This window comes from Camellia sinensis, chromosome 7 (genome assembly GCF_055761805.1).
Source record: "Camellia sinensis isolate YWXY chromosome 7, ASM5576180v1, whole genome shotgun sequence".
NCBI classification, from domain to species: Eukaryota; Viridiplantae; Streptophyta; class Magnoliopsida; order Ericales; family Theaceae; genus Camellia; species Camellia sinensis.
The window spans coordinates 131,655,123-131,727,211 of record NC_138967.1 but is presented as its reverse complement, the minus strand read 5'-3'; the positions used below and the strand labels follow the sequence as shown (position 1 = coordinate 131,727,211).

Genomic DNA, 72,089 nt, shown 5'->3' with positions numbered 1-72,089 from the left:
CCAGTTACAGTGCTAAACCCATAGGGCCGGGTTTGGGTCGTGACAATAAGGAAGCTATAGGCAACACATTCCAGACTTTTCTCTCAAAACTATTACCTGAAAACCCGGCCCAAAACTGTAAAACTCCATCCATTGTTGCCGGCATAACCCACTGAGATCCCCACCAAAGAAGTATATCAGCCCACACCCTCCAAACAAAAGGACACCACAACAGAACATGATTGACAGCCTCTACTTCAACTTTACAAAACACACATTGGATATTAGCAGTAACTGGAATGACACCAATCCGCTGAAGGAAAGATGACGTTTTTAACCTTTGTCTCCAAGCTAGCCACACAAAAGCTTTTGCTCTAGGAGTCGAGACATTCTGCCATATCATCTTGGATATAGTACCATAGTCATTAGATTCTAGACTATTCTCACACCACCTATATGCAGATGAGATGCTAAAGCAGCCCGAGTTTTTAGTCCCCCCAACAAAAACCATCAACCTTATCAGCTCTCAAATCACGGTTGTGCAGTATACACATATTTTGAAAGGTTTCATTATTTTTTAATTATAAATAAATTTTTGATGCTCTCATGCATAGTACTGATTTTATGCTAATATGATATGATATAAAATGATATTATTATGATGATGATGATATGATGATTAATCAATTGAATGATTAATTTAATTTTAAAATAACCAACACGTTTTGATTTTAAACTTGTATTTGAAAAAATAAATAAAATCTCGGGAATTTAGTATTGCCATAAGGATGCTAGCTATTGAAATCGGGGTTGTTGAATGCGCGACATACATAAATGCTATGAAAATAATTTATAATCTATTTTTAATGAGTATAGAATATGAAAAATTATTTCATAATTCAAGAAACCAAGTGATCATGTTCTTGGCCAATCACAAATTATCATATTCTTTTATAATCCTCAATCACTCAAAAACAAAGTTATAAATCACACATTTTCCACCAATAACACGAGTGTAAATCTGGCCCGGCCCTGTCCATGTCCGGCCTCGCGGGCTCCCACCAAAATTCAGGCCGGGCCACGGGCCAAAAAATTAGGCCCAGAGGCATTCGGGTCTTGGGCAGACCAATGGGCCAAGCCTCAGGTTGGCTCGGTGGGCCTGGACCTAGACTCGGGCTTGGGCGGGCCTAACTATTTTTTTTTTTAATTTTTTTTTTACCAAAATTTTATTATTTTCTACTAAAAAAGACACTAAGACTCAGACAGGCCGGGCCTTGAGCGGGCCGGGCCCACGAACTGGGTCGGACTTCAAAATGTTGGTTCAAGCCTGGGAGTCCAAATGGGCCCGGGGCTGAACGGGCCGGGCCTACCCCAAACTGTCCACAGGCCGTGAACTATTTTTACACTCCTAACTACACCGAAGGGCACCACATAATTGTGCTTGAGAACAACCAAATAATTTCTCATAGAATATACCATAAATGGCCAGATTTTTATTTATTTATTTAATTTTTTTTTGGTTGGGTCGATAAGATCGAATTCAGGTCTTATCACGTAACCAAGTAATCCAACTCCTCCTAGGATCCTATACCACTCTCAAATTCCCGATTTCTCGATTCAAAGTTCACAAAGGCTCTCTCTCCTCTCTCTCTTGCCTTTAGTTGAGTGTATGTGGCCAATCTGAAGAGTTTCAAAGCTGTCTTTTGTGGAATTTTTTTTCAGAGATTCAAGGTATGCCAATGCCTTTATAATCAGTTTGTGGTTTGATCATGGTTGGAAAAAAATAAATTAGGTTATATATATATATATATTTATTTATTTTTAAATTTCTACTCAAATTCATAATTTAAATACAACTTTAATCTATTAATTTTCCAGTCTTTTATCTACTTCTATTATCGTTCCATTATTTTCTTAATTTTCTTATTTGCCTAAATCTTACTAAAATGGAACTTTATTTATTTATTTATTTATTATTAATATTGTACTAACGTGGAAGTTTAAAAACTAGGAACAGATTTTTCTCCAGTGAAACTGTATGGATGATTTAATTCATCCATATTATGGGTTGTATTATATGTAGATCACCATGAAAGAGAAATAATAATAATAATAATAATAATAATAATAATAATTTAATGATCATATTTATATAATTTTACGGGATTAATTTAATTTATTTTTATCAATGATCTATAAACAAAAGTCAATAAGATGAATGAATTGAGTCATACAAGTGAACACCATGGTGCACTCATGGACCTCAACTGCACTAGTCAGTAACCATGAGAGAAGCTGTGTCCAATGTTTTATTTTTTAAAATAAGGTACTTATTTAGTAATTAATTAAGGTAATTATTTAGGAATTATGACAACCCACATGATATGGTACATATGAATTATAGATTTAATAGAATTATAATTTTATATCTTAAATCACAAGCTATTATTTGATTGGTCAAGAGATGATTAGTTTCTTATTTTGATAGGCAAGTGGAGTTACAATTATAGATGTATTAGGAAACTGGTCATCTCTATATCTATAAAAGTAAATTTAGATCACCCCTTAATTAATCTGATATTATTTGATTGGTCAAGAGATGATTAGTTTCCTATTTTGATAGGCAAGTGGAGTTACAATTATAAATGTATTAGGAAACTGGTCATCTCTATATCTATAAAAGTAAATTTAGATCACCCCTTAATTAATCTGAATTAGATTACATTAAACCTATTGTAAAGAGGGGGAAGAGAGAAACCTTTTTTCACCAATATTAAGTTTGTGTTCAATCAACTTTTGATCATTCTAAGGTATCCAGGTTGCATTATTTTATTGTTTGTAAAATTCATAATAGTTTGCATAACTGGTCTAAATATATATATATATATATATATTTTTGCATTATATTATTATTTGTGAAAGTCATAATAGTTCACAATTTTAGGTTATTAAGATTGTTATATAACACCGTAATTCACATGATTGTGACTCTGTGATAAATTGAGTGATTGTAGTTGTTCAACCATTTTCTTGGAACTATGGGAAGCAAAGCACCAACCTGGGCTGATCAATGGGGTGGTGGCAAAGATGATTATGATAAGCGCAGCACTAGCAGTAAGCGAAAGCTGGGAGGCGGTGGCAGTGGTGGTGGCAGCAAGAAGTATATGGAGGAGGTGAAGGTGGCAGCATCGGTGGGGCTTCACAAAGCAAAGGTGGTGGTTGTGGTTGGAGCACAAAAAGTGAAGAATGGAACCTCTGTGGGAATCAAATGGGTCAAAAACCAGTACCAGAAAAAATTCACTTCTAAATGAATAAATAGATTATTTTTTCTTATGCCAACTATAAGACTAGAAATTTAGCATTCCTACTTGTGTATCCTATCCTATATTTAGTATGACTATCAATTTTGCAGTAGGTGTTTTTTGTCGGTGTTTGGTCTTGGATTAACATATGATTGGCTTTAATGTATATGTCAACTTAGTTGGAATATACTTTATATGCAATGATGCTGCTTTTTACTTTGACTATTTTGTTTTGTCGTAATTCTATGGTCGGAAAAAAGGGATCCTGAAAAATAAAAATAAAAATAAAGATATCAAATCTTTGATTGAGATTTGAAGATGGTGTTTTAAGTCCATACCTTTTTTTTTTATCGGCAAAAAAAATCTTTCTTGATGAAAGCAACCAAAAAAGATAGACTATATCAATAAAGAGGAGCTTGGAGCTAGCACAAAACTCCAAGCTTCAGTTGGTGAGAAACCAACAAAAGAGAACAAAAGAAGCAGAAGAAAAAAACACAAAAACCAGAAAGAAAACAACTAAAAAACAGCACACCCAGCCAAACAACTTCACCACAAGGCCACCTACAACCAGCAAAACAGCACTTTACAGCCCAATCAACTAGCAGACCACCTTGCCTTCAGCCCGGACAACCAGGATACTTGCAATACAGCCCATACAACCAGAACCCAGCATTAAAGCCCATACAACTAGCAGACCATCTTGCCTTCAGAACCCATCTTGCCCATACAACTAGCAGACAACTAGCAGCCCATACCTTAAGTAAATCAATACTATTGATGTTGAATTTTGGGTATTTTCTGAGTTTTTGTCTGGGATTATAATATTGCTCTTTGTTTTGATGTAACTTATTCTACTCCATGTATGTTTTACATCAATAAAAGAGCTTTTGCTGATACTATGAAGAGAGAAAAAAAATTGCAATTAACTAATCATCCGAACATGGCTTTAGTCTTTCATTTTGTCACAACCCCTCTTTGGGATTCAAGTCTTCCATATGAAGGATACTATTAGTCCACATCACAATTTTCTTAACCAAACATGGGATTATATATTTTGTTGGATTATTAATTCAATGGTAGATGAACACATGATCACTTTTTTTACTATTTTTTCTTATTTTTCAACTAAAGTGATTATGTGTCTTCTTATAATGAGATAGGCGCACAATCAGAGAGTTGACACTACCTTTAAGAAGGATATGTAATTGAATTCCTAAAATATTTTTCTGTTTTAATAACAAAATAATTGAGTTAAATTATCTTTGTTATCCAATTTTGAACATCTTATTCTATTCCATCGAACATCCACTCCACTCTATTCCATGGAACATCCTTTCCACTCGATTGAAAGTCCAATTAATAATCCACTAACTCTTTAAAGAGAACAAAAAATGGGTTAAATTTGTTTTAATTCACAGATTCTTTGTTTCTTTTAGCCTCTCTACTCTTTGCAAAATAGCAAGTACTTGCTCCCTTAATTCAACTTCTCCTGAGAAAGACAGGATGACTAACTAAGTTAGGCCTAGTTGATTCAAATTCTTTGTTTCTTTGTCACTCCATCAAGTTTTGAAATCAGGTAAGTACCTTTCTGTAACTTTGTAATTTTACATAGTGTTACATATTAGTCGTAGTAGTAGGAATTTCTGATATGGAATAGAATTGTATGTGAAGGTCACGGGTGTTATTTGTAATTTTACAAAAAGCTGCATTACTTAGCGTACGACTGCAGATCTGTTATTGTACATACTGAAATGCACATATTTTATTTTATTTTTGGTCCTGCCATTGTGGACAAATATTAGAAAAGAAATTCAATTATAGCATGATATTCATCTCTTACACTAGAACCTATTGGCGATAATCCCACACAAGAAAAGTCTTTTAAGAGAAATCATGTTAATATATTGATATTTAAGCCATTAGAGTCAATATATATTTACGTAAGTGGAAATTACACCTCAGTTGTACCTTCTTAAAATAATTACAATATAGTGAAAAAATTTATCATTTTAATTATTAAAATTTATAAACTTTATCACTCATTTATAAAAAATAAAAATAAAAAAGAATAATAATAATTCCAAACTACCTCTTAATGGTTATTTCTCCTTTATGTAATAGTTCTAGTTTGTACTCTCTTTTTTTAACCAATGGTATCAATATATTAAAATTCTATTTTATTTGTGACTTGAAGAAAAGTCTATTTTACTAGATTTGTAATTTTTATATATATTCTAAATAAAATTCATGGAGCTATACATTGCACAAGATACATCCAACCCAAATCACTTTTATATCATGTCAAGAAACACTCAATCCATGTTGTCTTGTTTATTCCTCTTGTTTGTTTCTTGTTGGGTTTGGTTCCTCACCAAATTTCTGGGGTTAAGCTTGTAAATGATTGAGCTCTTTTCTTGGTGCCAATCTAGTTGGGATTGGTTTAGTTTGCTATGATGCTTGCTCTTTCTCTCCTTTATTTGATGTAATCTCATCTCTTGATGATTTTTCATCAATAAAGGTTCCTTTTTTGCTGATAAAAAAAAAAAGAAAAGAAGAAACACTCAATCCATCCAATGCCTAAATAGTCTTGATACACATGAAGATCAACTTATGGGAAGTCCAATAGTAATAACCAATTTGGGGTGGCTGTTGTGTGAGAGTACACATTAAATGGGCCTATTTCAGCATTTATTTTGATAATCTGAATCGTTCACATTTTAGAATACATCAAATAAAATATACCTGTAAAAAATCAAGTTAATCGGATATCATTTACCTTTTCATCCACTCACATTTGTATTCATTTTAATACTTTAAATCACAATTGTTGTTTATTTCTGTAGATACAAATGTGAGTGGATGAATGGGTAAACGATATTCGATTAACTTGATTTTTTACAAGTATGTTCTACCTGATATATTCTAAAATATGAAAGATTCAAATTATTGAAATGGACTCCAAAATAGACCCATTTGACTGCACAACAATAACTATTGTGCACCTCACACAGCGGCCACCCAAATCCCTATATAACTAATTTATGCCAATTATCCTCCCTAGGAAGTGGATTGTACTTCCATTAGTAATGAAATCCAGTACACATCTTTCAACTTGAAGTGATTCATTATGAGAGATACAAATACATGTGTGAAATTGATGGAGATTGAGATTTAAAAATATTATATATTTTTATTTTATATTTTAGAATTAATATTTAATTAGGCATCTTTAATTTAGTATAGAATAGTAAAGATTTATTTAGGTTCTTAATTTAATTTGATGCATTTTTCCTATTCTAAGTATTTTCTATTTTATTAGTTTCTTGTTCTACAAGAAGTAGGTTAATTATAAATAAAGTTGTAAGCCTCAGGTAAGAGGAGTTGAAGTTTACATTTGATTAATAAAAATCTTGAGTTTTCTTAATACTATTCGTTTGTAAAGAGAGTATCTCTTATTCGAATTTGTTCGTGGTTCGATCTTGTTGTTTGCTTGTCTTTCCGATGCGCTTCCCTGTATCAATTGTTATCAGAGCATAGGTTTGATTCTGACCATGCCACGACAAAGAGTACGTGGTCGTCAATATGATGTTATTGAAGAGAGGTATGAGAGAGATGAGGCGACGCGAGATGCCTCAATAGAGGAGCAATTTTAGAGTTTAGAGCGCCTTGAAAGGATGCTTACCTTATTGGATCGTTTCGAAGCCATGGACGTTAGAAACTGACTTCGCAACCATCAACCAAATTCACAATTTGTGAAGGAGGAGGATGAGAGTGATGTCGAGGATGAAGACACGAATCCGATTGGTTTATACAAACCACAACGGAGATGTCAAGTGGCAAACAATGCATCCAATCGATGGGAGTTGGGCTACAGGCTTAACATACTAGAGTTCAAGGTTTGTTTAAAACCTAAAGAATTTCTAGATTGTGTTGCTATAGTAAAAGAAGAATTTGATGAAATATTTTCGGATACAAAATCTTCACCGTTACAGTCACACATTTTTTTTTTTATCAGCAAAATGAAACTTTATTAATGAAGAAAGCAAAATATGCTAAAACTTACATCGATAAAGATGGAAAGTGTAAATGCGAGCACTAACCCAAAGATTAGTGAGAAGCCAATCAGGAGGAACCAAAGTTTTGAAAAGCGGTTGCGGTCGCCGTAACGGTGGCAGTGACGCGGTTGCAGTTGCGGGGTGTAAAGGCTATGGCGTAACGGTTGCGGTAAGCGGAACCGTGAATTTTTTAATTTTTCGCACAATTTGAAAAAAACTTACCGATACGCACATTTTTTTTCCATGATCATATTTATTGCATTTTAAAATAAATATTGATCAATTTTTATAAATTTTTAAGTTTGATCCAATATATTTTATATTTTTAAATCACTATAAACTGAGTTTTTTACATTTTATTTTAATAATTAATGACTTTATATTATACAAAAAATCAATCACTAACTATTATATATAAGATAAACAATGACAAAAGTAAGTGAATAAATAAAAACATAAATATATATATATATTAATCAAACTAAATAGATAATGACCACGCTTATTATTATTATTATTATTATTATCAAATAATATATAGATAGACACACACAAACAAAATGGTTGAGTAATAGCAGCTGAATAGAATAGTATAGGTCTTACAACTTCAACAAATCAATAACATGTTTTTCATCTTTCCTATTCTCTCTCGCTATCTCTTGTTCCTCCATCTTCTCTCTTCTCTCTCTATCTCTCTTCCCCAATTTTCAATTTTTTTTTTTTTTTTTTTTTTTGTGTTTTTTTCAAAAGAAGCAATTCGGAATCGTTACGTAACGGTGCGTAACAGGCCGTTACAGCACCGTTACGACCACCATAGCAGCCGCTACGGCCGATACACCTGTGAATCTTAATCACACTGCAAAAGCAGCCATAACGGGTGGCGATAACTACCACAACCGTTACGTAACGGTTGTGGCCGCTTTTTAAAACCTTGGGAGGAACCAAAAAAACAGGAAAAAAAAAAAACAACAACAAAAAACAGCCTACAACAGTACTGCTGCAATTCAACATCATACACCATAAAACAGCATACACCTACAGCATACACTCTAAGACAGCAAACACCAGAAGCATTCAGTAGACAAACTGCCCTCTGCTTCCCAGCAGCATACCCTCACCATACCCTCCCAGCCAATACATGCCCAAATCTGAGTTTGTGCTTGAATTTGCTCCGCAACAGAGAAACAAGTCTTTTGGCCTCCTGAAAGACAACCAACAGCCATACAAATACAGCTCCCCTGCTTCCCAAAACTACCAACAACAAGTCAACGAGCAGCCACACAATATCATACATTAGTAGCATACAGCATCAGACCTGAGCACCATTCAGCAGACCTCAAAGCAGCAACATACATCAATCAAGTCAACTAGCAGCCAAGCATAGAAGGTAGATCACAACCATTGAGAGCAGCCCCTCTACAGCAGCTTCAGAACCAGCATGCAGACAGCACTGCAATACCAGTAGCAACAGCAGCCCAGCAGTGTAAAGATGGTTGAGTGCAAACCATACACCATTGAAGTGGAGCTGATGCTGACACACTGATGATGACCTAGATGCAGACCCACTGATGATGACAAACGAATCAGATCAAACCATATGGCACCATTGAAAGCAAAAAACCCAGCAAAACATCCCCGGACAAAACAAATCAAAACATAACAGCAAACATTCAGACCAGATGCAGGGCACACTTGAGATCAGACCAAAATGCAGAATCCATTTCCTTTGATTAGACCACGATGATCAAAGCTCTTTGATTAACTCATTGAGACATTATAGTAGCCTTTCAACAACATTGCCACACCATTCCAGCAGTAGCAACAGGAAGACAACACAGCAATACCAGTAGCAACAGCAGCCTAGCAGTGCAAAGTTGGTTAGCAAGAATAAAAAACCCCCCTAGAAAAATCAAGACCAATCTAACAGGCCTAAACCACACAAAAAACTCCCCTAGCAGAAGCCTAAAACCAGACCAAATCAACTCCTCAAACATAATCTAACCTGCTTTAGATTATACACAATATCATTAATTAAGTACAAAAAAGAGGGGTTCGAAGTTCTAACCCGTAAAGCAACCCTGACCTTGATTGAATCACATAGCCCTTGAAAATTCACCTGCAAGCCCTTAAAAATGCTTTCATTCCTCTGCTTCCAAATAGACCAAAACACCGCCAATGGTATAGCTTTCCAAATGGGTAACTCCTTTTTTTTTAGTTTTAATCCAGTCCACCACTGCAGCAAACCAGACATTGATCCAGGCATTGCCCAATATACACCCCACCAACTGATAATATTTGACCAAATCCTCCAAATAAATGGGCAAAACAGCAACACATGATTTATATCTTCTACTTCATCCTTGCAGAAAATACAATTAATGTCTGAAGTAGCAGTAAGGACACCTAGTCTTTGAAGATAGCTGGTTGTCTTAATTCTCTCTTTCCATGCTAACCACCCAAAAAACTGCACCTTAGGTGGGGCCAAATTCTTCCATATACACCCTACTAAGTTAGTACTAGCTTCAACAGATGCTGCACTCCACTTATAGGCAGAAGCCACAGTAAAAACCCTAGAATTTTTTGCATTCCATTTCAACCTGTCCACCATCCCATCCCGAATAGATGGAGCATTAAGAAGCATTATTCTCAGTCTCCTCAATTCTTCTAATTCCCACTGAAACAAGGCTATCTTGAAAACCAGCTTCCACTTTTTATTTCCATTTCTCCTACTGCTTACCATTTCCACAGATTCATCTTTGTCGAGGGACACAAAATATAGTCTTGGAAATTCATCTTTGAGACATACATTATCAACCCAATTATGAAGCCAGAACTTGATGTTCCTTCCATTACCAATAATAAGGAAGATATTATTTTTGAAGAATTCCACCAACTGAGGCCAATGAGCAGCAATCCCCTGGATATCTCTCCAGACCAGAGATAACCTTGGACCCTCAACAGGTAGAGGCCACCAACCCCCTTCAACCTCGCCATATTTGCTGCAAATCACTTGTTTCCAGAGAGCATCAGTTTCAGATCCAAATCTCCACCACCACTTCAAAAGAAGACAAGATCCAAATCTCCACCACCACTTCAAAAGAAGACAAGCATTCATAAGCCTCACTTTTCTTATACCTAAACCCCCAGTACTTTTGCTTTGCGTTACTTCCCCCCATTTTACTAGATGAATTTTTCTTCTTAGAGCATCACCTCCCCATAAAAATCTAGACTGGATTTTATCAATCTCCTTAGCAACCCCTTCAGGCATCTTGAACAAGGATAGATAATATGTTGGTAAGGATGATAACACAGACTTTATCATTGTCATCCTACCAGCAAAAGATAAGAACCTCCTTTTCCAAGAAGCCAACTTCTGGTTAACTTTATCAATTATTGGTTTCCAAGTCCGTCTTCTCCTTGGGTTATCCCCCAAGGGCATACCCAAATAATTTAAAGGCAAACTTTGATGAAAACAATTCAACATGGAAACATATTCTTTAGATAGCTCATCAGAAAGGCCAATCCCACACACTACACTCTTATAATAATTAATCTTCAGCCCAAACACTATTTCAAAGCACATCAAAATCCTTTTAACAGTAAGAACCTCCTCCCTTTCTGCTTCACAAAAAATTATTATGTCATCCGCAAACTACAAATGAGTTATACTGAGATCATTTGAAACAACCACTGCATCTTTAATCAAGCCCATCAGCCTAGCTCTGGTCATCAAAATGTTCAAGCCCTCTGCCACAATATTAAATAGAAAATGTGATAATGGATCACCTTGCCTAAGCCCCCTTTGAGGACTAAATTCAGATGTCGAAGATCCATTAACCAAAATGGAGATTTTTGCTGATGAGACACATTCTTGCATCCACTTAATCCATTTAGAATCAAACCCAAAATTTGCAAGCATAGAGAAAAGAAATTCCCAATTAATTGAATCGCATGCTTTCTCAAAATCCAACTTCAAAACAATATCTTTCCTCTTATTCTTCTTCCAACCATCAACAATTTCATTTGCAATCAGCACTCCATCCAAGATACTTCTACCTCTTATAAAAGCTGATTGAGATTCACTAATAATCCTTGGCATTATATGTTTGATTCTATTAGATAAAACTTTTGCAAGCACTTTGTAAAGCGAACCAATGAGACTAATAGGCCTGTATTCACTGAGGCAAGAAGGATTATCATTTTTAGGAATCAACGCAACAAAAGAACTATTAATTCCATGCACCAGTTTAGAGTTTTGATGAAACTCTCTCATAAACTGCATCACATCCCCTTTTATTGACTGCCAGCACTTCTGAAACAACATCAAGTTGAACCTATCAAGACCTGGAGCCTTATTTCCATCACAGGTTTTAACTGCTGCTATCACTTCTGATTCTAAAAACTCCGTTTCTAAAGCAGCTCTAACCTCATCTCCTCTAATGGATTTAAAAGGGCCAGATAAACTTGGTCTACTGAACCAGGATTCAAAAAAAAGCTTTCTGTAATGGTGCAAAACCTCAGCCCTTATTTCAGCTGGATCAACCTTTATAATCCCATTAACAGAAAGTAAGCACAAAGCATTTCTATTATTTCTAGATGCAGCCATCACATGAAAGAATTTTGTGTTTTTATCTCCTTTCAAACCCCAGTTAACTCTAGATTTCTGCAACCATATCCACTCCACCATTGTACTTAGCTTCCATGCTTCTTTTTTAGCCTCTCTTCTTCTATTCAACTCTGCCTCAGACAGCGGCCTTTCCTCAGCTGCCAGATCAAGAATATGTAATTCCTTGTAATGCCCTCAAAATAACACATAAAACCCAACATTTAAGACATCCATAGACATAAGAGAATAAAGCATATTTTCATTTATCAGAATATTCATTACAAAAGTATTACATGTTGACAACAAAAGTAAATGCCCTACAGGCTTATAACTTTCCAAGCCAACACTTGGTTACAAAAAGAGAGTGCTAACTCAAAACACATTAAGCCCTTGGCTTGAATTTACATGTAATACCAAAAAGATAACAACAAAAAGATCTTTCCACCTCTAAGCCTCCCAAGCTATGTCCTTGGAGGTGGCATATCACCTGAACCTGAAAATGATATCCCATATAGGGTGAGCCAAAGCCCAGCAGCGATATACTAAACCAAATATAGCAATAACTAAAACATTAGCATTTGATAAATGTTTAACTCATATAAACAAACGTCTATCTCTTTCATAATCAATCCATATTTACAAATATGTTTCAATTCCATTTCCTTTTTCGTTAACCAAACCAATTCATAGATATGGTTCTCTGTTTATCCAGACAGTTTAAAATGAGACTACAACTCATATTAACAATACTTCGACACTTCAATTCCGAATGAGACTACAACTCATGTTATTAACAATTCAATACTTCAATTCATCTACGTTATGCAAACGTAATTAAGATTTCGGGACTTTCACCCTGGATACTCCGGCCAACTTAGTTATCAATGGAGTCTATCCCCTATCTCCTTCCAAACTATGGAGTACATCCCCTATCTTCTCCCAAACAAGATACATATGCAATGTATTTAAAAGCTCTATCATGTACAATGATCATTCTAGACACATATTCAATGTGACAATTTAACCGTCATATTCAATGACATAACACATTTGATTAGTTTCAGTTTTTCCTAATCAACATACAGTGTCTACAACAATCAAGACTATCCTCCACCGATAGCCCAAAGTAGTTATTTATAAACAGATAATAAATTTATCAAATAGATAAAATATCAACATTTTCATAGGTGAGTAATCTATTTATCCAACTACACCATTCAATCTCATAATTTTCCAATTTCATGATTTCTAACTCAATTTCATATTTCCCCAAATTAATTATTCAACATAGTTAGGGCATTTTTCCCCTTTCTCAAATATCAACCCTAAGGCTCAATTTCACCAATTTAACAACAATAATTCCATTTTCCAAGGTCTCACATACACATGGAGTTTAACAATTGAAAACCCCCATTTTTTATAACTTCAAATCAAATCCTAACTCTTCCAAAATTCCCAAACAACACCATCTATCCAAAATACCAAACATTTATGTCAAAACTCATAGAGAGGAGTAGGTTATCCCTACCTCAAATGGAGAGACTCAATAGAGAAAATGAAGAAAACTCGAGATGCTCCAAACCCAATGATTTTCGAACCAAAATATAGCCCACACCGAGCTCCACACATTTTACAAAGGGACTAGAGTAGACACACCCAAGAACCAAGTATATTTCTAGAGATAAGGTATATGTAGAGGGGGAGAGAGTCCATCTAGGGTTTGAGAAGAAAAGGAGATCAAAAAGTGAGAGAGAAGACTGTTGCTGCGATCTGATATATTCGAGCCTCGCTCGAGCAAAGGATTGGTCGCTCGAGCGACCAGACACAGATGAACCTCGCTCGAGCGTAGAAAGCCTCGCTCGAGCCAACAACACGAAGCTTCAGGTCTGCAACACAGAAGCACGCTCGAGCACAGGAGTCCTCGCTCGAGCGAGAAACCCAAAACATACAGCTCGCTCGCTCGAGCGAAGAAAAGCTCGCTCGAGCCAAGAAACACAACCTTCAGGTCCAAACTAGACGCAGATGCACGCTCGGGTGCAAAAATGCTCGCTCGAGCCAAGAGACACAAACTCAAAGCTCGCTCGAGCGACAAAAGCCTCATTCGAGCGAAGACACCAAAAACTGGGCAGCAACACTTTGTTTCGAATTACAGCCAACCTGTTACAAATCTGCCCAACATATCCTAAAACTCAAATACAAAGAATTAAAGGATGGAAATACAACATATACAACAACAAACATCCACGAAACCGAGTCCGGAATACAATAACCAATGGAGGAAAAACCGGGATCGCTATATTCCTCCTCCAAGAGCTTGAGATTATAATCCACATTTCCAAACACTTCCTGATTCCATTGTTTCAATGTTATTCTAAGGGATTTAAGTTTTCTTAAGCACTGAAAACCAGCCCAGCCATCTACAAGAGTTTCCTTCCAAATTTTGTCCACAAAGGATTTGAAATGAGGATGAAGGGTCCAGGCATTCAGGAATCTGAAAGGCTTTGGACCCCAATCCCTCTCATCTTCCATGAGCAGAATAGGGCAATGATCAGATAGCCTTGTTGGTAAACCCCATCATTTGAAATTGAACTTTTGCAACCATTCTGGACTAGGCAAAAACATGTCTAGCCTTCTTGTTGAAAGTTACACCAGGTGAATTTCCTTCCCAACATTGGTACAGTTTCCTGTCTAGCCTTCTTGTTACAGTCACACATTGATTGGGATTTACCTCCAATACATGATGAGTATTTGGAGGAGAATGATATTAAAGAACATGTTGAATTAACTAAGGCCGAATAAGAGGCTGAAGAAAATGTGAAGGATGGGAAGAAAATCAGGCCATATTTAATTGAGTTATAGTATGAGGCGATGGATCATAGTAACACAAGTCTTTTGACAGATCAAGAACCAACAATTTCGTTTGTTTGTCTTTTGCATGCAAATGACCCCATTGTTACTAGTAGCATGGGAACAACCTTATTAGTGGTGACAGATTTACCAAAAGTTGATTTTGACACAAAAAAAAGTTGGATCCCATGGTAAAACGTGTTGCTGATTTAATGCTTAATTGCATGGTTGGCTGATGTTGCTAATGAAGTGAAACTTATGCTGGCAAACACATCAACTCAAGGTGGATCGATTGTGGTTACCATTTTGGAAAGTTGGTCAAATTTATTAAAGGAAAATTTTCCTTTAATTTTGGAAGGTTGTTTTTGTAAAATTTAGATTTGAGAAAATCAATCTTAAATATAAAGTGTCAGGGTAACAAATTATCTCGAAGACGAGGTTTTTCAAGTGGAGGAGAATGATGCAGATTTTGAGATTTAAAAATATTATATATTTTTATTTTATATTTTAGAATTAATATTTAATTAGGCATATTTAATTTAGTATAGAATAGTATGGATTTATTTTAGTTTCTTAATTTGATTTAATACAATTTTCCTGTTCTATTAGTATTTCCTATTTTACTAGTTTCTTATTCTCCAAAAAGTAGGTTAATTATAAAATAAGGGTAAATTACACTTACACCTCCTAAGGTTTGGTCCAATTACATCCCACCCTCAGATGTTTTGGAAATTATATTTCCATCCCTGTGATTAAGAGTCTCATTTCACAAATCTCTTACTTATATAAAAGGTAACAACTATTAATAGAAAAACAGAGAAAATTACATTGAAAAAAAAAAAAGTAAAGGAAATGAAGAGGGAAAAAAACAAAAAAAAAAAGTAATGTAAGAAAAGAGAGAGTACATGAGTTTAATGTTTTCATTCCGTTTACATAATTGCAATGACAGGGGTTAGTGTAACTTCTCAAACGTCAAGGGGTGATATGCATTAAACCCAAACTTTAGGGGGTGTAAGTGTTATTTACCCTATAAATAAAGTTGTAAGCCTCAGGGCTAGAGGAGTTGAAGTTGATATTTCATTAATAAAAATTGAGAGCTTTCTCAAATATATATATATATATATATATATATATATATTTTTGATCCACAAAAATAAACTTTATTGATGAAAACAAAGCGCAATATATATGAATACATCAATAAAGCAAAACAAGAGCAAAAAACATCATAGTGAACCTCCAAATCCCAACTAGGTTGGCACCAAGAGGAGGACCACCCAATCATATGCAAGCTCAAGCCACGAAAGTTGGAGAGATACCAACTTTGTTTTTAAACAGAGTATCTCTAGTTTGGATTCGTTCATAATCGTTCGTTATTTGATCTTCTTATTTTCTCTTCTTTCCAACACGCTTCCGTACATCAAAAATTCAATTGTATGGTCAATTACAAACAATGATTAAATTGGTGTGGTGACATGTATCATAAAAAGATTTTTTTCTTTTTTTAAAATATATATATATATATATATATCTTAAGATTTGACGCAAATAACAAATCAAGCTCTAATATTTTAATTATTTTAATTTAAACCCTCAAACTTTTAAATATGTATCAATTATAACCATATGTTAGCTAACTAACGAAATAGGAGCAATTTAGATAATTTAATAACTTTCTGTCGATGATGTTGAACGAAGACATCGGCTATGAATTGGGGAAGGAATAAGAGGGGCAGCAATCTGTTGAGGAAGGAAGAAAGGTAGTAGTGGAGGGGAAAAATGGATAGAAGGATGGCAATAGATTGGAGAAGACGAGGAGTGGTGATAGATGACGGTAAGCTAAGAGTGTGAGGTGACTATCAACAATAATAAAGGGAAATAAAAGTGGTTAAATTGTCTAAATTTTCCCTTCTCTCTTAATTATAACTAAATAATACAAACTAATTGTTAGAATTAATATCATTTTAAAATTTTAAAATTAAAATTGAAATAATTTGATTTGTCACCAATGTCAAACCTTGAATATTTTTTCATAATTTCTTAAAAATGAATAAATAAATAAATAAATAGTACCTGTTAGCAAGAAAAGAGGGGGAAGGAACCAACTAAAATTTGTAATGGCCAAACTGGTTGTGCTTTTCTCTCTTCAAAATTATTCCTTTTAGTTTTACTTCTTTCTAGCCCCTTCCCTATTTAAGAAGGTGGGGTTCTTAAATGTCTCTTCAATTCAACAATTTATTATTTATGAAAAACCATACTGCTTTGCCACTTCTTATAGTGACATCTCTGCAAATTCATTTTTTAGGTCTGTCATACCAACATGTGTTGTGTGGTTAAATGCATCAAACTACCAACTACAGAAATTTAAGTATTTTCTAATATTCTTTTTAGGTAAATTACATTGGTCATTCTTAAATTTTTTAAAAAATATATAATAAGTCTTACTAGTTTGATATAATTATACCGATCACTTTTTCATTAAAATTAAAATGATTAAAATTAATACAAATAATGTGTAGATACATGGATAAATAATATAAAATATATATTTTAATGTAAACAAAATGATAATATCATTTTTCTATCCATACAAATAATGTGAAGATATTATGAAAACTAGTGTAATTATGTCAAATTTATAGGACTCAATGTATTTTTTTCTAAATCTCGAAAGAGATTAGTTTAATTTATTCTAATTGTTCCTGTGTTGGATGTTTTTGTGTGCTGTCTAGTTGGCATATATTTTTTGGGGAATCCTTCTGTTTTGTAAGATGTATATCATATGCAATGCACCTTGTTGTACATTTTTTGGGTACCTATTACGTAATTTTGTGAAATATTTTACGTTTTTTATTATTATTTATAATATTACGACAATTTGCAGTTCATAAATAAAATTACCATTTCTGTGATAATATTACATATTTTATGATTGTATAATATTATCACAATACATGGGATGGTATCACCGTTACACTCAATATTTATGAGTGGCGATGGCATAAGAGAGATTAAATGCAAGGATTGAACAAAAACCAACATGCTCTGCCTCCCGCCATAAAACAATAAATGAAGAAATAAAAGCTCAAGATTTGTCTCCATGAGCTTTTTCAGGATTCTTGTACCTTGTTTAATTAATATTCCAACTACCTTTGTTGTTTGGTAGTTGCAGAATTTAATGCCTACTTCTTCAATACCCACACCACCACAAACACCACCATCTCTCTATCATCTTCCCATAATTAGCAGACTTTGCCATTTGCCCCTCCTCTCCTTTCCTACATAACCCCCCTCTTCCTCCTCTCCTCTCACCCCTCCTCACAAATATTCTTTTTGCACCATTTCAAGTCTCATTCTTGATTTCTCAGTTACATGAGATGTGTGTTGAGTGCTTTATTTCTAACTTTGTACACAAACATGTATTTTCTTTTGGGTTATGACAAGTTTTTCTTTCTTGTATTTTACTTTTGTTGCTTTTTTGGCAGTCTCGAGTATAGATCATTTTAACGGGATATTGGTGCGGTTCAATAAGAAAGTAGTGCTCAAAATATTGGGCTCTCCTTTTTGATTGAGCCGTGCCAATATCACGTAAAACTGCTCTCAATCCTCCCAGCTCTTTGCTTGGTCTCTCTCTCATCAAGATCCAAAGGTAGTTTCTCTGTTTTCTTTTTCTTTTTCTTTTTTCCTTTTTTTTTTTTTTTTAATGTTTTTCTTTCTCATTTGATCAAGGTTGGGTTATTTAGAGTTGATACATGTTGCATACTTCTACTTCTTTCCTGAAAATCATTTTTGTTACTTATATGCAAATACATACATACACACACATATACATATTCTGTCACATTTAACCTTTTTTTTCTCTCTCCTATGGTTGTTGTTGCATAAGGATAAGTACTCAGATTATTGAGAAATGGATCTATAAACCATAAACAAATACCCAAAAATGTGAATCTTTGATAGGAGTACTCTCCAAGTTTTTCCTTCTTAATCTTATATAATGATTAAGAGGTTAGACAAACTGTATTTGGGATATACAAAGTGAACGAATGCAAATACCCTGTTTTGAATTGTATTTCGTTTTTTGTTTTCTGTTTTCATTTTCTGCAATCTTTCAGTAAGCCCCTGTTAACAGAGTTTAGGTGAAATGGTTAATTTTATTTTTGAGAAAACGGCCCCACTGGTCTTACATTTCCATGGGAGGATACTATTTTCAAGCTTGTACTTTCAAGTAGTGTTTGGTTACTGAAATGAAACAATCATTTTATCAGAATATCTATTCTAATATTTGATTCACAAAAAAATGATAAGAAATATATTATAAATAAAATCATCATTCACTATTGTAAAAAAGTAATCATTATATAAAAAAGTTAAGGATTGACAATTCCATTTCACTCTTACCTCGTTCTAGTTAGAGTAGTGCTATACGAACTAAAGTTTGTACAAAATTATGTGGCTTATCGTATTCTTTTATTTGACGACATAAAAGCCCATATTTTCCACCTATACCCTATTGTGCTATACTATTTATTGGCGGAATAGTGTTTTCCACCAAACATCCCATCCAAAACTAGAAAGACATGAACATTGCTGTTCTTAAAATATCAATAGCCCTCCTCCCGCCTCATTCCAATTTTAGTTCCCTTGTAACATATATATATTTTGTTCACTTAAATGAGTATTTATAGAAATCTTAAACTTCAAATTCATGTGTATTTATATATTTTGTTCACTTAAATGAGTATTTATAGAAATCTTAAAGCTTCAAAATTCATGTGTAGTGTTTTTGTGTCTGATAGTACATGCAACCATGGTGGTTAGAATCGTACGATTCACGAATTGATTCATACAATTCGATATGATTTTTAAACAAAAACAATTCGAATGGTACTGTTGAATCGGAAATTGAGTGAATCGTGAGATTCAATTTGCAATTTACTATAATTCATTACGATTTATCATGATTCACTGCGATTCAATTCTATTTTTGTTTTTACCTACATAATGTATGAAACGGCGTAGTTTTCGCTAAACTAACAAGATATATAAAAGAGGATTAATTAATTATATTGATATACATGATGTTATATGTATATATACATAGTTAGTTATATTGATATTTATATCATTTTAAACACATTAAGTGAATTTTTATATGTATATAAATATATAAAATTATATACTATATTAAATAAAATGAATCTTATGATTCACGATTCGATACGATTTCCTATTTAACAAAACAATTCACAATTCGATACGATTTACTATTTAACAAAACAATTCACAATTTGATTATTGATTTGACAACAATACCTGCAACAATATTGAATTGAACGACACCCACCACATTTTGTACAATATTATCCAGTTTGGACTAAACCTGCACGGCTTTAGAACACATTGAATAATGTGAAGGTTCACAACTCAATTTTATTAGTCAGTTTACACATTTCACCCGACAATGTGGGACTTGGTACTCTTGTCCACTCGGACGGGCCATCCCAACACTAACTTTAGGTGATAGATCATCCTTCTTGGCACAAGGTGGGGAACTTGAACCCATGGCCGGCCTTAAGATTTAGGAGGCCGAAGGTGAACTTCGAAAATGAGGTCCTCTTACATTGAAAAATAAAATAAAATTTATAGATAAAACGATAAGTTACAACTTTTTTATTTATTTGTAATCACAAAAAAATTTACTTGCACATATAATCATTAAAATTATAAATAAAAATTTACCTTCATCTATTAAGATAGGAAGTAATTATTACAAATACTTACAAAAATAAAAATCTAATCTTGTTGCTTTTTTTTTTAGCCCCATGTTCAATTGGGCCTATAGTATTTGGGCTTTTTTTTATATCTAAAACACAAAATTATATTTGGCGGTCTTTATTTTCAGCCCAAATTTGGAGGCTCAAGGCACAGGCCTCTCTTTCTAACCCTCAGGGCCGGCCCTGCTTAAATCAATTAGCAGTGTAACACTTAAAAAAGAGGCTATGACTCTAATTTCTACACGAATGAAATGGAATGGAATCTTTAGCATATTAATCTTCTCTTAATTAAGAGAAGATTAATAAGAGATAATTAGCAACATACTTTCTTAGATCTCATCTCAAAAGTAACCAAGTTGTATAAGATTTGAGCATATCCCAAATCAAACAAGTTGAGTCTCACGAGATAGCAAACCTAGAAAAGAGATCGAACACCTTTATCATCATGTTACCTGCAACTACAAAATACTCGGTTGACAAATTTTGAAGATAAGGGCATCAAAAGCCACCAGAAAAATTTTGTATTCTTTATGAGCTCAGCAGCAAATGAAGTGTGACTTAACAAAGAATGGGTAGTGAGAGCCTCTTGCTATTCTGATTGCATTTGGCAATCAAGCCAGCACACTCTTCTCGACTAAAATGGAGAAGGTTGCAAAGCACGGCCTCTCTCTCCATGTGACATTATATATTCTCTATACTTGTGTAAAAAGGGCTAGATTGACTTTCAAAGATATCATTCATCCTGAGTTTGGAAGAACTACAGGGGTGATCCTTAAAACGCAGCAGTATACAGCGTTCTCACTTTCACCGCTCCACCTATGGACCTCCTCAATCCTCTCAACAGACCTACAAATCCCTCTGCAGCTCCAATCAAATGAAGCAACACAGATGTTGCCCACATGGGCCTTCCACTCACAATCTGCAGCAACAAAATGTGCAATCACAAAAATCTGAACCTGTGGTTCATACTCACAATAAACATTATCCATTGCATATTAGTTGCTTTTCTTCCATTTTTGGACCCATTACAAATATCTGTCCGTGACAAATGAGCTCAGTTCACATATCATCTTATGCCCTGCTTGTCGCGGCGTGGACTAGCATTCTACAGCTTGATAGTAGTTCAAGTACAGTGTGAGAGTTCACATGGCTTGAGGGAATAAGAAGGATTCATGTAGCTAACACAAAATATTATAGTCTTTGTTGAGTTGGGCTTAGTGTGTCAATGATGCAGTTCATAGAGCAATTTGACCGTTTGATGGCAAAATGGTAATTTGGGAGATTTTTTGGTGTTGTCAAATCAGGTTGATCAATGCTCGATTTTGGTCTTCCTTTGTTTAAGCCTTTAAATTTGGAATTGTACAATTTTTTGGTAATATTTAACTACTTGATTTAGAGATTCAATCAAATCCATTTTGATTTAGGTTTTTTCAGAAGTTTCTTTTATATTCTAGATTCAAAATTTGAGCTTAACGCAAATTTAAAATTCGTATGAAGATTTCTATTTTCTATATTGTTCTTATTTTTTTCTGTGTTTCGTTCATTCCATACACTACCCTACATCTGCCAGACTCAATACTCATGATCTTCCTCCCATTTGGGGGATTTGTTTTTTCAACAAGAACAACATAATGCCATGAAAAATGAAAAAGTTGAAGAAAATTTTAAACTTCACCAGGTGGTTCTCCACAACATAGTCTCCTGTCATCTATATGCTGCACATCAAGTCCAATGAACCAAGCTCCCAATGAAACATCCTCATTAGCATACTTGTGCAGCACATGCCTGAGATAATTACAGACAAAATAATCATCAGAAATGTGGCATGAAAAGATCAAAACCATCAAATTCCCATTGAAGACCTAATTTTTCATTTTTCACCCCAAGTAAAGTGGAACTTAACTGGTTTATTCAGATATAAGTAGCCAAATCTTTTGAAATGGCATATAGTTGTCATGTAGCATGACAAAAATACTTGTTTCCCATTTCCCCAAATTTCCAATGCTTGGGTTCATGGTACCTCGCTCCCCTGTTCCACAGAATGCACAAGTAAGCTTAAGGCTAAAACAGTTTCTCAACATCCAGTTTAACAGCAACAAATTTGGGACAAAGTTAGGCTTACTTTTGAGCAAGGGCAGGACCAGATTTCATACAACCAATATACACCCGTGGCATTTTCCGGTATCTCCCTAATGTCTCTCCTAGTGTTGCTGCAAAAATGTCCAAAACCTTACCCAATTTAATAAAAGATAATAAAGCATAAACAATACTGCACACTAAGGTTACATAGACATGTATAATTTCAGAACTTCTGATAAACCGTTGTTATCACGCATATCAGTCATTAGATATGGATTTAAAGGTTCAGAAAAAAAATGAGCATCTGTAGTTACCACCTGTAGTATTGAAATATATTTGTTACCTATATGTACATGAACATCATCATCAACTTTGTTGTAAAAATCTGCATCCCATAAAGAAACAGTAGTAGCAAAATATGTTTTTGTTTTGGCAGATAATGCGAGGTAGCCCTCAACGTGATCTTGCTCACATTATAGCAACACAAACATTTTATTCAGAGTAAATCATGAAAGTATCCTTAAAGCGAGCATAGCATGCAGCAGAAGAGGCAACAATAGAAGTATGAGTGAGTTGAAGAGACAAATTAATACCAGCCTTAATAAATCTCAGTGCTTTTTGTGATCTGCTTCGATGGCTCTGTCCAGTATACCTCCGACTGTTGTACTGTCAATGGAGAAAGAGCAGATTAAACTATTCAGCATTTCTAAAACTTCATTATGTTATTTTCATAATCTACAGTAACTAAGATTAATTGCTTACCTGTTACCCGAAAGGCAACCCAAGCGGGCGGGTGAATTGAGTTTCTAAATAAATTGTTAAATTAAATATATTAACTGAATACATAAATAAATAAACTTGCTCAACAATATAAATGAGAATAATAATAAATAAAAAATGAGCAAAGAGAAGAGAAAGCAAATACAAAATTTATAGTGGTTCAGTTCAAACCAAGCCTACGTCCACTACTCAATATCCTCCTTGAGATTTATCCACTATTAATCAAATAGCGTTACACTAACTAGTTTTGAATCCGGTGCTAGTCACACCTAACCAAGTGATCACTCCCGACCACTCCAACAACTAGTTTAAAATCCAATACCTAGTCACACCTAACATAAGTGATTTTATCCCAAAAAAATCATTCAAAAAATATCACTCTTTAGGATTAGAAGATCCTTTACAATTATGCTCATACACTTAACAAATTTCTCTCAAAGAATATTACACAATGAAGTACACAATATAGAAGGCTTTTGAATATCACAAATATATCACTTCTGTTTCGCTGTTCTTCTCTTCTATTATTATCTTCTTCCAACCAAAATGCTGCTTTTATAGCAAAATAAAATATGACTGTTGGGGGTAATTCCATGCCTGCTCCTCTTTTCCTTATTTTTCCTTTCAATTGAATATTTGTTCTACGTTTCATTTTGCTCAATTCATGCCTGCACAAATCAACAAAACAAAGGAAAGGAATAAAGAAAGAAATGGAAATGATTTGAAATGAGATAGCCACATGTGGGTGTCTCTCATCCTTTTTATATTATTATATATAATCAAATCTGTTAGGTTTTATGTCTTGGCAAACCCGTTTGACAAAACTCCTTTGAGTTGTAATTTTATTCGCACTTTTTATTTTCAGTGAGGCTATGAGTGTTTAGATGCGAATCCAACCCGAATTGTGCTTTTCAGAGAAGTTTGTGTTGCTAATACTTTCAAGATTGCCACTTCGCTGATTATGACGGGGATCATTCAAAGTTGCCTGTCCGAGCATGTTATATTTTTTCAGTTTTTCCATTTTTGGCCTTCCCGCTCGAGCGGGGAAAGTGACGCTCGAGCGGGGATTGGAAGCTCTCAGCATCTCTGCAGTCGCCTGTAAAAATACTGGAAGGTGTGATTTTACGCTCGAGCGGATTCTCCTACGCTCGAGCGCATCTCAGTTTGTTCGCACGCAGTTTTTGGTCAGTCCGCTCGAGCGGGCTGTGTTGAGCTCGAGCGGAGATCGCGGGACAGATTCTATAAATTCGCGTGTTGGGTCAGATTTTAGTAGAACTTCTCCAGATCTTCTTTTTGGTTTCTAGGGTTTATATCTGGGGATACTTTGTGAGTTTTCTTTGATGTTTTATTGAGTATTCAACTCATGTTCTAAAGAGAGTACATCAAAGGTTGTGTTTTGTTCTACAAAAGAGAGTGTTGTTCTTCAGTTGTGTATTCTGAAGAATTCGAGCCTGAAGCTTTGGTGGAATCCGGAGTGGCTCATCAGAAAGACAATTCCGTGGTGAAGATGGGGTTAGAAGAGGCATATAGAGGTTGGTTCAATTAGGCGTTGTGGATTCGCTAGGTAATTGAGAGTATACCTGTGTAATTCCTTTAATTCTTCTTAGTGGATTGTTCTTGTGGCTGTTGCCCGTGGTTTTTTTATCACAGTTGGAGGTGTCCAATTGTGGTTTTTTCCACGTTAAATCGCTGTGTCTCCTTGTCTTGATTGTTTGATTGGGATTGTTATATTCTGCTTAAAATTGATACATAATCACAAATCAACATCTAGGGGATTTCTAGATTTTTCAAAATCATAAAAGATGCATAGGAAATTTAATTATTTTAAACCAGTGCTTATATCAAAATGACAAAAATCATTTTCATATTTTGTGTCAAAAGATTGTAAAAAAATGTATGTAATAAAATCACAATTTATCCCATAATATTTTAGACAGTATTGAAATCAAATCATAGGATTAACACTTAGCAACAAAAGACAATGTATATGCATAGGATTAGAAGACTCAGTTTTCAGCCAATGAGGTTATGAATTATGATATCATGATTGTCAAATTATATATGGAATTTCAAACTAAGATCAGGTAGGAAAAAAAATGTATCTATAACAAAAACTTACTGTTGTGTTCTTGAATATGTTTTCATTATCTGCTTTCTGATCTCATTTTTCAAAAAAAAAACAAAAAACAAAAAAACTTGTTTGGCAAACTGTTTTTTGGGGAGAAAAAAAAAAATTGAAGCACCCCACTTTATAGAAACACCAAAAAGTTAATTTTGAATTATTGAATTTTTCCACAAAAATGAAAATGATGTGTGTTTTTGAACTTCTTATTGTTTTTGTTTCCGCAAACATGAAAACTCATTCAAACAAAACCAAAACACAACTGAGAGGGAGATTTATGACCTGGCACAATCCAAGCTAGTCTGGGCCTAAATTAGGGCCTTTGCTCGGTCGGATGTTGGATACGGGCTAGACCGAGGTTTCAGCCCGGTTGTGTAGAATGAGTTTGGAGTACTAGCACGGCCTAGAGATGTGCGCCATGCTAAGTCGGACGGAATTTGTCCTCAAGTCAGGTTTAGCCGAGCAAGTGTCTACTGTGGACTATGGAGCTCGGTTGAGCTCACACTCTAGTTTGACTGACGGGACCGAGCAAGTAGCGCGGTCCTAATGGAAGGTTGTTGCGTCATGCCAAGCACAACTTGGCAAGGCATGCAACGTGGCATGTTCGGATTGCAGGAAGGAGATTTCACCATCCATACGCATCAATATCATTTGGCAGTTTTGTCATTTGGTATTTGGCAATATTTGCACCTACACGTGGAGGAATGTAAGAGGGGAACATATCCACGTGTCACAAGGAGGACAGACAGAGAGGAGCGCGCAGAAACTATATAAACGGTGTTGAGCCTCCATCCACAGGTCTGAAAAATCTTGCTATCAGAGCTACCTACCCCTTTGTCGCCTCTCCTCTCTCTCTCTCTGTCTCTCTCTCTCTAAGGGTGTTAACTTGACCGTCGGAGGATTTTTTCGGCAACCACCCGCCGGGCAGCTCACCGTCCTTGTGCTTTCAAGTCATTCGGAGGGAAGCGAAGCTTGGACACGAGGAGTATGGAGAGAGACGATTATTTGCTCCCCGTACAACAACAAAACAGGCCCTCAGTAAGTTAAACTCGGGAAAACATATTCAAGCATAAACAAGAGGCTTGTCATCAACAAAATCACAACAAAAAGTAGACCCTCACCTATGGCCTATGACGAAGCGAATAATAACACCCTTCTCTTCTTCCAGCTTTTTTCTTCTTTCACCTATTTTCAAGTTTTTCATTCAAATTAGTTCCAAGCAATCATCATAGCAAAAATATACACAAAATAAAATAAAAAATCCAAGAAGCTAGAGGAAATTGAAGCAGTGGGTCAATTTCATTCCATGAACCCTGTGGCATCCAAGTAGCACGAACTGACTCTCTTCTTCTCCGGCTGCTTAAAGCAGTATTAATTCCAACAACCATAAAATATCTTCTCTTCCCAGATGAGTTGGTGTTCTTCAAGTCTTCTGATAGAGGAGAGCCACTGAGAACAGACTCCTGAGCTGCCCTTGCAGCAGGTAATTCCATCTCTAAATTCAATATAGTTTTATCGAGTGTTCTACATTCAATATAGTACACTATAAGGTCCATTTCAAGATGATCAAAAATCAAATGGAAGTACACACAAGCACAACAAGATCTAACCATACAGCATGATGAGTCTTAATGCTTCCCCAAGGATGTCCTTATTAGATTTTGCACTTTACAACCTTCTGGTCCAACTAGAGGAACTCAATGAGATTAGAACATAGAATTAAAGAAATATTAAATTAAGAATCAAAATAAACATAAGTAGAAAGCATGTAGCGAGTGCACAGCGTGATGAGAGAAAGATAGAAATGCTCACAGTTTTGGAATCACAACCCTCTGATACCAATTTTAGTTGCTCAGCTTCTAAGGCAGTCCGTGTGATACTTATAGACTCGGGCACTATCCACATTTTGTCACAATTTTTTTTTTTTTTTTTTTGGGATCAAAATAAAAGCATCATTAACCCAAAAAATAACAACTTAAACTATTGTCTTTACTCTGATTACACTTCAATCTAAAAACAATTTTTTGGTACTAATTAGAGAAAAATTATAACATCGGATCACAAGCTGGTCAGATGGCATCAAAGAGGAACGAGTGTGTGGTTAAAAATCCAAAGATGGTAATGGATGTTTCTAACCCAATTTCTGCAATCAAACTTAAAAGAGAGACATACAAACTAGGAATCCTCATCAGACATACAATCTGGCGGGAACAAAATTAAGAGTATATAGAAAATAATTGAACCTAAACTAAGCAACATAAATTCGAAACAGGAGGAAAATATATATATATATATATATTGATGTATAACTCACTGGCCTCGTTTGTTTTCAGAGGTGGAATAGAGGAGATTCATAGTGAGGGGATTGATAGTGAGAGGATTAAGTAAAATTGTGTTCGTTTTGATGATAGTTGTTAGTGTAGGAATTGTTAAATTATTTTTATATAAAATAATAAAACAAAAAAATATAAAAAATTAAACATTAATATTTAAAAAAAAATTCCCAGTATATAAAAAATAAAAAAAATTCTAATCCCCTCACTATTTTTCCAATACCATCTCCACCTCCTCCATCTCAATCCCCTTTTCAACCTCCATCTATATCACCTCCACTATCCTAATCCCCTCTCCAACTCTACAAACAAACACAACACTAAATAACCCCACCTTCATCTTAATCCCCTCTCATCTATTTAACCCCAAAACAAACGGACCCCAAAACATAAATCAGCAGACTGACCAATACTTCAATTAATAAATTTAAGAAATTAGATGAATTCATGAATACGAATCTTAAAATAAAAAGAAGCAGCAACAGATTATCCACGACAAACTTTTAGATTAATAAAAATGACATACCCATTTCATTGAAGAAAGGAAACACTATGGTGCACATATGCACTCTATAACTTAAAAAAAAAATGGCATAATTCTAATTTTTTGAATCATAACTAAAAAAAATATATATATATCATAACTAAATACAACATGAGCCATAACTAAATAATTCATGAGTCATAATTAAAATAATGTAAAAATTAAAAAAATTAATTATAATTAAAAAATAAAATAACATAACTAAAAGTACATATGATACACCTTTTTAAATGGGTATATATTAGAATTTCCCAAAGAAAAAAAAAAAACTATTATCAATAATATAAAAAAAGAAAAAAAAAAGAAAAAGAAAAGAAAGGACAATAATGAATCAAACTGCTCCATTAAGTAGAGAATAAGAATAAAAAGCAATGATTAACAATTCCAAGAGAAAAAGAAGGGAAAATTAGTCCCTCCATTTTATCCCTTATATTATTTTGTTTTTTATAATTTTAATTAACTCCATTAACACTTAATTTTAAATTTTGTACCAATTTAATCCAATTAATAATATTGATTAGAGTTTTTGAAGGAAAACCATGAGTTACTTGAGATTAACTTCTTTTGCTTTTTATTTTTTATTTTTAAACGTGATTTGAGGTTAACAATTTTACATATAAAAAGATAACATATGCCCATTATGTGCACATTTTCTATAAAAAATTAAAAAAATTAACAATCGTAATTAATTAGTTCAAATTAAGATAAATTCATATTAAAATTGCGCCAATTAAAATTAGACTGAAAAACAAAGTGCAGAAGATATATACCCGCTGGTGAAGATGATTCCAGTGCAGAAACAGCCAATACAAAGCAAAATGGTCCATTTTCTAGATAAAACACTTGTTGAAGGTTGCTCTACTCTGCTCTTCACCAACATTTTTCTTGACAATTCTCTTCTCTTTCTCTCACCCAAAAGGTTTATCAGCAAAACCCATTTGCAAAACAGAGTGCTCAGATTTTAGCAAAGGAATCAATTCCAGAGTGAGCTCTTTGGAACAAATATTCAGGAAGATAGTGCACCCTTTCGTCGTTTGCTTTACTTTCTCTCTCTCCCTCTAAATTCTCTCTCTCTCTCTCTCTCTCTCTCTCTAGATTTACTCTCCCACTACACTTTGAAAGGTCTCACAGAAGGAAAATTCTATTCCCACACACTTAGCCCCCGTTTGTTTTGAGAGATAGAATGGGGAGGATTGATAGTGAAAAATTGTTAGATTATTTTTATATAAAATAATAAAACAAATAAAAATATATAAAAAAATAAACATTATATTTTTTAAAAAAATTCCAATATATAAAAAATAAAAATAAATAAAAAAATTTCTAATCCCCTCACTATTTTTCTAATACCATCTCTACCTCCTCTTTAGACCATCTCCAACGGTGAACCAAACTTAGCATCAAATTTAAAGTTTGGTGAAAAAAACACTTTTTGGTGCTCCAACCGTTTCACCAAATTGATATCAAAATGAGAATTCAACAAAAAATCATCAAACTGAGAATAAGCTGCAGATTTTATCAAATTACTGTTCCTGACCGTTAGAAGAGCTGAACCGGTCAACTAGCCGGTTGTCCGGCCGGTTGACCAACCGATCGACCACTAAAAGGTTCACACAGTTCAAATGAGTTGGTTCAAACAATTTAAAAAAAAAAAAAAAATTGTCTTACCGGTCAACCAGTCGACCACTAAAAGGTTCAAACAGTTCAAATAAGTAGGTTCAAACAATTCAAAAAAAAAAAAAATTTTGCCTTACCGGTCGACCAACCGGTTGTCTCTGGAGCAGATTTGATGAAAATCAACCATTGGAGCATTCTGTATCAGATTGAGAAAATTGTTATTTTTTTACTCAGATTTGGTGAAAAATTAAGTGAACCGTTGGAGATTCTCTTACCAATGCCCCTTCTTCCTCCTTACTAATACCAAGGGATTACTAGTCCCTTCCCTATCTCTCAAAACAAACACTTCATTCTCAATCCCCTCTTCACTATCAAACTCAATCCCCTCCCCATAACCACAAACAAACGAGGTCTTACATAACTCTATGTACACACTTAATGAAATATTATTTTTGAGAGGGTGATTTATGATCTGGAGTTGGGCCGAGATATCGACCGACCAGGTCGAAAGCCCAGCAGTGCATTGGGCCGAGATGATCCACTGTTCGCCCGGAGAAGGGCTGCCAGAACTTAGGCCGGGCAGAGTTCGGGCTGTGAGCCATCCCGGACCGGACAGAAACTGCTCGGTAAGGCAGTGCTCGGTCGAACCAGGATGCTCGGTCCGAGAGTGGCCGAAGCCAGACAGATCGAGTGACCGGCTCCCGGAAAGGCGTGGTTAGCCGAGGTAGTTGATTGACCGGTAGGAAGGCCGACCAAAGGAGGCGTTCGGGCTAGGCTTTGCCGGGATGCCGCCTAGCCCGGTCCTCCATGTGTTTGTCTGGTTAGACGCTTGGGTATGAAGCGTGGCATGGCCGTGGTAGAGCAGCTCGGCTGCCGAGCTCCAGCTGTGAAGTCAGGCAGTTGAGATTAGGTGATGTTCAGCAAGGTCTATGCTGACAGATGGGATACCAGAGCCACGTGTCAGGAGATGATTGGGAGTGGGTAAGGGGCTCAGAAGGTATATAGGCATGTCTGCGCCCCCATACGCAACACACGAACATCTCTGTAAGAAATCCTTACACTCAAAGACTCTCTCCCTTCTCTCTATTCCCTCTAAAGTGTGTGCTAACTTGACCGTCGGAGGGTTTTTCCGGCCACACACCGCCGGGTAGCTCACCCTTATTGGCTCGCAGGTGATCGGCCATCGACGGAGCTTGGAAGGAAGGAATACGGGCACGCCGGAATATTTGCTCCCCGTACAATTGGCGCCGTCTGTGGGAAGCTTGACAGACAAAACCTTGTCTTCCAGGTTCATCTGATCGCCGTCCATGGCGAACAACGACGAGTTCCCGTTGTCCGCCATCGACGGAGCCACCCCGGAGTATACCCGAAGGAGAGAGGGACCTCCTGCCGTCCATCCAATGGCTGACTTGGGGACGCCCACTGGAGGACAGTCAGGAGACGCGCGGGATAAGCGCGGAAGGAGTCATGGGCATTCACGGAGTCCAGACGGTCACCGGCGGAGAGACTCACACGCCAGGCGACTGGAAAGCAAGTTAAGGGACCAAGACGCTGTCATCAGGCGGATGGCGGCGGAGATGGAGGATCTTAAGCGGCATGTCAAAGGGAAAGGTGTAGCTGGAGTGGGAGACCACAGTGAGCGCACCCCATCCCGCCGGTCAGGCGATCAGAGTCAACGACGTACTCAGTCCATTTCCATCACCAGGAGTTACCAGGTTGGTGATTCCGACGTGCATGCAGAAAAGTCTAGCGCGCAAGACAGTACCTACAAACCCTCACGTCCGGCGACGACGTCGAGGTACTCTTATTCTGCTCAGTCAGAGGACCTACGGGCAGTGTTAAGGGAGCGGGCTCGCCGGCGCGAAGCTTAGAGAATACCAGCTTTCCAGCGGCTCTCCTACGGGGCTCACGCCAGCGAGGAGGTCGGAATGCCTCCACCCCGCCAAGCAGTGCCAATATTTGAAGATACAGACCTGGCCAGGCTGAGTGCCACCCCTTTTTCCCTGGAAATAGAAACAACACCGCTTCCGGCAGGCTTCCACCAGCCTAAGTTCCCGCTCTACGACGGCAAAACCGATCCTTATATGCATGTGAGCCACTTCCGACAGGTCATGGCCGGACATAGGCGAAATGACGGACTTATGTGCCTAATCTTCCCGTCCAGTTTAGGTGAGCTGGGCTTAAAGTGGTTTGAGAGGTTGCCGGAAGGGAGCATACAACGGTGGCATCAGTTGGCCGAAGCGTTTGTTACGCGCTTCAAAACCAACACAAAAACACCAAAGGAAGTCGACCACTTGCTGAGTGTCAAGATGGAACCGTGCGACACACTGAAGGCATACAATTCAAGGTATTGGGAGACCTTCAACGAGATCCTGGATTGCCCGGTCAACCTTGCAATCACGCAATATAAGCGTGGTCTCCCGGTCGGACATAGACTGCGGGACTCGCTTACCATGCACCAGCCGACCTCCATGGGCCAGCTCATGCAGCGCATCAATGAGCACATCCGAGTAGAGGATGATGCGTCAGCTTCTACCGTGAAGGTTACTCCGGTCGGTACAGACAAGAAGACAGCAGGCAAAGTGCACGCAGTTGGGCAAGAGTCCAACCGCTCAAATGACCGAGCAGAGGAATCAGACCGAGGTTCAAATCGTAGAAACCGGGGTAGAGGACGTCGGAATGACCGGGATGATTACCCCCGAGATGACGTTGAGGACGCAAACAGAAGAATGAAGGCGAGGACTGGCATAACCACGGTCTTCAAGATTCCAATCTATCGCATACTTAGTGAAATCCGAGACGAGGAGTATGTCCGGTTTCCTGCTAAGTTGGGCGATGGACAAAAGGGCTACAATCCGCGGTATCGTTGTACGTTTCACCAGGAGAGGGGCCACCGGACTGAGGATTGTTTGCCTTTGCGACAACACTTGGAAGAACTGGTTGCGGCCGGGCATCTGGACCTTTACATTGATGGCGGCGTGAAACCGAATCAGGCTCCGGTCGATCCCAGGGGACAGGATGACCGAGATGCACCACCACAAGGAGTTATTAATGTCATCCACGGCATCGTGGAACCGGAGCGTGTTTGCGAACTCCGGGGCATGATCAAAAAGGCAGAGCATATGAGGGAAGTTTTATCAGTACAGCCCGCCATCAAAAGGGGGAAGACAGAAGAGAAAGACATGATTAGTTTCACCTCAAGGGATTTAGAGCGTATCCAGACGCCGCACAACGATGCTCTAGTAGTAACGCTACGCGTCAAAGAATTTGATGTTAGACGGATCTTGATCGATCAGGGAAGCTCGGTCGAGATCATGTATTATGATGCGTTCAAACAGCTCAAACTCTGTGAGAAAGACTTGGCTCCGGCCACTTCGCCACTGGTTGGATTTAACTCACAGCCGGAGTGGCCATTGGGAAAGATTATCCTGCCGGTCAAAGCGGGATCCGTGGTCAAGCAAGTGGAGTTTTGGGTGCTACAAGTGCCTTCAACGTACAACCTTATCCTTGGAAGAGGATGGCTTCACGCCATGCAAGCCGTAGCATCGACCTACCACCAGGTGATGAGATTCCCCTCGGCTATGGGGGCAATCGAGGAGATTTGGGGTGATCAGGTCATGTCCAAGCAATGCTTCGTGGCGGTCAACGGGAGCCGGGCTGCCAAAGGATTCGTTCAAATGATCGAAGGACCGGAGGACCAGAGTGTCTTGGATGATGTTGGCACCAAAGCCGAAGACAAGGCTGTTGAAGAATTGGTTGAGGTGCGGATTGATGCCGAGCAGTCGGACAGATTCTTCTTGCTCGGTTCAAGTCTCTCGGCCATGGAGAGAACCGAGATGATTGAGTTTTTGATAGCGAATATCGAAGTCTTTGCATGGTCGCCCTACGACATGCCTGGCCTTGACCCAAGTTTTATCTGCCATCACCTCAATGTCTTCCCTGGAGCAAAGCCAGTCATCCAGCGAACAAGGAGATCGGCGCTGCATCACGCCGAGGTAGTAGCAGAGGAGGTAAAGAACTTGCTTGAGGCACGAGCAATACAGGAAGTGCACTACCCTCGGTGGATTTCCAACACGGTAGTGGTGCCTAAGAAGAATGGAAAGTGGCGAGTCTGTGTCGACTACAAGACAGTCAACCGAGCTTGTCCAAAAGACAGCTTCCCTTTGCCGCGCATTGACCAGCTAGTGCATTTGACGGCTGGACACAATCGGCTCAGTTTCTTGGATGCATACCGCGGCTATCACCAGATTGCCATGCATGGGCCTGACCAAGAGATCACCTCCTTCACGACTCCAAGGGGACTCTTCTGCTATCGAGTTATGCCATTTGGTTTGAAAAACGCCGGAGCAACCTTTCAGAGGATGGTGACCAAAATGTTTGCTCCTTTGCTCGGCCGGACAATGGAGGCTTACATCGATGATATGGTGGTAAAGAGCCAACATGAGGCAAACCATTTGTCCGACTTAGCCGAGATGTTTGCCATTCTGAAGAAGCACAAGCTGCGCTTGAACGCCTCGAAGTGTGCCTTCGGCGTGGGATCCGAGAAATTTTTGGGATTCTTAGTCACGAACCGAGGCATCGAAGCAGACCCTACTCAGATCAGAGCCGTGCAAGAGTTGAAGCAGCCCAGCTCGGCTAAGGACGTGCAGCATCTGGCCGGGATGGCCGCCGCGCTTAATCGATTTATAAGCCGGTCATCAGATCGCTGCCGCCCTTTCTTTCAAGCATTGAAGTCAAAGTTCTCATGGGATGACGAGTGTGACCGAGCTTTGGCCGAGCTCAAGGATTATTTGTCTTCTCCGCCGCTGTTGGTTACACCAGAGCCGGGTGAGGAACTCTACCTTTACCTTGCCGTCTCCCAGCACGCAATAAGTGCGGTGTTAGTCCGGGCTGAAGAAATCAAGCACCTCCCAATTTTTTACGTAAGTAAGACCTTGCTGCCGGCTGAGACGAGGTACTTGCCGCTGGAAAAGCTTGCGTTGGCACTGATGATGGCTTCGAGAAAATTGGCACATTATTTTCACGCCCATACCATCGTCGTACTGACCGAGTTTCCCCTCAAGGCCTTGTTTGAACGCGCAGACTTTTCAGGCCGAATTTTAAAATGGGCGGTCGAGTTGGGACAGTTCGATGTGAAGTTCCAGCCGCGCACCGCAATCAAAGCCCAAACCTTGGCCGATTTTGTTGCCGAGTTCTCACCTGGCACTCATCCGGTATGCCCGGTCGACATTGCCGAGGCAGATGATGAGACGCACGCAATGCCAACCGAGGAACAACCAGTTGAAGAAGAAAGCGCCGCGGAGTTAGTGCGCACCATCGAAGTTCCCTCAGTTTGCACGATCATACCACCCGGCGATGCGATGACGGAGTTGTGTATCACCAACCCATCCACTCTGTCCGGTACCGCATCACCAAGGGGGGAAGAAGTTGAACCACACCGCTCAGAGCTTGATGATTCGCCTACGGACTCTGGCATTCCAAACCAACTCGCTGAGTCCGGTGCCGAATCATCAAGGGGGGCAGGAATGGTTCCACACAGCTCAGAACCTGCGGCCGGCTTCACACCGCAACCTAATGATTCGCCTACGGACTTGAGCCTTACAGAACAACTTGCTGAGTCCGGTGTCGAATCACCAAGGGGCACTGCATTTGAACCGGTCAACACCGAACTTGACACCGCACAGCCGAGCAGTTGTGATCCCATTGCCCTTCGCAACTCTCAGGACCCATCTGACTGTTGGAAGCTTTTTGTGGGGGACATGTGGAAGCTTTTCGTTGATGGAGCGTCCAACCGCCATGGTGCCGGCCTAGGTATTGTTCTTATATCCCCGGATGGCCTCACCATTGAACATTCTATAACGCTTGGCTTCCCAGCGTCAAACAACGAGGCAGAGTACGAGGCACTCCTCGCCGGGCTCAAGAGCGCAATTCAAATGAAGGTTGCCGAGCTCCTGGTATATAGTGATTCCCAGCTTGTGGTCAACCAAGTTTCTGGGATTTATGAAGCAAAGGACGACAGGATGGCAAAGTACCAAGCTCTGGTCAGGGAACATATCAAGCAGTTTGAGGCAATCAGAGTCCAACAGATTGGCCGGGAAGAAAACAGCAGGGCTGATGAACTAGCCGGCCTCGCTTCCATGGTAGATAGCACGACTCCAAACCCCCTGTTGATTGACTTTCTTCCGCGGCCGAGCATTGAAAACACCGGGCAGCCGGATGTACTCTGCGCCGAGCTAGGCCCTTCCTGGATGGACCCCTTGATCTTGTTCCTCAAAGACCGGACTCTTCCAACGGACAAGAAACTAGCACACAAAATCCGGGTGAAGTCAGAGCGGTTTTGGCTCTCTCCATCTGGCGCGTTATATAAGAAGTCCTTCACTGGTCCTTATCTAAAGTGCGTGCACCCGAATAGTGTGGAGGCCTTCTTGTACGAAATTCATGAAGGCATTTGTGGCAGCCACATAGGAGGCAGATCCTTGGCTTACCGTGCTATTTCCCAGGGCTATTGGTGGCCGTGCATGCAGGCCGACGCACAAAAATATGTCCGCAAGTGCGAAAAATGCCAGAAATTCGCTCATCAGATCCACCAGCCTGCCAGGGAACTTCTTCCCCTCACCAGTCCTTGGCCCTTCGCCATGTGGGGGCTAGATATAGTGGGTCCACTACCAACAGCACCGGGCAACCGGAAATTCTTCATCGCGGCCACAGATTACTTCACGAAGTGGGTTGAAGCTGAGCCCTTGGCAACCATTAAAGAAAAAGACGTGAAGCGGTTTGTCTGGCAGAACGTGGTCACACGGTTTGGCGTCCCCAAGATCTTGATCTCTGACAATGGCACCCAGTTTGATGGTCGCCTATTCAGAGGATTCTGTGAAGATTTAAAGATAGAATTCTACAACTCCACCCCGGCTTACCCGCAGTCCAATGGTCAGGCCGAAGCATCGAACAAGACTATACTTGATGGGTTGAAGAAACGACTGGAAAAGGCCAAGGGAAAATGGGCTGAGGAATTGCCCAGCGTCCTTTGGGCATACCGAACAACCCCGCGACGTTCAACCGGGGAAACTCCATTTGCTTTGGCTTACGGTATGGAGGCGGTCATACCCTTGGAAGTTGAAATGCCCACCCTCAGAACCGAGAGTTTTGAGCCCGAGCTAAATGCCGAGACTATTGCCTTGGAGCTGGACCTAGCGGACGAGCGCCGGGAGAAAGCCCTCATCCATGTGGCCGCCTACCAACAAGAGCTCTCCAAGAAGTATAACAAGACAGTGCACCCCAGACCGTTCAAAGTTGGAGATTGGGTTTTGAGGAAGATTATGGGCAACACCCTGGTGCCAGGAGAAGGCAAACTAGGGGCAAATTGGGAAGGACCCTACAAGATCACTGGTCTGGCTGGCAAGGGGGCTTACCACTTGGAGGATCTAGAGGGAAGAGCCATACCCCGTCCATGGAATGCGGCCAACTTGAAACTGTATTATTTTTAAGATTTTACTTTCCTCTTTTTGTAAAGAAATTTTTTGGCTTGCAAAGCAGAATGTAATTCTTTTTGTCAAATTATAGAAGTAATTTTGCTTCAGCACTTGGATTATTGTTTTAATGTTACGGACCAAGATGATATACTCCGGTTGGAAGAGTTGGTGTTTTGTCCAACTTAGGATTCCCAACCGAGATGATGTACTCCGGTTGGAAGAGTTGGTGTTTTGTCCAACTTAGGATTCCCAACCGAGATGATGTACTCCGGTTGGAAGAGTTGGTGTTTTGTCCAACTTAGGATTCCCAACCGAGATGATGTACTCCGGTTGGAAGAGTTGGTGTTTTGTCCAACTTAGGATTCCCAACCGAAATGATGTACTCCGGTTGGAAGAGTTGGTGTTTTGTCCAACTTAGGATTCCCAACCGAGATGATGTACTCCGGTTGAAAGAGTTGGTGTTTTGTCCAACTTAGGATTCCCAACCGAGGTGATGTACTCCGGTTGGAAGAGTTGGTGTTTTGTCCAACTTAGGATTCTCAACCGAGATGATGCACTCCGGTTGGAAGAGTTGGTGTTTTGTCCAACTTAGGATTCCCAACCGAGATGATGTACTCCGTTTGGAACAGTTGAGGTCTTGTCCAACTTAGGATTCCCAACCGAGATGGTGTACTCCGGTTGGAAGTGTTGAGTTATTCAACTTTGTAACAACCGGGATGGTTATTTCGGTTTATGACTTCGTCTTGTTCAGCTGAAGTGCTTCGACCGTGTTATGTATTCCGGTCGACAAAGTGTTCAGTCTGTGAGTTATACCGAGGTGTTTTGCTGAAGACAAAACTGATTACAACCGTGCAAACACTTCGCAAAAAACTTGAAATTTTCATTGATAAGAAATTCAATACAAAAGGTGGGGCAGAGCCCGGTTACATCAAATGAGTTGGAAGCAAAAATACAAAAACAAAGAAAAAGAAACCTAAACTAAGGGGGAAAGATTGGTGAACTCATCCTCGGCAGCATCAGCATCAAGGTCAATAGCTTGGCTTACTTCTTGGGCGCCGGGCTCATCGTTGCCGGGCTGCTCAGGCATCTCGGCCTCTTCTCCCTCAGAATCTGTCTCCCCGTCCCCATCTTCAAGTCCCTCCTCGGCCTCAGCCTGTAAAGCGCTGAAAACATCGTTTGCATATGGCACGAGGTAGACCGGTAGTGAAACTTTGGGAGGGTTGGCAAAAACGTCGGTGCCAGAGCCCTGGCCGAGCTGTTCGCAAGCGGATTTCCAGCCAGCCTTAAAGTATATGTCTTGTGTTGCAAAGACTTGCTTCTTGTAATTCTTCTCGGCCTCGTTGAAACCCGCGTTGTTGGCAGCCCGGCAAGCTTTCTTCTCCGTCTTCTTCAAGGTGTCCACCTCAGCCTGGAGCTCGTTTTGTTTTTTCTCGGCTGCATCCAGCTGACCGAGCAGTCTGTTATTATCAGCGTTGGCTATCTGGAGGGAAGCCTTGGCCCGGCCGAGCTCGGCTTGAAGGCTCTCAACCTGGCTGGCTGTGTCGTTTGCCTTTTGCCTAAGCCGGTGGATGCGCTCCAAAACCAGGTGTTGTTTTTGAATGGCCTGCAAGAAACAAAGTTGATTAGAAACGAAACCGGGCAAACACTTGGGAAAATTTTAAGAGCTGCATTGACTTACCCTGGCCATGGACTTCACTGACGACTTAACCAACCGAGTGTCAGGGACGTGGTCGCAGCCGACCACGTCGCTCGGTAGTAGCAGAGCTTTTGACAGATCAAAGGCGAGCAGATGCTCCTTGTCACCCTTGATCGAAGCCGTCGCCGGGATGTCTTGGCCCCGGTGCTTCAAATGTGGGCGCCAGGCCGGCACCGGGGCGGGGGCGTCTGTTGGATGCTCGGTGGTAAGCTCGGTGACGAGCTCGGCGGACGGGTCTGCCCGAGCTCTTTTCCCGGCGCGCCGTGCAGAGGGTTCCCGGCTGGATTGCCCGGCAACTGGAGAGGCAAGGGCGACCACAGCGTCGCTGGATTGACCGGCGGCTGGCGACCGGGTTACGACGCTCGGCAGCTCGGCGGATGTGGCGGTGAGTAGGTTCTTGATTCTGCTGCGCTTTGCCATCTCTTGCTCCTCGGTCAGGCGAATGAGTGGAACGTCTGGAACGGTAGGATCTGGAGGTAGCGAAGGAGCTTTGAGGAAGTCAGTTACTCTGCTCCGGCGGGGAGCGGAATATCTGTAAGTCGGGGTGTAGCCGAGCAATTCGTTGCAATCTCGGTGACGGTACCTAAGCACGGCCCGAATTGCCTCGACGTTTGGGAATTGATAGTTGGCTTGTAAGGCTTGGATTGCTGCAAAAGAAACAGGAAACCGGTTAGTTACAAGGTAAAACGTTAATCTAAACCGAGCAAGTTTGTATGACTTACATGAAGAACCGAAGTCCTTGTTTATAAACCAGTCCGGCACCTCGGCTGTTTCGTAATTGCCCGACACCCAGAAAAAGTCATCGTCGTGAAGATCTTTATCCGGGGTGCCGATCACAATTTTTTCCTTGCCCGGTCTAATCTTCAAGTAATACGCTAGGCCGTCGCCGGTGTGGCCCATTGTGTATTGCCGTAGTATCTCGGCTAGACCTAAGTGGGTGCCTAGCCGATTGTTCAGTTCGTGAACGCCGTTGATTATTCTATAGGTGTTGGTTGACACTTGGGTGGGCGCCAGCCCGGTGCAGCGGAGAAACTCGGTTATAAGAGGGTTGAACGGGAAACGAAGCCCCCCTTCAACGATTGAGAGCACGGTGAAGGGGCATTGGTCCACTCTTCCCCAAGGAGTGGTCTCCTCCTCAGCCAGTTCGAGATGAACATCGGCCGGAATGCCGTAATTCTCTCTGAAGGCTGCTAGCGCGGCCGGAGCTTCCACTAGGAAGCGGAATTTCCCCATTTGTGGCCGGCTTAGAGTATCCCGGCTGAGGGGTTCGGCGCTAGTTATTGGATGCAACTCGGTCCTGAGAGCCTCAGGAATGACAGTGGTCCCCTCGGACTCTGCAGGAAAAGGATGGCAAGTGTTAGGTGTTAGCGCGGTCGCGCAAACGGAGCTGGATTTTAGCTCGGTCATCAAGGCGGCCAGACCACCTCGGTTGTTCTATCTAAGGAGCCCGGTCGGCCAAGCAGGCCAGATGTTAGCCCGGTTGAGCGACCAAGTCCTTTTGATTATCTCGGTTTTGCTGGGTTTGAGACAAACATGTTATTTGCTCGGTCAGGTGGGTTTTTTGGATCAAAAGAAGATCAGGAGCCCGGTTCGCTCCAGTTCTTCAGTGTTCTTCAGGAAGAAGAAGAACAACAAGAACAAAGGGAGGTCTAGTGCAGATTCCAAGGCCTATACCCTAAGAAGCTACGTTTTTGTACCCTAATGTGTGTAATTTGAAATAAAACAGCAACTAGGGGGATCGAAAACCTTACCTTTGAAGGATGGGGGCTGTTCTTCCAAGAATGAGAAATGGCAGTCGAGTCTGAGGAAATGGCTTGAGCCACAGAATCGGCAGGAAGAAAAGCAACGGCAGGAAGAAAAGCAACAGTAGGAAGAAATGGAATGATGGGGGTCATGTATTTGTAAGCATGAGAGACCGCCCAAATTCGAATTCTGGCAAAAACGGCGGGTTGGCTGCTCGATGTCCAATAGCAGCCCGCCACGTGTCCCCAATTTATGGTGGCGTCAGGACTGAAGCGACGGGACGAAGAGACGAAGGGCCAACCGAGCTACTTTCGAGGAAAAGGATGTCAGCCGAGGAATATGCCCGGGCAAGATTGCAGATTAGCCCGGTGGAGCTTTTTCATCTTGGAAACCGGAATAAAGTTATCTCGGTCGAAGTGAGTAATCCCAGTCACGCTTTCGCGGACGGAATTAAGGGGCAATTGAGAGGGTGATTTATGATCTGGAGTTGGGCCGAGATATCGACCGACCAGGTCGAAAGCCCAGCAGTGCATTGGGCCGAGATGATCCACTGTTCGCCCAGAGAAGGGCTGCCAGAACTTGGGCCAGGCAGAGTTCGGGCTGTGAGCCATCCCGGACCGGACAGAAACTGCTCGGTAAGGCAGTGCTCGGTCGAACCAGGATGCTCGGTCCGAGAGTGGCCGAAGCCAGACAGATCGAGTGACCGGCTCCCGGAAAGACGTGGTCAGCCGAGGTAGTTGATTGACCGGTAGGAAGGCCGACCAAAGGAGGCGTTCGGGCTAGGCTTTGCCGGGATGCCGCCTAGCCCGGTCCTCCATGTGTTTGTCTGGTTAGACGCTTGGGTATGAAGCGTGGCATGGCCGTGGTAGAGCAGCTCGGCTGCCGAGCTCCAGCCGTGAAGTCAGGCAGTTGAGATTAGGTGATGTTCAGCAAGGTTTATGCTGACAGATGGGATAGCAGAGCCACGTGTCAGGAGATGACTGGGAGTGGGTAAGGGGCTCAGAAGGTATATAGGCATGTCTGCGCCCCCATACGCAACACACGAACATCTCTGTAAGAAATCCTTACACTCAAAGACTCTCTCCCTTCTCTCTATTCCCTCTAAAGTGTGTGCTAACTTGACTGTCGGAGGGTTTTTCCGGCCACACACCGCCGGGTAGCTCACCCTTATTGGCTCGCAGGTGATCGGCCATCGACGGAGCTTGGAAGGAAGGAATACGGGCACGCCGGAATATTTGCTCCCCGTACAATTTTAATGACGATTGTATCCTATAACAAAATTACTATAATGGACATCAAAACATGCCCAAGCTATTATATCAAAAAAATTTCTATACATATCTTCTTAAAATATAAAAATTTCAATGCACATCTTTTGAGTTAAAAAAAAAAAAAAAAACTAAACCCTATCTCCTTCCACATCTACCCTGCAACACCAACCAACCAACCAAGCACATCCCAAAAACCAACACTTGAAAGAAAATATTAAAAATGCAGATCAATTATTAAACAAATAATGGTTAGTGATTCGTGAATACAATATTATAAATGAAAACCTGAAAGAGCAGGCATGGTGGCGACTTCTCAACTCACCTTGACGAGCCACATATAGAGGCGATTGTGGGCTGTAAAAGGGTCATACACCTTGGGGATTTTTACAGGACATCCATCCTGGACGAAGAGACCTTGATGGGGACGATTGCATCGAACAATGGCATTTTTCTAGGGTATGAAAATGTGAAATCCTGAAGCCACCAACCCCAACCCCTACCCCTTCTCTCTCTCTCTCATTTTCTCTGTCATGGTTGACTGATATTTTTCAGGAAAACAGCAGAAAAATCAGAGGTTGTGATTCGTAGAAATTATGTGAATTTCGTTAAATCCTGTAAATATTGTTAAACACTTGAATTTTCCTTTTCATTTTCTTGGGAAAATCTACTTAATTGAAACAGCCCATCTAGGTAATCTATGATTTTAAACAATGGTTCGTAGTTGTGTTGAAATGGGTGCAGGGGATAAAGGTGTGTGGAAAGAGATTTCATGTGGTGTGTGTTTAAAGATACGAGTTAGAGTATAATTGGCAATCCAGTGCGTGGAATAAAAAGAATAATTAAGTGTGTATATTAAAAAATTGATATACACTGAGGTTAGTAAGCTTGTGAAAATAGAATTTCCTCCCACAGAAGTGAGAAGAAAATCTAATTCGTAACCAAAACAGAGAAGAAAATATAACTGCCCTGTTCTTGAACCGAATTTACCAAACAGTCCAATTATTGAATGCTGAAATTCTAAAATGAAATTGGATGTTTTGTACTCTTCATACTTTTGTGTGATCTTGGCTTTGCAATCAATTGCAACAAAAATAAGTTTGGAATATGAATCTTTTTGGTTTATTATCAGTTTCAAAAAATTTAGAAGATTGTTTCATTTTGGGCATAAAGTAGAGAAAAAACTCAATGTAACATCATTTAAAAATATTACAAACTCTAAGGGTGTGTTTGATTAGACGGACTGGATAAGGAGATTAGAATCTATCAGACTTGAGTCCTGGGACTGTGAATCCCCTGGACTATTTGGTCGGATTGGATATGTATCCTGTGTTTGTTTTTTCATGGGATGAGATGTCTGGAAAGGACTATTTTTAGTAAATCCAACGTTTGGTTGGACGGACTGGATAAGATAAATGAACAAAAGATTATTTTACTCTTTTTCAATTATTTACTAAGTAATAGCAATATTAAACATATCTTTAATATTTTAATTATTTTTAGCTAGATTAAATAAAAATTTATTTTATTTTATTTTTTACACAATTAAATAAATTTATTTTTTTAAATAAAATAAATAAAATATCAATAAAAATATCTTTTATTTTTTAATTAAAATTTTAAATAAATTTGTTTTTAAAAATAATAATAATTAAACAATTAAATTAAATAAAACATCTATTAACATTTAAATAATGAAATTAAATAAAATATAAACAAAATTTTAAAATAAAATATCAATAAAATATCTATAAAAAATTATTTTAAAAAATTAAATAAATAAAACATCAATAAAAAGTTAAATAAAATTATTTTATTTTTAAATTGAGACATTTAAATCTTATTGAATTTTACTAAATATAATATATAATTAAATAATATAGGGTCAAAATGATCATTTTACCACCTAATCTCAACAGTAAATTGTCCCCCCAAAACTGTCTCACACCCCCCCGGGATAGTATAATCCTCCATATGGGGATAAGGAGTTCGGCCGGACTCCATGTCCGGCGGACTTAAAAAAGCAAACGATGGACTACTCACTCATTCGGATAAGCAATCCGAATAATGAATAGTCCCCCCCTAATCCCCCCAATCAAACACTAAGGGTGTTTGATTGATTGTCAAACACTAAGGGTGTGTTTGATTGGACGGACTGGATAAGGGGGATTAGAATCCATCGGACTTGAGTCCTGTGAGTGTGAATCCCCCGGACTATTTGGTTGGATTGGATATGTATCCTGTGTTTGTTTTTTCATGGGATTAGATGTCTGGAAATGACTATTTTTAGTAAATCCAATGTTTGGTTAGACGGACAGGATATAATATATGAACAAAAGACTATTTTACCATTTTTCCATTGTTTACTAATAGCAATATTAAATATATCTTTAATATTTTAATTATTTTTAGCTAGATTAAATAAAAATTTATTTTATTTTATTTTTTACACAATTAAATCAATTTATTTTTTTAAATAAAATAAATAAATAAAATATCAAAAAAAAATATATTATTTTTTTTAATTAAAATTTTAAATAAATTTGTTTTTAAAAATAATAATAATCAAACAATTAAATTAAATAAAACATCTATTAACATTTAAATAATGAAATTAAATAAAATATAAACAAAATTTTAAAATAAAACATCAATAAAATATCTATAAAAAATTATTTAAAAAAATTAAATAAATAAAACATCAATAAAAAGTTAAATAAAATTATTTTATTTTTAAATTGAGACATTTAAATTTTATTGAATTTTATTAAATATAATACATAATTAAATAATAGTGGGTCAAAATGGTCATTTTGACCACCTAATCCCAACAGTGGATAGTCCCCCAAAAACTATCTCATACCCCCCTACGACACAATAGTCTCCCATATAGGGGATAAGGAATCCGGCCGGACATGGAGTCCGGCGGACTAAAAAAAAATCAAACGGTGGATAAGGAGCACTATTTGAATTACAATCCAAATAGTGGATAGTTCCCCCCTTAATCCGGCGAATCAAACACGCCCTAAATGATTTATCCATTTTTCTGCCCAACCCTTCACATTACTCTTAACCAGTTCATCTTTTAAATGGGGAGGAATCAGACAGGAGTTTTCAGCTTGGGCTGTGGATTCATCGTAGGTCTCACTTCAATTATATAAATTGTTCATTTTTAGATTATAATGTGTACATTGTCCAAAAAAAAAAAATTCGATCCAATAATTATGTCCTTGTTAGTTTATGATATTTATTTACCAAAAAAATGAGAGACCATTTATTTTTTTGATAAACAAATACACTATACTAACATGATTACGGTTATCGAATTGATCTGATTTTTTATATGAATAAACTACACGTTATGATTCAAAAAATAAATAATTCACATTATCAAAAATATAACCTGTAGTAAATCCCCACAAGCCCATACAACACGATCCAGCCGCAACCTGCCTCCTTTTAGAAATTATGATGAAGACTATTTTCTTTAAAAAAACAAATTAAGTCAAAACAAACAAAACGTTCAACTTTTTCGACCAATAGTATAAATATGTAAATATCATACACCAAACTCACATATTTCTCTGCCACACGGTGTAAGGAGGTAAACGATTAAAGTGAAATCAAGTACCAAATTACTTGAAAACTTAACGAATTTTAAAATATATTCAAATTTAACTTGTTATAAATGAGTTAATCTCAATCGAGCTTTTAACAAGTTAAATACAAGTCAAACTCAAATAATTTTTGTGGGGATATATTTTTGAGTACCAACACGTGGTAAGGTGACGCCGACGTGTCAGCCGAGGTGCCACGTGTCCAGGTCATGACGCCGAGATGATCTCGGTGAAGCCGAGGTAATCTTCGAAGATATCGGATTTCGAGATAAGCGAATAAAGAACAAGAGTCTTAGAATAAAGAAGAGACTTAGCCAAGATAAGGATAAAGCTCTTAGGGAGTTTATCTTTATCTCTTAAGGAGTCCAAGATAAGTACTGAACAGGAATCCATAGAAGTCAGGCTTCTATTGGGATTTAAGGTAACTATAAAAGAGAGGCACCCCTGTGGGTCTAAGGTACGCAATTTATATTCTGAATAGTGAGATTTGCACTATTGATTATCTTTGAGAGATATACTAACTTGATCATCGGAGTGCCCCCGGGTGGACGAACCACCGCCGGAATCTTCTCTTTCTGTTACAGGTTAGCCAGGTGTCATCTATTCTGCCAGTGTTCTCCAGCTGAATACTGAGTCGGGCAGTGTGACAGGAAAATCACCCACAAAATTTGGCGCTGTCTGTAGGAAAGAAAGTAGAATAGATGGCCAGTAACGGACAGAAGGAAAAGATTGGGGACGACGCTCCTACTGGGAGTGGGAGACCGATTGACCTTGATATCACAAGAGACGAGTACAACGCAGAAACTCATGACCAGAATCACGGAGTGAAAGACGTCGGCCAGACTGGTGACATACCAAAGAAACCTGATCAGAGCAGGTACTACAACGAAGACGACCTCCAGGTTTGGAAGGACAGGTGCCTACGGAGGGACGAAGAGGTAAAAAAGATGGCAAACAAATTGGCAGACCTGCAGTCGGTCGTCAATTTCATGATGCAAAACAACATTATGCAGCCACCGTTCCCGCTGCAGGACACGCCGGTCCCAGCGGCCAATGACCAAAAGGGAGGGCAGAAAACAATCCCCGTAGCCCCTCAGCACAACGGGAGCAACAGATACTCACACCGACCTTCTAGGGAAGTCGGACGAAAAGAGTCCAGAAGAGAAGAATCACGGAGGACGCATCGCACAAAGGAGGCAGACCCCAAAGGACATCGGCATATTCAGAGGCAGGCACTGTGCTTCGACACAACTCATGGAGAAGGGTCGAAAAGGACCCACCACGAAGCTGAAAGTAGCGCACCAAAAAGATTGAGAGCAGGAGATAGCCGAGCTCCTGGGCGGACGAAGGAGGACTTAAGAGATTACCTCAAGAGGAAACAACAGAATGCCGAGGCCGAGGTAACCTCCCCAGATTAGCCGAGGACACTATTCTTGGTGGAATTGGATAGGTTTGAGGCACCAAAGAGATTCAGTATGCCGAGGTTTCAATATACGATAGTAAGTCAGACCCCAACTTCCACGTTGGACTATATTTGAACTCAATGCATTATATAGTGGGAACGAGTCGTTGCTCTGCAAAGTGTTCCCCTCATCTTTCGGAGAGATTGCATCAAATTGGTTCCATAAATTACCGAAGGGAAGCGTGAAGACTTGGGAAGGTCTAGCCGAGATGTTTGTGGCCAGGTTCGTGACAAACAAGCTACAGCCATTAACGGTGGACGCACTAATGGCCCTGAAGATTAGTAAGGATAAAGGCCTTAGGGCCTTTGCAAAAAGATACTATGAGGTGTTCAATCGAATACCCGAATGTAATCAAGAGGTGGCGGTCGTATCCTTCAAGAACGGCCTGAAAGACAACTGTCCACTACAAAAGTATTTGGCAAAAACATTGCCAAAAAGCATGGAAGAGCTCATGGCGAGAATCGCGAAATATGCCAGAGCTGAAGAAGACATATCGGGAACTAGGGAGATAAAACAAGAGAAAGGAAACGGCTCGCCGAAACGAGGCCGAGGTAACAATGGGTCGAACAAACAAGCGGCAGAATTGAGAGCCACACAAACTGTAACAACTGTGTTCCGAATCCCGATTCCCAAAGTCCTGAACCGGATTCGAAACCAGCCCTATTTCAGAACACCAGAGAGGACTCCAGGAGAGTTCATGGGAAGAAACATTGGCAGACATTGTGCCTACCACAACGAAGATGGGCATACAACTCAGGGTTGTAGAGCCCTGAAAACACATTTGGAAGACCTGGTGAGACAAGGACATCTGAGAGACCTTGTTGATGAAACCAGGACGAAACCAAGACAAGGGAAGAACAAGCAAGATTGCCTCAGTCGGCAGCAGTTCCGCCTCCCCCGGCACCACAACCTTAGGCAGGAGGACCTCGGGTAGTCAATGTGATTCATTCGAAGATCAACGAGAACGAAATTAGGGGGGCGACCCAGAAAGTGAAGCACCTGCAACATGTTTACCAAGTCGAGGAGAAAAGACATCGGGCAGAAGAGTGCCATGGACCAATGATAACCTTTACTGAAGCCGACCTAGAGATGGTCCAACATCCGCATAATGATGCCTTGGTAGTATCCCTCTAAGTTGGAGAGTGCCAAGTGAAACGCATCCTGATTGACCAAGGTAGCTCTTGTGATATCATGTACGTCCGATGTTACAAAGAGCTCGGCCTTCACCCAGATGATATGGAACAACCCAATGGCCAAATGGTTGGGTTCAATGGAATGCCAACATGGCCACTGGGAGCAGTAAGCTTAGAGGTGCAAGCTGGCACCAGGAAGATCAAGACAGAATTCACCATCATCGACATACCCTCCCCTTACAACATCATCTTGGGAAGGCCATGGTTGCAAGCAATGGGGGCAGTTCCCTCAACATTGCATCAACTATTGCGATTCCCAACAGAACATGGGATAGAGAAAGTCAGAGGTGATCAGCTACAGGCGAAGAATTGCTTCATGACAGCAACGAAATCTACCTGCAGCATACGAGAGCCAGAAAAGGCAGAAATTGAAGATGAGGATGTGGAAGTCCTAGAAGACGTCGGCAAGGAGCCAGCCGAGAAGAGCGAAGAAGCACTGAAGAAAATCCTCGTCCAGGATGGAGATGAAAAACGCTTCTTTCTTCTCGGCTCGGGCTTAGCCGATGAAGAGGAAAAAGAGTTGGAAGCTTTTTTGAGAGCCAATATTGAGGTGATTGCTTGGATACCTTACGAAATGCCTGGCATTGACCCCGAGGTCACTTGCCACAAACTGAATGTTGACAGGTCGGCCAAACCTGTAATTTAGCGAGCCAGAAGACCGACGTTGATGCACGTCGAAGCAGTAGAAGAAAAAGTAGACAGACTTCTGGAGGCCAGGGCCATTAGAGAAGTTCACTACTCGACATGGCTATCCAACACAGTAGTGGTGAAAAAAAAGAACGGAAAGTGGAGGGTTTGCGTAGACTTTACCAGTTTGAACAAAGCTTGTCCCAAAGACAGCTTTCCCCTACCTAAGATTAACCAGCTGGTAGACACCACTTCAGGGCATGGAAGGATGAGCTTCCTAGATGCCTACAGAAGGTATCATCAGATAGTCATGTACTCCTTAAACGACGAGAAGACCGCGTTCATCTCCCCAAAAGGCATGTACTGTTACAGAGTAATGCCTTTCGGGTTGAAAAACGCAGGAGCAACTTACCAAAGGCTGGTAATCAAAATGTTTAAGCACCTGATTGGCCGAACAGTAGAAGTCTACATCGACGACATGATCGTTAAGACCAAGGAGCCTGAGGGTCATCTTGCCGATCTAAAAGCAGTCTTCGAAATCCTTAAAACATATCGACTCTGACTCAATGCATCGAAGTGTGCATTTGGAGTTGGATTTGGTAAGTTTTTAGGATACCTGGTGACTAGAAGGGACATCGAGGCCAGCCCAGATCAAATCAAGGCCACCCTAGAGTTGAAGAGCCCGACGTCGGCAAAACAGGTGCAGATGCTAACTAGAAGGGCCGCAGCCCTGAACAGATTCATCAGCAGAAGCTCAAATAAGTGCAGACCTTTCTTTAACTTGGTGAAGAAAGCCACAGACTTCTTGTGGACAGAAGACTGCGAAGCTGCTTTGGCCGACCTGAAGAAGTACTTGACTACAGCTCCAGTTCTTTCAAATCCAAAACTTGGGGAGGAGTTGTTTCTGTACTTAGCCGTTTCAGAACATGCGATAAGTACAGTACTAATCCGAGAAGAAAAATGGGAGCAAAGGGCTGTTTACTATGTAAACAAAACCCTAGCCGACACAGAAACGAGGTATCTACCCTTAGAGAAATTGGCACTGGCTTTAGTAATGGCTTCAAAGAATTTGAACCATTACTTCCAGGCCCATAAAATTGTGGTGCTAACAGAGCACCCCCCTTGAAGTCCTTACTGCAACAAGGAGACCTGACAGGAAGAATAGCCAGGTGGGCAGTCACCCTAGGTCAGTATGACCTGGAGTACAGGCCAAGGACAGCAATCAAAGGCCAGGTTCTGGCCGACTTTGTGGCCGAGTTCACACCAGAATCCATCAAACATCGGGCTCTGTTGAGCCAGGATGAACGATGTCCAACCAAGCAAGAAGAAGCTCAGTCAAAGGCAAAAGATCAAAGAAAAGAGGAAAAACTCAGACCCTGCAGCATTTACATCGACGACTCTTTTCGACTATTCGTTGATGGGAGTTCAAACCGACAGAAAGCGGGGCAGGAGTAGTGCTGATATCTCCAGATGGACAGATAGTGGAACAGTCCATTTGTTTGGGGTTCAAAGCCTCAAACAACGAAGCAGAATACGAAGCACTCATTACAGGACTAAAGCTGGCAGCAGTAGTACAAGCAGATGAGGTAATAGTTTTTTGTGATTCACAACTGATAGTTAACCAGACAACAGGCGAGTTTGCAGCCCGAGATGAACGAATGTCGGCCTACGCGAAGGAGGTCATTAGATTGTCAGCCTTATTTCAGAACTGCCGACTACTTCAGGTAGCCGAGATGATAATCGCCACGCTGATGCGTTGGCCTACCTAGCTAGTGCAGTACAACCTGGAAAAGCAAGAACAATAATGATTGATTACTTGTCAGACCCAAGCATCGAACCACTGACCACAAAGTGCGAAGCAATGTGTGTGGACATGGGACCAAGCTAGATGGACACAATTGTTGTGTTCTTAAAAGAAGGAAAGCTGTCAGATGATCGCAAGGAGGCACACAAGGTCAGATTGAAGTCGGCAAGGTTCAGTCTGACAGCAGAGGGACATCTCTACAGAAGGTCCTTCACTGGACCCCTTTTAAGGTGCGTATATCCTTTGCAGGTTGAAGATTTTTTGTATGAAATTCATGAAGGAATTTGTAAAAGCCATGCTGGGGGCAGATCACTAGCTCACAGGGCCATTACCCAGGGGTATTGGTGGCCTTACATGCAAAAAGATGCAGAAGCCTATGTGAAGAAGTGTGAACAATGCCAAAGGTTTGCACCTTTGATACACCAGCCAGCTGCTGACCTGAACCCTATATCCAGTCCTTGCCCATTTGCCCAATGGGGCATGGATCTCGTTGGGCAATTGCCCCAAGTAACTGGACAAAGAAAGTACTTACCGGTAGCAATAGATTACTTTACAAAGTGGATAGAAACAGAACCTCTTGCCAAGATCCGAGATGTGGATGTCAAGAACTTCATATGGAGAAACATTATCACTAGGTTTGGAATTCCAAGAGCAATTGTTACAGACAATGGAACTCAATTTGACAGAAAGTTAATCAAGAACTTTTGTGCAAAATTCAAGATCAAGAACTACTTTTCAATCCTAAGCTTTCCACAAAGCAATGGACAAGTAGAAGCATCCAACAAAGTAATTCTGGATGGGATAAAGAAGAGGCTGCAGGAAGCAAAAGGAAAGTGGGTAGATGAATTACCCAATGTACTATGGGCATGTCGAACTACGCCGAGAAGATCAACAGGGGAATCCCCTTTTGCCATGGCTTATGGCACAGAAGCAGTCATTCCGCTGGAGGTCGGCATCTCTGGGATCAGAACCCAAGGAGTAGAAAATGGGACTAATGATGTACTCTTAGCCCGAGATCTGGATTTTTTAGAAGAGAGAAGAGAGAAAGCTGCAATCCAGCTTGTAGCATACCAACAACAACTTGCAAAAGCTTATAACAAGAAAGTCAATCCAAGAGAGTTTCAAGTCGGCGACCTAGTCCTGAGAAAAGTCGTCGGCAACAAAAAGGATCCTAGAGAGGGCAAGCTTGGCCCAAATTGAGAAGAACCCTACAGAATCATCTCGGTACTGGGTAATGGGGCATATCGGCTTGAAGATAATGAGGGCAAAGAGTTGCCAAGATCTTGGAACACTTGTAATTTGAAATTTTTCTATCATTAGAATTTCTTTGTTCCTTTGCTATTTGCCGAAGTAAATAAATAAAGATTCTGCTGGTTCTCTTTTCAAAATACTTGACATCGTCTTTAGAATACACGCATAATGAGAACCCAAGTGATACTCAGGTTCACATTAGGGGGCAGAGAGAAGAAGAATATGTTTAACACTTGTTGAAATTTGTGGACAATTTACAAGTTAAGTTAAACCGAAATCATTTTTTAACACTTGTTGAAATTTGTGGACAATTTACAAGTTAAGTTAAGCCGAAATCATTGTTTAACACTTGTTGAAATTTGTGGACAATTTACAAGTTAAGTTAAAACTGAAATCATTAGTTAACACTTGTTGAAATTTGTGGACAATTTACAAGTTGAAGTTAAACCCAAATTATTGTTTAAACAGTTATTAAAATTTGTAGCAATTATAAGTTGAGTTAAACCAGTATGATGTTCAACACTTGTTAAAAGTTTACAAGTTAAGCCGAGAAGTTTGGCTATCCGGGGTGTGTCACCCCGAGAAGATTGCACAAAGAAGGAAGAGTATGTGAAAGACATACAGAATATTCTGAGTATAGAATCATACAGAAGCAGTAAAGAGAAGACAAAGATACAAACACTCAGCGAAGGAAAGTTGTATTAAATATTCATAAAAGGCACGTCGGCCAAAAGCTTACAATAGTTCCCGCAAAAGAAAAGCAAACGTACAAAAGACAGAAGAAAAAGACATGAAAATTAAGATTCCTCAGCATCGACAGTAAGCTGGGTTGGGACCTCGGAAGACTGTTGAGAAGCCACCTCGGCTGCCTTCTCCGCTGCAAGCTCAGCATCAATCTCTTGTAAAGTTTCATCAATACTCTTGTCGGCAAGGGAGACGTTGGCTGATGCCTTCTCAGCAATAGCATCTTTAGGAACCTCCTCACCTTCCTCATCCTGAGTCAAGTCCAGAACTTGCTTATTCTGAAGGAGGGACTTGGCCCCAGTTGCATCCTTGGGTCTTCTCACCAGGGTCTCGTTTTCAGATCTAGATTCGTCATCGGATTGAGCTGGTGGAGGAGTCGGAAGGAACGGAAGAGGAATGGCGTCGGCTTTCCGAAGTGGCGAGTCCTTGGGGACCTTAAGCTTTTTCAGAAGAGACATCCAACCAAGGGTGAAACCCTTGTTGCATGCCTGCCTCACTTGAAGTTCATAAGCCTCCGTGACATCGGCCACACCTTGAGCGTATGCCTTCTCGTTGGCATCCTTGATTTCAGCTTCTTTCGTGGCCAAGGCCTCTTGAAGCTCCTTTTGGGCCTGTTTCATCTTTTTCTTGGCCTCTCTTTTTTGGGCCTCAGAGACCTTCCTGATGGCCTCGGCAGATTTCGTCTTCTCTTTGGTGTCAGTTTGGGCTTTGATTGCAGCCTCGGCTTGGTCTTCCAGCTTCTTCATTTTTTACTGTAAGCCTTTATTGGTCTTTTGAAGAGAAGAGAACTCCTTCTTCATCTCGGCCAACTTCTCTCGATTTTTGAACGATTGAATAGAGAAAGAATGGGCATGTTGGATAGCTTGAAATTAGACAAAACAGAAGTTATTAGAAAATTTTTTAAGTATGAGAAAGAAGGAAAAAAGTGTCAGATGAAAGACAGTTACTTGAACAGAACGTTGAGGCATCAAAGCGTAGTTTTTGTACTCGCTCATCTCGGCGTTTCGATTAAGATCGCTGAGGAGGAGCAGAGCAGTACTGAGGGCTACGCTGATGTTGATGTCATCAGCACTGTCGTTAGCTATGACTGGCTTATATTCTAGAGTAATTTTTGGAGCCCAGGGGGCATCATTCTTTTTAGACCCCGAGGTGGTCGCATAAGATGACCTCGACCTTTTAGATTTTGGGGATTCTGATGGCTGGGCTTCAAAGCGCCTCTTCCCAGCAGAGGGTTGAGATTTGTCACTCTCAGCCAACTTAGAGATTGGCAAAGCATCTTCAGACTCAATTTGAGTAACTTTAGCCTTTGGCTGAGCTTTTTTTATTCTTTTCGGCTTCGGTGGAGGCAGGGTTTGTGTTGGTTACGCATCAACATCAGAAGGGATTCTGGCCAAGAGATCCTTTGCAACTGGTTTCGGGCAACCCATCTCGGCAATAGAAACTGATCGGCGTCAACGGCGACGTTGGGATATTGGAATCAAGTATGGAGCCGAGGTTGATGGCTGATCAGCTGGATCGAAAGTTGACCCTTGATCTGTCCGAGACGTGGACGTAGTCTATGGAGTTGTGGTAGAAGGTGGGGAAAGGCTTTTCTTCTTCCTCTTAGGGACGTCGGGCAAAGCTGACTTATAAGTTGGAATAAAGTTAAGAAGCAAAGGCGCCTTCCGTTTATGGACTGGCAGATTCAGTAGCTTCTTCAAATCCTTGCTGGGGAGAAAGGATTGGCGAAAGTTTTTTGGAGGCTAAGAAAGAACTACAAAGATAGAACAACACAGACATAAGAACAGAATATTAAAAACTTTGTACAAGAAGATAAGAAAACTTATGAAGGGTGGCCCTTACCAGCTCCTTCCCCGAAAACAGTTCGGCTTACGGGATACAGATGGAGGTCATTATTTGGCTGAAACTCCCAATTGCCCGAGACGATGAAGTAATCATCTCCAGCTCCCTTGTTGGAGTCTGGGAGGTCGGCTACGATTTTATATTCAGTGGATCTCGACTTGAGGTAGTAGACATAGTCTGTGTGTCACGACCCCATTCTGCCCCTAGTAGAATGGTATCATGATGGCCAGTAATCCGAGATTACCGAAGGCCAACTTCCAAAACTCACACACAATCAGAGTATATATATGGGGCTAACATGTGCGGAAGCAACAAATTTAAATCTAATTAGTCCATAAGAGCTGTGCATAGATCGAATGGAATGTCATACATCTTATCAAGGTCTTACAACTTGGATACAATAAAATAAAATACAAAATACATCTTTACCAAAAGGCTTCTCGAGCCATCATATACAAAATACAATGAAATGCAAGCTAAGAAGCATGATCTTCAAGATGCTACAAAATGCGAATCCAAAGCAAGTTGCAAAGCACATCTAGGTGTCACCGCCGTCCTGCTCATCACCTACATATATATGGAGAGGGTGAGCTTGGATACTCAGTGAATGGTACATGTAATAAAGGGTTTGCATGAATAATATCCGAGATCTTTATCAAGCAATACACATTATATCTTGCACAAAATCATAGACAAAACAAGTTCATCTAACAAGTCTTTGAAGCTTCATCAATCAAAGTCTTTCAAAGCTTTCAAGTTTCAAGGGGGTGATATTAACAAAGGTTGTGCTACAAATGCTTATAGTCCCCTAGCACGTACGGACTTTCAAAGGATGTGTTACAAATGCTTATAGTCCCCTAGCACGTACGGACTTTCAAAGGTTGTGCTACAAATGCTTATAGTCCCCTAGCACGTACGGACTTTCAAAGGTTGTCATCCAAAGCAAAACTTATACTTGGCACACAAAGCAGGGATAATCATTCATACTTGATTAAATACTTTTCAAAACAAAGCAAAGCAAGGCTTATCAAAACATTATAACATAGCTTTATTAAAGGTACCACTCGCATAGTTCTTTAAACGTTGGGGTTACAACAAGGGATCCAAGGCCTACAAGCACATAACAAATCCCATTGAATGCACTATCAAACAAGCTTTACATGAATGCAAATGATTTCGGCATTCCTTCAAACTAAGTCAAACCAAAACAAAACACTATTCCTTATATCGGGAAAACATAATGGGCACCAACCAGATCTTGGCCGAGGTTCCACACCTCCTTGCCGAGGTGTGGTCCCGATGGCCACGTTCAAGGAAACGAAGTTGGGAAAATCTGGGTTTCCCTTTCTTTGAAGAACATGAAGAACATGAATGCAATGAGCATAACTTGCTATTACAAAATCTGAGATTTCATGCTATGAATTCAAAAACATGGACCTGTGTACCCATACTCGAAGATTTTATGAAAACCAACACAAAAACATGAATCTTGATGCAAGCTTTCGGATCAAACAAGGCTTTTATTCAAGAACACATGAATATCACTTTCTCTTTCTAAAACCAAACTTTAAATCAATGCATGGCTTACAAATCGTGCTCGATCATGCAATGCCGCTAGATGAACAATAAGAACAACAAGAATAGGTCAAGATTCTAACCTCAAGACACAAATCTAACGATTTGAACTCTAAGGATCGAGCTTGGAAATCTATTCCTCCTCTAAAAACTTCTCTCTCCTCAAGAACAAGATACAAAAATGATGCATTTCTCTCTCTCTGTCGGCTGATTTAACACTCAGCTCAGACACGTGGCAACGGTTGGTTGGCTCTACTAAAAAAGGTGACTGAGTGAAAGGACAAGACCATGACAAAGTGTGTTCAGCAAGCAAGATGGCGTAGGCACTCTGGCAGGTAATGATCTCGGCTAAGAACAAGGCATCAGCAAGTAAGGGGACAATGATCTCGGTTAGGAAGGACAACACTCGGCCTAACTATGCCACACCTCGGTCTAGGTCGCACTAATTCAGGAACAAGATCACTTAGGCGCAAAGGTAACATCTCGGCCTAAATAATACACATCTCGGCCTTGGTGATGAACACCTCGGCCTAGATGATGACATCTCGACCAACATGCCTTGGTGAAGGTGGAGGTTAACCAAAAGTGGTTCCAAGATGTTCTAAGCTTAAGGTGACCTCGGCTTGGATTAACCTAGGCTAAACACACACACCAAACAAGGAACAAAGCATGCAAGTAACACTTATGCAAGACAAAATCAAGGTTTTGCAAATGCAGCATATCAAGACAAGATCATGTAATATATGCAAGCATGACTAGAGTAAAGTGAGGGTTGTTACACTGTGTCTTTTCTAAGGTGACACATGGTATAACAATACTGGAAATCGGCAAGCGTAATCCTAGCATTCTCTTATTTGACTAAAGCTATGGTACCAGTAATAACTCGGTAAGAATTGATGGCGAGTTGCATTGGGTTCAACTTATAGAAGTGAAAGATTTGACGGAAAAAAGGGTCAAGTGGAAACCGAAGTCCACACTCAATAAAGGCAACCACAGGGAAGGGCATGGAGTTATCTGTAGGCATAATGGAGTCGTCATCCCTAGCCAACCTCAGATTGACATCGGCTGGGATTTCAAACTCTTGCCTAAAAAATTCTAGCTTGGAGGGGGTGTCTACCCGATGTTTCCACATACCCATAATGTCGGGATAACTAAAGGTTCTGGATTTCGGAAAGAAGATGTTTCAGAAAGGGTTATTGGGACCTCGGCAAAAAACCTAGGATTGAGCTGGTGTAGAAATTTGTAAGGGATATTTCAGTTTTTCCTAAGAATTGATGGATTCTACAGACAAATCCCAAACCTAAATCTATGAAAACAAAAATTGAAGGCACAGATCTGGAAAAGACACAAAAAACAGAAACAAGAACGAGTTTCAGAAACAAGAACAGAGAAGGTCTATCAAGAGCATAAGAATACAAGAAATATAGGGCCAAGAACAATGGCAAAAATACAGGGAAGTGGTGAAACAGTGCATGTGTTCAAGATATGGGCAAGGGCAAAATCGTAAAAAAAAAAAAAAACACATTCAGATGGATGATTCACAAGTTCAAGGTTTGAACTAATGCAGTAATGGCGGTAAGTAATAGAAAGCATCAAAGAATGAAAAATGAAAGGAACAGTAAACTTACTGAAGAAAAGAAGCCGGTGTAAAGGTCGCCGAGATCAGACAATGGTTACAGAAGTAACAGAAATGGCGGAAGCTTCACCAGAAGGAAGAATGAAGACAGTTGCAGAGCTTGAGGCCTGGAACAATGGCGTATTCAGGAGCTAAAGAGAGAAAAAGCAAAGGAATCGATGTAAAAGTGAAGAACACGAAAGAGGGAAAAACAAGTTTTGTCAAAAACTTGAAACGGCGGCAAAAGAGGGCAATCAATGCGCCTTGGAAGGCGGCTTTGTCAGACGGCGCACACAGGCGCGAGGCGGTTTTTAAGCACGTCGCAGGTATGATCCAATATAGGAAAGACACATGTCATAAACGGTTAAATTATTGTATGACAGCTCATACACGTGAAAGGGTTCTTGAAGTTCTTGTTCTTTAAAGACATGTCGGCCAACATGATGATCTCGGCTGAAATACTGTAAACTGACGTACTGGAAGAAAGGAAGCATAGATATAGGTTCCATCACCTCAGAATGCCGAGGTAATAGAACCTAGGGGGCAGTTGTGGGGATATATTTTTGAGTACCGACACGTGGCAAAGTGACGCCGACGTGTCAGCCGAGGTGCCACGTGTCCAGGTCATGATGCCGAGATGATCTCGGTGAAGCCGAGGTAATCTCCGAAGATATAGGATTCCGAGATAAGCGGATAAAGGACAAGAGTCCTAGAATAAAGAAGAGACTTAGCCAAGATAAGGATAAAGCTCTTAGGGAGTTTATCTTTATCTCTTAAGGAGTCCAAGGTAAGTACTGAACAGGAATCCATAGAAGTTAGGCTTCTATTGGGATTTGGATTGAGGTAACTATAAAAGAGAGGCACCCCCGTAGGTCTAAGGTACGCAATTTATATTCTGAAAAGTGAGATTTGCACTATTGATTATCTTTGAGAGATATACTGACTTGATCGTCGAAGTGCCCTCGGGTGGACGAACCACCGCCAGAATCTTCTCTTTCTGTTACAGGTTAGCCAGGTGTCATCTATTCTGCCAGTATTCTCCAGCTGAATACTGAGTCGGGCAGTGTGATAGGAAAATCACCCACACAATTTCATTTGTTTAACAACCTCAGCATAAAAAGTGACACCAACATTTTAGTGCATGATATTAACATTTTTCCTGTTTAAATCAATAATAATATTTGCACAATTAAACATAAACATTCTCAATAACTCAAAAACATTTTCTTTTCTTTTTTTTTTTTGGGAATAATGTGTGCTTGAGAATGTACGGTAAATTGCAAATAAGTGAGATAGTTACAAAATAATTACACTATAGATATAATTTTTTTTTTTTATGCAACTCTAACATATAGGAAAGGCTTGTACCAAGCATTGAATATATTCCCATATAAAAAAAGTAAAAACTAAATAAATAAAAAAAGCACACAAATAGATTTACCATATACACAAGAGACTTTTATCACTAGAAAAAGATAATTATTTTTTTACTACTCCACTGAAATACAATTTTTTGAAAGTAATGTGTGTGGGTGTTTCTTTTAATATTTTTTTTGTACACAAGCATTATTGATTCCAAATGGTAAAAATTGAAGCTGCATTTTCTTAAGTAGTTGAAGTAAAAATTGGTATAGAGTGCTCCATTCCAAATATCTAAAACACCACAATACAGAGATGTCCTAGAATGGGGGTTAAATGGATTATTGGCAATATGGTGAAGACATTTCTCTTTGAAATGATCGGTGGTGTGGAAAATAAACTCTATCTCAATAGAATAAATGGGAATTTTTTTTTTATTTTTTGGTATGAATTGAAACTTTTTTACTTCTTTTATGTTGTGTTTGGTTGGGGAATTTAGAGAAGAATTTGCAAAGAAAAATGGAAAAGGTGGGTAAAATGTGAATAAAACATGTCTATATTTCACCTAGTTTCACACACCTTTTCCCTTTCCCTTTCCAAATCTCTCCTCAAATCCCCCAACCAAACACCGTATTCACTGTGTTTGGTTTGAGTTTTCTGGATTAAGTTTTTTGAAAATTAACTTTTTTGGTTTTTGTGTTTTTTTGTTTTTGGTGAATATTTTTTAAATTTTAAACATTTTTTTTACTTTTTTAGATGCACCTTACTTAAATGTATCTAAAAAGTAAAAAAATTGTGAAAAAATATTTTAAAAAATTAATAAATACATAAAAATACAAAAAATGTACTGAATTCTTGTATTTTTTTTTATATTTTTGGTATTTAGTGAATTTTTAAAAGATTTTTTTTATAATTTTTTTACTTTTTAAGTGTATTTATGTTAGGTGTGTCTAAAAAGTAAAAAAAAAATTGCTTAAAGTATTAAAAAAATTCAGTAAAAATAAAAAAACACGGAAAATAAAAAAGTAAAATTTTCTGAAAAGTGTTTTGGAAAACTGGAAACCAAGCAAGGTGATTAGTATTTTTTTTTAATTTTTTGATTAAAATTTAACTCCAAACAAGGTCTCAAAACAACTACGAGCTTAGAAATTATTTTTATCCAAAAATAACAATTAATAAATCAAATTCGTTTACCAATTTGAACTCTGCACTTTACCAATTTGATTCCATCACAAAAATGATTCTGCACAAAATTTTGAGCATAAAAATCTGGATTGATAAAATTTCTCATATACATTTCAGTGCATAAAAGATAATAATATTATTTTTTATCAATTTAACTAACAAATAATTGATAATAATGGCGTAAAGTGTAATATGAATTAAAATATTGAAGGATATCGTATAATTATATCAAACATAAATGGATTAATGCATTTTTTCAAATTATTTGAGTTTGACTCCTATTCAGCTTGTTAAAATTTATTTGATCTCATTATGATTTGAGGCCGAAACACTTTACAAATTCAAATATATGCAGCGAGAGCCTTTGTGATTTTGAACTAAACTACAACCATTACATTTTCTATCCAAACTAACGGAATGTATAACTCACTTGCCAATTTTGAGAGTAGGCATCATTTTTTCGTGAAATTAAAGTGAAATAAAAATATAAGAAGACATTTATACCCTTCATTCATCATCTACCTTCATACTCTAAAAATCCTGACTTGTTCCTACCCCCGTACACAGTCACATACACAGATTTACTATCGCGCACACACAGAGATCCATTCACGTACACAGCAGCCACGGTTTGCCCCATTTGTTCACTCCCACAGTTCAACATAGATTGCATCTCAATACTTATCATGGAATTTACCCAAATTTAATCTCATTCACTGTAGGTGCATATACATATATATATAGAGATAGATATACTTATCATGGCATTTGTAAACTTTGAATTACAGTAAATTACTGTTATATGTATATATTATATTTTTATTCTATATTTTTAATTTTTTTTTTAAATGAGATTAGTTTTTTTTTTTTTTTTTTTTTTTGTAGAGATCCAATTATTGTAAATTACTATATATATTATGCTATGTTTTTAATTTATTTATTTTTAAATGAGATTACTTTGTATGTATTTTTTATCCATTAAAATTGATAGTGGATGGGGATGGTTAGGCTAAACAAAATGCTGGTAGTTGTTTTATTTGCCGTTAACAGAGGAAAATAAAAAGATATGGATGAGGGTATAAAGGTCCTTTTATCTTTTTTGTTAACGGAGTTAATTGTGTATTTTAGTTCAAAATGACGTGAGAGGCATTTGCATACTTTAAAAAATATGGGTAAACTGTTCCGAGACTATACCACAAGGGGTTAAGTGAATTTTACCCTACAATTTATCCTAAAAATAAAATGCGCAATTAGTGTAATGTCTTTTTATTTATTTATCTATTTTTAACATTAGAAATGACAAGTGAAGGCTAAGGAAGGCCTAGCAAAAGCCACTAGTGCCATATCAGTTAGGAAAGGAGGTCAGTTAAGGCCATAGGAGGAAAATTTTATGTCGTGGTCTTGGACAAATTCATAAGGTGCCCTTGATATTGATCGGTTAAAGTTGTAGAATTCAGTATTTTTTTTTTGTTAAAATGGCAAGAAACAACTCAAAAAGTGTCAAGTAATAAATGATGTGGACCAATGTTTCAAGACCATCAAATAATTACTTGGAGAGGATGGTCCACCATGAGTAATAAACTCACATGTTGTCCCACGGCTACACCACCAATGTTAAGTCAAACATTCACAGCAATTCCTCTCCGGGGCTTTCCCTATACTCGATTGGCACCAAACATATTTTTGTTTCCAATTTAAAAAAAAAAATTGAAAATAAAAATAATAAAACTGATAGATAATTGAGATGTGTTGTGGGCTCAAGAGGCTGCTAAAATGTAAGGAATCAGACAACCAAGAATCATGTGATGTAGAGTGTGATTATGGGCATCAATAAAAGTGAGAAAATGGACCACATTGAATTTTTGAAGATGGGAATTGTACGGGGCAAAATTTCCTCTGCTTCCCGTACTCCTTGGAGTTCAAGCTTCACGTGACGGCGTCTAACCTGACAACACAGAGAACGGTGAGCTGCCCGGCGGTGGTGTGCCGGATAGACCCTCCGACGATCAAGTCAGATCACTTGACGAAGAAGGAGGCTATTCGAGAGAGAGAGAATGTTTCAGATAGTGCAAGTTGCTTACCTCTAACGTTCATCTTCCCTTCCTATTTCTAGGCTGGCCATGCAGCCTCAGGATTGTGCGCGCACTACCTCTGCTGTCCTTCCCTGGACAAGTGGCAGTGCTCGCCTCTCACCACCTTACGCGTGTAAAGGCCTAGTCCGCCAACCAGTACATGCAGAACCGCCAAAGGGTATTGACGCTTGCCTGGAGCAGATTTCCTCTCCCTCACGCCATTGGCCCAGGTGGCATGCTTAACCGGAGTATCACGACTGGTCTATCTCTTAAGAAGAATTGCCATCACAAGCCATACAACTGAGCTGTATCTTGCCGACCTATCCCTTGGGAACGAGCGCAAGTCAGATTCTCATAACCGAGCTGCGCGTGACCGGTCCATCCTGGCTGACCGGTCATGAAGCGGGCCGGCCCTTCCCCGCTCTTCCTTCATCCTAAATCATATGCAGTCCGGCCACCACGGCTGACCGGTAGGGCGCGCCGGCCCTCGCCTATCTTCAGTCTGGCCCGGGCTGCCCTTAGCTCGGTTGCTTCACGTCATCTCGCGTCCAGCCGAATGCCCTCCAGGTCATTGCTCGGCCAGACCCCAATCCATGCCTGATCGGCCGGTTCCCTCGGAACATGACAAGCCGGGGGCCGCGCCAACAGAGAACATAGCTCGGCGCTGTGAGTTTGACCAACCTGCGTTACCGTAGCTCGGCCGTACAGTCCAGTCCAAAACTCCCCTCTCAATTGCCCCTTAATCCCATCCGAGCTAATCGTGATTGAGATTACCACAAAGGCCGAGCTAACGGTCCCCAAGTTGCGCCAGTACCAAGCTGAGCGTGATGGGCTTTGAAGCCGTCACCGGGCTATCCCATTTGGTCGGTCATCATTTCAGCAGTCTTGTCGTGGATCGTACTACCGTACTGATAGTCGCGCTCTCAGTGCCACGTGGCTTCGCACCAGTGGTCCGTACCACCCCACTGTCTTCCACGCGCAGAATTCAAACGGCGCAGCCGTTTGGTTTTCCCACCACTTTTAATATACATTTGAGGGGTCACTTTTGCCCCCCTCACTGTTCATTTCCCTCTTTAAGCCCAAACCCTAGCCTTCGAACGTCCCATACTTCCTCCCCTACTGCCATTGCTCCCCACGTTCGTTTTTGCCATTCCCGAAGCTGCAATCAAGTCTGCGAGGTTGAATCTTGCTGGGCATCTAGCATTGGTAAGTTTCTCCATCCTTCTTTCGTACTTTCATACTCGAGTTCTTCGAGTTCTTCATTTTTATTTTTATTTTACCACTGTTTTTCGTGTTCTTCGCTTGGGAGCATTAGAGCTCCCCCTCCTTGTTTAGACCTCGTATACACTAGGGTGAAATGGAAACCGTAGGACTGGATGGGGCCTCCGTGCCCATATTTCTCCTCAGCTTCGAATGAATGGGCCTGAACTTAGGATGAACTGGATGAACACTGGATAAAACCGGGCTAAATATTAATTTAAATCCGCAAATCGAAATTAACCGAGCTAAAACTAGTTCGTGTTCTTTTTTTGGGCCTTGACCGAGCTGAAAATAGAGGATCAGAACCGAACTAGGAAGGCCAAATCGGCCAAGTAGTCGAGCCGAGATAGGGGTCGCCCCGCCCAAACGCCAAAAATCCTTTTATCGGGCTAAGAGCTCCATGTATAAGCCGTGCAATTTATGCCGTGCTAACCCTTGGAATTATTCTTCAACAATGCAGAACAAACTAGGACCGACCAGGCCTCTCCAGCCACTGGTGAAGCTCATCGTCCGAGCAAACAAACCAAAATTTTTGACCGAGTTACAAACTAAATCACCAAATAAAACTGAGATAGATGGGGAAGTACCGATTCATGGTGAGCTCGCCCCGTGCGATGGCCGAGTTTCGTAGGGAGTACAATATTCCAGACGACGTCGTTTTAGAGCTAGCCAAGAAGGGAGATACCCCTTGGGGAGACCTAGACCGGTGCCCCTTCACGGTCGTGTCCATAGTCGAAGGAGGACTTCGCTTCCCAGTCCAACCCTTGATCTGTGAATTTTTTAGACAGACAAGGCTTTGTCCAACCCAAGTGTCGAACAACACATACAAGATAATAAACGGAGTGGCCGAGCTAAACAGGAGGCTCGCTCTCAATCTCGGCGTCGCTGAAATATTTCACCAATACAGCCTCAGCAAGAATAAAGGTGGGTTTTGCTAGTACCTGAAGGTAAAGAAGGGCCGAGCAAAACTCATCGAGGGCAACCCAGACAAGGAAACCAATGACGATGACTTCTTGTGGGTGTCTGGTCGGTATGAGGACACCGAAGTGCCCATACCGGGCTGGTACATTAGGAAAGATTTTGGCAGTGCTGGTGAGTAGCTCGGCAAACTGCACTACTTTCTTTCTGCGTTGATTTTCTTCTCGCCGATCTAATACTCCTTTTTACAGATTACAAGCTCTTAGCCAACGACTACTCCCGAGCTAATCAAGAGGCCATCAGAGTTCTGCTTCGTCATCCGGTCGAAGAAAGGGAGTCTCCAAAATTGCTCGGCTTCGAACCGACCTACAACTACAAAGCGCCGCGCAAAAGTCGGGTTACCGACTTCCTCCGTGCTCTTTCCCCAGAACCTGACCCAAATCTTCCGCCGATCAGACTTGTTCCTCTCACTGCCAAGCAAGAAATGGCGAAAATTCGGGCAATCAAGTCCATGATCACCGGAGAACTGAGCGACTCCTAGCCACCAGAGGTACCAGGGGGGACTTCCTCCACTCCAGCCGAGCAAAGGGATGGGGCTGTGCTGGCTCTTGCAAGCGAGCATCCAACAGGCCGTTCGAAAAAGCGACCGAGAAAAGACCAAACCGGGCAACAACTGGTCGACGAAGATTCAACCAAGCACGCATCCACCGAGTTGGGTGACCAGACCGAACAACTAAGCGGGCCATCCAAAACCCCAACGACCCCCCCGGTCTGGGCGCCCGAGATTAAGTACAAAGGCCAGGCTGTCTCTGAGGCCGATTCAGTGTATGCGGACAAGGATTACTCCCTCGGTTTCAACATGACCAAGGGGCTGATCCTTCCCGCCGACATGAAGAAGCATGACGAGCTGTCCAACCTGAAGGTGCATCGCTCGGTGGCAAAATCGATCGTTTTGGTAAGTTTTTCACTCTTTTTTCTGCAAGTTGTTGACCGGTTTTGGCTCGATTTTCTGAACGTTTACAATCTTTCATTTGTTTTCAGGCCGCGCAAAAGAATCATTTAGCACACGATCGAATGATCGCAGTGCGGCAGAGCCTGCGGGATGCCATAGCTGAGAACAAGGCCCAAAAGGCCGAGATAGCGAAGCTTAAGGTCGCGTAGGAAGCAGTTGAGGCCGAACGAGATAACTTGAGCCAAAAGGTTGACTGAGCTGAAGCAGACAAACAGCGGGCCGTGAAGTCGACCAAAGCCCGGTATCTCGCCGAGCTGAGGAAGCTGCGCGATGCCCATAAAAAGGAGAAAGATAAGGCGGTTAGCGACGCCGAAGACAGGGGCTATGCTCAAGGCGAAAAAACGTATGAACGGCAGGTGCAGGCGACCAAGGACATCTTTTTCCAGTGCGGTTGGAAAGCTGCCGTGGAGAAAGTTAGCCTTGGTCAGGATGCTGACATGTTCCTACATCCGCTTGCGGCCTTCATACCGCACTATATGCAGGCCTATGCGAGCGCCGCGCAGAAGAGGCTCATAGAGGAGGCCAAAAAGGAAACCGCGGAAGAAGCCGCCGCCGCGCAACAAACCGAGCAAACTTCTCCTGAAGCATCTCAGGATGCCGAAGATCAAGTAGCCGATCGGGAGGTTATCGCGGTGGAGGACGCGGCTGATGAGTTGGAAGAAGGCTTGCCCGAGCATAGTGCGGAGATTGCCGAGCAGACTCTGGAGGTCGCCGAGCAAACGGTTGACCTGGAATTGGACTGAAATGCCCCTCTCCTATTTCTTGCTTTATTTTCGTCTCTTTTCTTTCTTTGTTTAATGTAACCGGGCTAGGGCCCCACAATTGTAATGCAATTTCCTCAATCAATGAAATTTTAACTTTTTGCCCGCTGATCTTCTCTTTTTGTGAAATGTCTTGATTCAAACTTTAATGTGCCATAACTGATAGGCCGGCTAGTCGCGCAATATGCCTAGCTAAAATCAGAACTTCAATTTAAATGTTCACGGCTACCCTCAGCTCGGTTTTTTTTTTTTTTTTTTTTTTTTTAATGAACCCAAAAATTTTTATTCGGCCGAGCTAAAATTACCACTGCCATTCTGGCTTTGACAACACTTCAAGTCTTGCATTTTGGCGGGCACAAATCAGCTCAGCCCCAAAAGAAGTTAGACAAATCACAGTTATTTCACTTCGGCCGAGCCAAACCAGCTCGGCCATTAAATTGGACAAAACACCAATATTCCGACATGGAGTTGGATAGAACGCCAACATTTCCTTTCTCCGAGCGAAGTCAACTCGGCCTCTTGTAAGTTGGACAAGGCACCAACATAGCGCTTGGCCGAGCAAAGTCAGCTCGGCTGTTACTTGTTGGTCAACACCAACATTTCGTTTTGGTCAAGCAGAATCAGCTCGGCTTCAACGTTGGGCAAAACACCAATGTTTCATTTAAGTTGGTCATGACGCCAACATCCCAATTGGGCGAGCAAAAAACCAGCTCGCCCCTTATGCGAATTGGTCCATACACCAATCATTTCGCTGGACAATAATACACCAACTGTTGGTGCGGTCCGCTTCCATACCGGCGAGAGAAAATTAGTCTGGTCCCCTTCAGGTCGGTCCCTTTGCCCCTGGCATCCACAGTAGCCTTGTATCCTTGCGGTGTCATTGTACAGAAAGATGTGATACAAAACAACAAGAGGGCTATTTTTCATTACAAAAAGCAGTGCTATCCTTACATTAAATGGCAAAAGGCTTAAGGTCTAGAAAACTAAGCAACAAAAGTAATTACATCTTAAAAGTAAAAGATCTTAAGGTTGGCTGCATTCCAAAGTCTGGGGATAGCTTTTCCATCTAAATTTTCCAGATGGTATGCCCCTTTGCCAGCAAGACCAGTCACCTTGTCTGGTCCTTCCCAATTTGCACCGAGCTTTCCTTCGCCGGGGACCACCGTGTTGCCTAGCACTTTTCTTAAGACCCAGTCCCCAATCTTGAACAGCCTGGGGTGCACAGCCTTGTTGTATTTCTTGGAGAGTTCTTGCTGATAGGCCGCTATGTGGATTAGGGCCCGCTCCTTCCTTTCCTCGGCAAGGTCTAGCTCCATTGTCACTGCTTCATTGTTCAAATCTGGCTGGAAGCTTTCGGACCGGATGGTTGGCATGCCAATTTCCAGCGGGATAACGGCTTCTATGCCATAGGCCAAGGCAAATGGAGTCTCTCCGGTCGACCGTCTTGGCATAGTGCGATACGCCCAGAGTACGTTAGGGAGTTCTTCAGCCCACCTCCCCTTGGCCTTCTCAAGCCGCTTCTTCAGCCCATCCAGTATGGTCTTGTTTGAGGCCTCCGCTTGACCATTTGACTAAGGATATGCCGGCGTTGAATTATAGAATTCGATCTTCAGCTCTTCGCAAAATCCGCGAAAGAGTTTTCCATCGAATTGAGTGCCATTATCTGAGATGAGGGCCTTGGGTATACCGAAGCGAGTGATAACATTTTTCCAAACAAACTTCTTCACATCCTTTTCCTTTATGGTCGCCAGTGGCTCAGCCTCAACCCACTTTGTGAAGTAATCGGTAGCGGCGATGAAGAATTTGCGATTGCTTGGGGCTGCTGGGAGTGGCCCCACCATATCCAATCTCCAAAGTGCGAACGGCCAAGGACTTGTAAGAGGGAGCAATTCTCTCGCTGGCTGGTAGATTTGGTGAGCAAATTTTTGGCACTTTTCACATCGACGAACGTATTTCTGCGCGTCTGCTTGTATGCACGGCCACCAATAACCTTGGGAAATTGCTCTGTAAGCTAGTGACCTACCCCCAATATGGCTTCCGCAGATGCCTTCATGGATCTCATAAAGGAAGGCTTCCACCTTAGCAGGGTGAACGCACTTCAGATACGGCCCGGTAAAAGACTTCTTATACAAAGCTCCGGACGGGGAGAGCCAAAACCGCTCTGATTTGGCCCGGATCTTGTTGGCCACCTTCTTCTCTTCTGGTAGAACTCTATCTTTCAGGAAGACGATGATGGGGTCCATCCAAGAAGGACCCAAGTCAGCGCAGAGCACCTCGGTCATTTCCGGTTCCTCAATGCTTGGCCGAGGTAAAAATTCTATCATCAAGGGGTTAGGAAAAGCTGTCTGAGCAGAAGCAAGTCCGGCCAATTCATCAGCCGCGCTGTTTTTCTCGCGGTTGATTTGTTCCATCCTTATTGTAATGAACTTCTTGATCTCTGCGCGTACCAGCACCTGATATTTGGCCATTCTTTCGTCCTTTGCCTCATACTCCCCCGAGACCTGATTGACCACCAGTTTGGAATCGTTGAATACCATCAGGGCTGACGCCTTCATTCTCAATGCGCTTCTTAGCCCGGCAAGGAGGGCTTCATACTCCGCTTCGTTGTTGGATACTGGGAAGCCGAAAGTAATTGCCTACTCGATAATCAGCCCATCCGGTGAAGTCAGTACGATACCCAGCCCGGCTCCATGCTTGTTGGATGCCCCATCAATGAAGAGCTTCCACATCTCGCCAATAAACAGCTTCCAGCAATCAGAGGGGTTCTGGGAGCTTCTCAATTCCAAGTCTCTGATCGGTTCATTCTGGTCGCTTTCCTTGCCTTGATTGAGCACGTCTTCCAAGAAGTCACCCGGCTCCTCTAGTGTAGTCGTTCTTCGGCCTTCTCCCGCTTTTGAGCCAACACTCGTTTCTATCGCCAGAACCGCGGGCTGTGCTAAATCCGCACCAGCCAAATCAACCGGGCAAACTGGATGCGTTCCAGGGGCGAATTCCGCCACAAAGTCTGCAAGAGCTTGAGCCTTGACTGCGGTGCGCAGCGAAACTTGATATCGTATTGCCCCAATTCCACTGCCCATTTCAAAATTCTTCCGGTGAAGTCTGCCTTTTCAAAAAGCACCTTAAGTGGGAACTCGGTTAACACAACTATTGTATGGGCATGAAAATAGTGTGCCAGCTTTCTTGATGTCATAATCAGGGCCAGCGCTAATTTTTCTAGTGGAAGATACCTCGTCTCAGCCAGGAGCAAAGTCTTGCTCACATAGAAGATTGGCAAGTGTTGGATGCCTTCAGCGCGGACTAGGACGGCCCTCACAGCATGTCGAGAGACAGCCAAGTAGAGATACAATTCTTCGCCCGGTCGAGGTGTGACTAAGATAGGGGCTGAGGAAAGGTATATTTTTAAGTCTGCCAGTGCACGGTCACATTCGTCATCCCAAAAGAATTTGGCCTTCAAAGTTTTAAAGAAGGGCCTGCAACGATCTGAAGACCGGCTGATGAATCTGTTCAGTGCGGCTGCCATCCCGACAAGATGTTGCACGTCCTTCGTGGAGTTTGGGCGCTCTAGCTCTTGTATAGCCTTGATCTGTGATGGGTCAGCTTCAATCCCTCAGTTTGTGACCAAAAACCCCAGAAACTTCCCGGTGCCGACTCCGAAGGCGCACTTGGAGGCATTCAAACGAAGTTTGTGGCGGTTAAGTATGGCAAACATTTCTGCTAGGTCGGTGAGGTGTTGAGACTTCTCCTTGCTCTTTACCACCATATCGTCGATGTAGGCCTCCATTGTTCGGTCCAAAAGAGGAGCGAACATCTTTGTCACCATTCTCTGAAAAGTTGCCCCAGCGTTCTTCAGTCCAAACGGCATGACTTTATAATAATACAGGCCTCTAGGAGTAGTTAACGACGTGATCTCTTGGTCCGGTTTATACATGGCTATCTGGTGGTAGCCGCGATATGCATCCAGGAAGCTAAACCTCTGATGGCCAGCGGTCAAGTCCACTAGCTGGTCAATTTGAGGGAAGGGGAAGCTATCATTTGGGCATGCACGGTTAACTGTCTTATAGTCAACGCAGACTCGCCATTTGCCATTCTTTTTCGGGACTACCACCGTGTTGGATATCCAACGAGGGTATTGCACTTCTTCTATCGCTCCCGCTTCCAACAGATTTTTGACCTCCTCTGCCACTACCTCGGCATGGTGCAGAGCCGAGCGGCGAGTCCTCTGAATGATCGGCCGCGCGTTTGGGAAGACGTTCATCTGATGGCAAATGAAGTTAGGGTCGACGCCAGGCATATCGTAAGGCGTCCACGCAAAAGCCTCCATGTTGGAGACCAAGAAGTTGACATAATCCAACCGCTCGGCGCTTGACAAAGATGATCCCAAGAGGAAGAACTTAGTTGGGTCGTTCTCGCCGACGCGTACTTCCACCAAATCCTCGACCGATTTTTCCTCGGCCTTTCTTCCTACGTCGTCAAGGACCTCTTTTCCCTCGGGTCCCTCAATCATTTAAACAAATCCTTTAACTGCTCGGCTGCCATTTACCGCAACGAAGCATTGTTTCGCCATCACCTGGTCTCCCCAAACTTCCTCTATTTGTCCGTTTGGCGCCGGGAAATGCAAGACCTGATGGTAAGTCGACGCTATTGCTTGCATGGCGTGCAACCAGCCCCTGCCTAAAATTAAGTTGTAGGTGGATGGGACTTTGAGCACCCAGAACTCTACTTGCTTTGTTACTGAACCCGCTTTGACCGGCAGTATCATCTTCCCTACCGGCCACTCTGGCTGAGAGTTGAAGCCAACCAAAGGGGACGTCGCAGGGGCCAAGTCCTTGTCCTCCAACTTCATTTGTTTGAACGCGTCATAGTACATAATTTCAACTGAACTTCCCTGGTCGATCAAGATCCTCTTGATATCAAAGCCTTTGACGCGAAGAGTTACCACTAGGGCATCATTGTGGGGCATCTGGATCCACTCCAAGTCCCTGCTCGAAAAGGTAAGAATGTCCTTCTCCTCGGTCTTCCCTTTCTTTATAGCGGGCCGAACGGAGAGCACTTCCCTCATGTGCTCGGCTTTCTTAATTATCCCTCTGAGCTCGCAGACCCTTGCTGGTTCAACGATGCCATGGATGACGTTGATTACGCCTTGGGGTGCTGCCTCTAGGGTGGCCAGGCCGTTTGGCTCGGTTTGCTCCAATGGCGCGACTTTCATACCCCCATCTATGTATTGGTCAAGATGTCCCGCGGCCACTAGCTCTTCCAAATGTTGTTTGAGCGGCAAGCAGTCCTCCGTTCGGTGTCCTCATTCCTCATGGAAAGTGCAGCGATACCTTGAGTTGAAGCCTCTCTGTGCATTCCCCAACTTGGCCGGCCAGCGAACAAAAGGCTCGCCTCTGATCTCACTCAAGATGTGGTAGATAGGGATTTTAAAAACCGTGGTGATTCTAGTCCGCGCCTTCAATTTTCTCTTAGCATCCTCCGTTGCATCACGGGGAGCATCAGCTCGGTCGTTTCTGCGACCCTTGTTTCTGTCATCGCAGTTTGGGCCACGTCGTTGATCTCTTGGCCGGTCGCTTGGGC

The 72,089-nt window shown here is 40.7% G+C and overlaps 4 protein-coding genes and 1 pseudogene across 5 annotated transcripts in view; all 5 read right to left on the bottom strand.

Annotated features, from left to right (window-relative positions):
- Nucleotides 1-20,059: 20,059 nt before the first annotated feature.
- LOC114301496 (putative beta-1,3-galactosyltransferase 2) lies at nt 20,060-30,153 on the bottom strand (annotated as a pseudogene). The gene is made up of 8 exons (XR_014336100.1): nt 26,860-30,153; nt 26,669-26,732; nt 23,239-23,311; nt 22,989-23,112; nt 22,689-22,776; nt 22,470-22,595; nt 22,242-22,351; nt 20,060-21,485 (listed from the first exon to the last, which is right to left on the bottom strand). The product of XR_014336100.1 is annotated as a putative beta-1,3-galactosyltransferase 2 (transcript).
- A 90-nt stretch (nt 30,154-30,243) lies between these two features.
- On the bottom strand, nt 30,244-42,536 carry LOC145795317 (uncharacterized). The gene is made up of 2 exons (XM_082879387.1): nt 39,189-42,536; nt 30,244-39,113 (listed from the first exon to the last, which is right to left on the bottom strand). Exons 1-2 carry the CDS (start codon nt 40,611-40,613, stop codon nt 38,484-38,486), a joined length of 2,055 nt encoding a protein of 684 aa, XP_082735513.1. The 5' UTR covers nt 40,614-42,536; the 3' UTR covers nt 30,244-38,483.
- Nucleotides 42,537-67,522: 24,986 nt separating this feature from the next.
- Nucleotides 67,523-67,966, bottom strand: LOC145796105 (uncharacterized). The gene has a single exon (XM_082881109.1). It carries the CDS (start codon nt 67,964-67,966, stop codon nt 67,523-67,525), a length of 444 nt encoding a protein of 147 aa, XP_082737235.1.
- A 3,053-nt stretch (nt 67,967-71,019) lies between these two features.
- Nucleotides 71,020-71,721, bottom strand: LOC145796104 (uncharacterized). The gene has a single exon (XM_082881108.1). The coding sequence runs from the start codon at nt 71,719-71,721 to the stop codon at nt 71,020-71,022; it is 702 nt and encodes a 233-aa protein (XP_082737234.1).
- Nucleotides 71,722-71,811: 90 nt separating this feature from the next.
- LOC145796103 (uncharacterized) overlaps nt 71,812-72,089 on the bottom strand; it is a 777-nt gene continuing 499 nt past the window's right edge. Inside the window, exon 1 of the mRNA XM_082881107.1 lies at nt 71,812-72,089. This exon is cut by the window's right edge and continues 499 nt beyond it. Coding sequence (XP_082737233.1) covers nt 71,812-72,089 — 278 coding nt within the window.

Coding starts and splice junctions, on each gene's coding strand:
- LOC145795317 (XM_082879387.1), bottom strand. CDS start 40,613: ATGACCGAGCTAAAATCCAGCTCCGTTTGCGCGACCGCGCTAACACCT. Junction 39,114..39,188: donor CAGTGAAGTCCATGGCCAGG/GTAAGTCAATGC, acceptor TGTTTCTTGCAG/GCCATTCAAAAACAACACCT.
- LOC145796105 (XM_082881109.1), bottom strand. CDS start 67,966: ATGCCAAGACGGTCGACCGGAGAGACTCCATTTGCCTTGGCCTATGGC.
- LOC145796104 (XM_082881108.1), bottom strand. CDS start 71,721: ATGAAAGTCGCGCCATTGGAGCAAACCGAGCCAAACGGCCTGGCCACC.